At 41.1% G+C, this 72089-nt stretch overlaps 1 protein-coding gene, 3 long non-coding RNA genes and 1 pseudogene across 5 annotated transcripts in view; 3 read left to right on the forward strand and 2 right to left on the reverse strand.

The window, feature by feature from the left end:
- Positions 1-14798: 14798 nt before the first annotated feature.
- LOC122478553 lies at positions 14799-17903 on the reverse strand. The gene is made up of 2 exons (XR_006296091.1): positions 15126-17903; positions 14799-15016 (listed from the first exon to the last, which is right to left on the reverse strand). It is a non-coding gene; the product is annotated as an uncharacterized LOC122478553 (long non-coding RNA).
- Positions 17904-20421: 2518 nt separating this feature from the next.
- On the forward strand, positions 20422-22552 carry LOC122478551. Its single transcript, XR_006296088.1, has 2 exons — positions 20422-21401; positions 22119-22552. It is a non-coding gene; the product is annotated as an uncharacterized LOC122478551 (long non-coding RNA).
- Positions 22553-50488: 27936 nt separating this feature from the next.
- On the reverse strand, positions 50489-52602 carry LOC122478555 (annotated as a pseudogene).
- Positions 52603-65626: 13024 nt separating this feature from the next.
- On the forward strand, positions 65627-68737 carry LOC122478552. Of its 2 annotated transcripts, XR_006296090.1 has the most exons (3): positions 65627-65782; positions 66818-66949; positions 68008-68737. It is a non-coding gene; the product is annotated as an uncharacterized LOC122478552 (long non-coding RNA). The 2 variants fall into 2 exon arrangements; XR_006296089.1 differs by lacking the exon at positions 65627-65782 and having other exon boundaries at positions 65900-66949.
- A 3170-nt stretch (positions 68738-71907) lies between these two features.
- The window catches only part of LOC122478550 (probable palmitoyltransferase ZDHHC11B), a 27759-nt gene continuing 27577 nt past the window's right edge, over positions 71908-72089 (forward strand). Inside the window, exon 1 of the mRNA XM_043572101.1 lies at positions 71908-71995. The gene's annotated coding sequence lies outside the window, so the exon portion shown is untranslated. The remainder of the gene's footprint in view (positions 71996-72089) is intronic.

The raw sequence follows: 72089 nt of genomic DNA on the forward strand, positions 1-72089 counted from the left end.
GATCTCTGACTTTGTGAGTTTGAGCCCTGCACCGGTCTCTGTGTGGACTGCTCAGAGCCTGGAGCCTGCTTCACAATCTGTGTCTCCCTCTCTCTCGCATCCCCCCCGCCCAACTCACACTCTGTCTCTCTCTGTATCTCAAAAATAAAGAAAACATTAAATTAAAAAAATAAACAAAACAGGAAATGAAAGAGAAATACCTGATACCACAGAAATATCTGTGGTACAGATTATAAGAGAATATTACGAAAAACGGTATGCCAACAAGTTGGGGAACCTAGAAGAAATGGAGAAAGTCTTAGAAATGTATATCCTCCCCAGACTGAATCAGGAAGAAATAGAAAATTTGAACAGACTGATTACCAGCTATAAAATGGAATCATTAATCAAAAAACTCCCAACAAACAAAAGTCCAGGACCAGTAGCCTTCACAGGCAATTTTGTCAAACATTCAAAGATGACTTAAGACCTATTCTTCTCAAACTATTCTGAGAAATAGAGGAGGAGGCCTTCTATGAGGCCAGCATTATTCTGATACCAACACCAGCAAAGGACAGTACCAAAAGAGAGAACTAGAAGCCAATATCTCCTGTGAACATAGATGAAAAATCCAGAACAAAAGATTAGCACATTGAATCCAACAATACACTAAAAACTCATTCACCATGATCAAGTGGCATTTATTCCTGGGAGGTAAGGGTGGTCATTATTCGTAAATCAATCAGTGTGATACATCACATCAGTAGGAGAAAGGATAAAAACCATATGATCATTTCAATAGATGTAGAAAAAGCATTTCACAAAGTACAACATTCATTTATGATAAAAACACTCAACGAAGTAGGTTTAAAGGGAACATAACTCAATATAATAAGGCCTTATATGAAAAACTCAGTTAACATCATACTCAGTGGGCGGAAACGGAGAGCTTTCCTCCCAAGGTCAGGAACAAGACAAGGATATCTACTCTCACTATTTTTATTCAACATAGTGCTGGAAGTCCCACACTCAGCAGTCAGAAAAGAGAAAAAAATAAAAATCAGATTGGTAAGAAGGAAGTCAAACTTGCATTGTTTGCAGATGACATGATACTATATATAGAAAACCCTAACGACTCCAGGAAAACAAAACAAAACAAAACAAAACAAAACAAAACAAAACAAAACAAACCAGGGAAATTGAACAATAGATTTGGTAAGTTCACAGGATAAAAAATCAATGCACAGAAATCTGTTGCATTCCTATACACTAATAATGAAGTAGCAGAAAGAGAAATTAAGAAAGAAATGCCTTTCACATTTGCACTAAAAATAATAAAATCCTTAGGAATAAACAAAAGAGGGAAAGACCTGTGCTCTAAAAAGTACAGAACGTTGATGAAAGAATTTACAGATGACACAAATGGAAAGATATTTCCTGCTCATGGATTAGAAGAACAAATATTGTTAAAATGTCTACACGACCCAAGGCAATTTGCAGGTTTAATACGATCTCTATGAAAAGACCTAACAGTATTATTCACAGAACTAGAACCAACAATCCAAAATTTGTTTGGAACCAGATAAGACTCTGAATAGCCAAAGCAGTCTTGAAAAAGGAAAACTGGAGGTGCCACAGTCTCCAATATTAAGGTATAGTAGTACAAAGCTATAGTAATCAAAATAGTTGTGGTACTGGCACAAAAATAGATACAAAGATCAATGGAGTGGATGGAAAGCCTAGATATAAACTCCTGAACGAAAAAGCAGACTTTTAACTGTACATAATAAACTAACGGTTATCAGAGGAAGGTGGATGGGGGGATGGGTGAAATATATGAAAGGGATTAAGTGAATGCTTATCAAGGGGTATCAGTCTTCTCAAGGGTTGCCTTTGTGGCTCAGTCTGACTTTGGCTCAGGTCAGGATCTCATGGCTTATGGGTTTGAGCCCTGCATCAGGCTCTGTGCTGACAGCTCATAGTTTAGAGCCTGCTTCATATTCTGTGTCTCCTCTCTCTGTTCCCCTCCCTCAAAATTAAACAATTAAAAAAAATTAAAGTGTACACTTATCATGATAAGCACTGAGTAATGTATAGAATTGTTGAATGACTATATTGTACACTTGAAACTAATATAACACTGTATGTTAACTATACTAGAATTAAAATTTTAAGAAAGGAATAATGAAGGTTTTGTCATGTTGAGTGTGAGGTGTGGCAAAATGACCAAGTAGAAATGACTAGTGGATAGCTGAAGCTATAATTCTGATTACTAATGAGAAGATAGCATGATTTGGGAGTTACTAGTAAGGAAGTAATGTCAAAGTCATGAAAGGGAGATCTCTGAGGGATGGAGAGGACAAGAGCATAAAATCAAGATCCACTAATGAAAGAGTTTATGGCATTGTTAGCTCAGTCTAGTTCTTGATGTATACAGGGAAAAACTGAGGCCCAGAAAGAAGAAAACAACTTGATTAAAATTATTCACTAATTCAATGGAACCAGAGTCCATGTCTCTTCAGTCCCAGCCCATAGCCCCCTTTCTTCCACTAATACTTATTTCAACCAATTTAGGTGTTCTGCAACAGAGGACTAGAGCTGCTCATGTGAAATTGATACTTGAAATGGAAACCAAAATCATGTACAGAAAGAGAATATTGACTTCCTTACTTTTACTCACTTTTGCCCAGCAATTCTTAGGTTCATCTTAGAAGGCCTGGCCTCTGGGGATCAGGGGACTGCACATTCCCGTGTGATTACATGTGGGTTTATTTCTCTCTTGGTTTTTTTTTTTCCCTGTGAGTTTTGGTGTGTGTGTGTGTGTGTGTGTGTGTGTGTGTGTGTGTGTGTGTTCTGGTTTTTGTTTTGCTAATTTTCTTTCTTGGAGGACAGTTTGCTGAAAGACATTTGAAATATTGCTAGGGAATATGTGGCTTATCTTTCAAAACAGTAATTTCCCCTTTCCTCAGCTGCTGGGGAACCCTGTCCTGAACATACTCACTACTTCCTCTGCCAGGAGATTTGCCTTGACATGCTTCCTAATTCATACTCTGCCTCCTTTAACCTTCTCCCACCAGTGGCAAAGAAATGAAAACTCCCTTTTCACCACTGTTTATTAATGCCTGTCTACTGTGAATCAGGGTTCAGTTTAATGGAAATGAATTATTTCAGTAGCAAAGTGTGATCAGTATAATTTTACCTGTCTTACAAATAAGGAAATTGAGACACAGATAACGGGTCGTGTGACATGATTATGGGAGATAGAATAAGGATCCTCCAAAGAAGTTCATGTCCTACTTCCTAGAACCTGTGAATATGTTACCTTACATGGAAAAAGTGACTTTGCTCCTATGTAGTTAAGGATTTTGAGATGAAAAGATTATGCTGGATTATTTAAGTGGGCCCAACATAATCATAGAGGTCCTTAAAAGAGGAAATATGAAGGGTTAGAGTCAGATGAGACATGGTGATGGAAACAGGTTAAAGAGAGACAGGTTTGAAGATGCCATGCTCCTGGCCTTGAAGATGGAGGAAGGAGCCACAAGCCAAAGAATGCAGATGACTTCTAGAAACTGAAAAGACAAGGGAACAGATTCTCCCCAGAGCCACCAGAAGGAATGTCACACTGCTCACACTTTGAAATTAGAACTCAAAAATTTTAACAGTTTTTTAATGTTTATTTTTGAGAGAGAGAGAGAGTGTGTGAGCGGGAGGGGGGCAGAGAGAGAGGGATACACAGAGTCTGAAGCAGGCTCCAGGCTCTGAGCTGTCCACATAGAGCCCAATGTGGGGGTGGAACTCAGGAACTATGAAATCATGACCTGAGCCAAATTTGGAAGCTTAATCGACTGAGTCACCCAGGTGCCCCTATTTTTTTTGTTGTTTATTTCAAACGAATGAGGGAGAGAGAGAGAGAGAGAGAGAGAGAGAGAGAGAGAGAGAACATGAGCGGGAGGGGCAGAGAGAGAGGGACACACAGAATCTGATGCGTGCTCCAGGCTCTGAACTGTCAGCACAAAGGCCAAGGCAAGGCTTGAACCCGGGAGCCGTGAGATCATGATCTGAGCCAAAGCCGGATGCTTAACCATCTGAGCCACCCAGACACCCCTGAAATTCGAGCTTCTTACCTCTAAAATTGTAACATAACAAATTGGCATTGTTTTAAGCCACTAAGTCTGTGGTAATTTGTTACCAAAGCAAAGGAAGCTGATACATTAAATTTAACAGCAGGTAATTTTGCCAGTGATTTCTGTTTTTCCACATGTAAACAATGCACTCTATAGACATGTAACTGAACCCTATCTTTCATGACATTGTTGACCCCTTCTTTGTGACTCTCTTCCCTTGCATCTCAGATAGTAGACACCCTTAACCTCTTCCTCCTTCTCTGATCATTTTGTCAATTATGGGTTCCATCTTTTATTTATTGTCTTCTAAATATATTTCTCTTTCCTTTCCATCTCCTAGCTTCCCTTTTCTTTACTCCTTTTCATACTGTCCCTAACATTCACCCCTCATTACTCCTACTTTTCCCCTTTATGCTAATGATTCCCAAAGATGTCTCTTCTCTAATCTTTAGGCTCCCTATTCATATCTATCCTTGGAGAACTGAGAATTAAGGCAGAGAAATTTTTAAAAATACAGCTATAGACCAAAGACCAATAATCTTCAAAGGTACAATAGATATGACCTTTCAATAGGGATGATAAAAGTCAGAAGACTATAGATTGACATATTTTTAAAAAAAATAACATTTATTTATTTCTAAGAGACAGAGCATAACCAGGGGGAGGGGCAGAGACAGAGGGAGACACAGAATCTGAAGCAGGCTCTATCCAGGCCCTGAGCCGTCAGCACAGAGTCTGACGCGGGGCTCGAACTCACAAGCTGTGCTGAAGTCGGCCACTTAACCGACCTAGCCCCCCAGGTGCCCCATTAGGAGATAACTTTGAATGTTAACTGAAAATGTAGAACCCGATATGATGTGTGTTAACTATGATATTAGTGTTCGGATACCTAGATACATGACAAGAATGAATGATAATGTGAATAAAAATGAACACATGCTCTGTGATGAAACTCCAATGCTTCATTAATTCTATGATTGTGAAATTTTCATTTAGGACTTTCACCACAACTTCAAAGAGAATTGTAAGTTAACATCATCTTCAATAATTGTGCCAGTCCTGGAGAATTGGGGGTACCTGGACGGGAAATCCCTAACATTTCTGTGACTCAAGCAGTGGTTCATTCCCTATATTGGACTGTGTTAGCAAATCCTACCCCATCCCGCCAAGATAGATATCTCCAGGACTGAGAAAGTGAAAGACCATTGCAGAACTGGAAAGGGTCCCATTTCCAGTTCCATCTTAGAACAGCAATGGGTACATATGGTCATTCCTGCAAAGACAAAGCACTTCCACTCAGAGATCCATTTGGAATTGGACTCTGCAGACATCTACTCTTTGCTCTATATGAATGGTCTTTTAAAAGAAAGTGCTAGGACAATGATTAACATAGAGTTTCTGTTTTGTAAGTTACACCTGCAAGAATGCTAACGTAGGGAGAATGTAGGAACTCTAAGATGAGTTCTGGCCTGTTTTCAGATCAGTTCCTTTTTCCTCGTTGGTCAAAACATTTATTATATCCCTGAGGTCTGTTTAAGTTGAATGGGTGAGACATGGTATTCAAGGGGTCTCTAAAACATAGGATGTTGCCTGCAACATTTTGGGTTGTCTACACACATATACACCTGGAAGAATGAGGGAGAAAGTCTATAACATCTTTCTGATCCTCAAGGGAAAATCGGACTGAGGAATCAATGGTGTGAACGTGCCATGCATGAGTAGGAGCACCTAAATCACGTTATTCACTCATTTATCAAATTTTCACTGAGTAATGTCTGTTTCATGGTACCTTCCACTACTTCAGAAACTGGACTGTTTATGAGGATGACAGTGTCAAATATACAATCTTGTCTTCATAGAACTCCAAATTCTGGTGCAGGCAAGAAAAAAATTCTGACATGAAAACAAACAAGTCATGTGTTTCTGTATTGCATAAGTAATCTGCTGGTAGTCTACAATGAAAAAATGTGCACTGTATAAGATAAAGTTGATTCTAGAAGTTTGAGAGGCTCTATATTTTCACAAAGACTATTAAAAATGTTTTATAAAATTCTGAACCTTTGAAAAGGTCTGCCTGTGTTGTAACATAGGTCAGCACTTCATTCCCTCTTTGCTGAATAGTATTTCATTGTGCAGATACAGGACAGTTTATTCATGCCTCAGTTGATGAACATTTGCTGCTGTTAGCACTTTGGGGTTATTGTGAATAAAGCTTCTGTGAACATTCATAGACAAGTTTTTGTGTGGACATATCTTTCATTTGTTTAGAGAAGTGCAATTGCTGGGTCCAAAGTTAAGTCCCTATGTCCCTATTTGAATACCTGCAAGACTGTTTTCCAGTGTGACTACAATTTTCCATTCCACCCAGCCAGGTGAGAGGGTTTCAATTTCTCCATCGTTTCACTGACAGTCTCAGCATGTCTTTTTGGTTATAGCTATACTGTGGCTATGAAAGGATATATGGTGGTTTTGGTTTCTGGGCTTTTGATGACGAGGGTTGTTGGACACATTTTCCTGTCCTTAATGGTGTTCTGAATACCTTCTGCAGAGAACAGTCTTTGGCACTCATTTGTCCATGTTTAAATTTTTTTTTTCAACGTTTATTTATTTTTGGGACAGAGAGAGACAGAGCATGAACGGGGGAGGGGCAGAGAGAGAGGGAGACACAGAATCGGAAACAGGCTACAGGCTCTGAGCCATCCCACAGCCCGACGCGGGGCTCGAACTCACGGACCGCGAGATCGTGACCTGGCTGAAGTCAGACGCTTAACCAACTGCGCCACCAGGCGCCCCATCATTTGTCCATGTTTAAATGGAGTTCCTTATCTTCTTATAAATGAGCTGTAATGTACACTAACAATGTTTCTCATTAGCTCTATGAACTGTAAAGTTTTCTCTAGAGTGTGGGGTGTCCTTTGAATCACTAAAGTTTTACCTTTTAGTGAGGTCTAATGTATAGATACTGGAGTCCTACTCAAAAGTTATTTAAGCATTATCACATATCCATGTCTGCAGTGTGGTTGTAGAAACTAAAGTTCACGTGGGAAAGGGGGAAATTTCGAGTATGTTCAGCTTTGGCATAGATCCGACAGATTTCATCAGGGAATATGTCATTTCCCCGACCAAGTTTTTATTTATTACTAATTTTTGTTTGTTCTCATTTCATTTCTAAGACCTAGCTTTGTTCTCTTGATTTTTCTATTGTCTTCCCATTTTTAACTTCATTGAACTTCTACAGTAATTGTTACTTCTTTCTTCTGTTTGCTTTGGGTTTATGTTGTTCTTCTTTTCCTAAGATTATTGGTGCAGATCAGTCTTCTTTCTAATACATGCCTTCAGTGCAGTGAATTTCTTCTTAAAAACTGCTTTCACTTCATTTCACACACACTTTCAGGAGTTGTATGTTTTCATTTCCATTTAGAGGAAAACGTGTGAAATTTCTCTTCCTGCTGCTGCTGCTTCTTTTTCTTCTCCTTTTTTTCCTCCTTCTCTCCCTCCTCCTTCTTCATCCAGCGACACTATTTCTTCATGGTTAGGGCAACAAGTACTTTTAAAAGAGAATTCTTTCAATTCCTCTATCCCATCACTGAACAAAATTTGTTATATATTTTCATTATTTATAAACTATCATCAAAATTATTTTTGCAATTATTATATTAAGAAATGAGTCTTTAAATCAGCTTAAAAGAAGAAAAATAAGACCCTAAGGACAATTTTACCTTCATTTCTTCCTTTCTCTAAAACCCTTTCTTTGTGTGGAGTCAAGTTGCTGACATATATGTTATTCTTCCCTCTGAATACCCTCTTTAAGATACCTTGTAAGGAACATTTAATGTTGGCAATTCCAACTTCTATTTATATTAGAAAGACTTTATGTCTGCAGCGGTATTGAAGGAGAAATGTATTTGATTCAGAATTCATCTAATTTTTTCTTTCTACACTTTAATCCCACTCTCTTCCTGCTTGCATGGTTGTTGAAGATAAATCCAGAATAACTCATACTGGTTCTTCTACACATAGGACTTTTTTCCCCTCTGTCTCCTTTCAAGCTTTTTTTTTTTCCTTTTTGTCTTGATTTACTGCCCTTTGCAAATGCTTTACAAAGGTATTGATCACTTGGTATTTCTCTTGCTCTGACATTCCTGGATCTGTGGTTTTCATACATGTTGAATTTGTCAGCCCTAATTGCTTGAAATATTTTCTGTGCCCCTTCCTTCCTTCCTTCCTTCCTGCCACATTCCTCACTCCCTCCCATCCTTCCTTTCCTGTTTTCTTTATACAGATGTTACAATTTTTACAATGTCCTATAGTTCCTGGATGTTCCTTTACATTTCCTTCTGTCATTATTTTCTTCTTTAGTTTGTAAAGATTCCAGTGGCATGGCTTCAACTCACAGATCCTTTCTTCATTCCTGTCCCCAGCCATCCATGAGCATATCTAAAGTATTCTTCATTTCTAATATAGTGTTTATTCCCACCATTTACTTTACATTCAGTAGAATTTCCATCTCTCTGCTCACATGGCTAATTACACCTTTCCCATTGCAGCCCTTAAGGTTTTAATTATATGTTAAATCCATAGCCTAATAACTCCCTACTCTTTGTCATAATCTGAATCTGATTATGGTGCTTGCTCTATCTCTTCAAACTGTTGCCTTTTGACTTTTAATAAGCATTGTAATTTTTTTTATTAAAAGCTGAACATAAGGTGTTGGGCAAAAACAACTCAAATAAGTTGGTCTCTAACTGAATTTTTTATATTCTAGGAGTTAAACTATGTTCTCAGTTCGCTGCTAGGATAGATATCTAAGCTACCATTTCCTTTGTTTTTTGTTTGCTTGTTTGTTTATTTGAAGGATTTTTGCTGTTATTTATTTTGTCTCTCCTGTGTGCTTTGGGTTTCCTTTGATACATCTTCAATAACATCTGAGACTTGGAGTTCTTCAGGTAAAATCCCCTTTTGATACAGGATTTTTTAAATCCCTATTCATGCAGCAGAAATGTATAGGGGAGGGGGCGTATTGTTCTATGATGAGACCTCAGTCTTTCAGTGAGCCTGTGTCCTTGGGATTTGACAGTGACAGTGCTTCTCAGAATCCTCCTTCCCATGGGGTGAGAGAATTCAAGAGGGAGTTGAGTCCCTTCCTCTGCATGGGAACTGGAGTGACTAGATTTGGGCATTCCCTTTCCCCAGGCCACTTATGCTCCTGTCGCACCCAAGGTGATTGCTCTGCTGAGACACTTTCTTTGAATGAAGGCTTCCTTAAAGGGAACAGAGGGCACTGGGTGTGTTTTGGAATGGTTGATTCTCTTCTCCCTGGTCCAAAGTTTGAAGGATTTTTCTTTGACTTTCACCTTGAGAATGTGGAGGGGTACTGGAGGTAAACCATGGAAGTGTGGAGGCCCCACCCTCTGGGCCCCTGGAAATTTGCCCTTTGCAGCTTGTGCACACTGAGCCTTCAGAAATTCATCATTCAGAGTGGAAGTGTTGCAGCCCAGATCTCTGCTCCTGCAGAAGCCTCTGCTCCTGAATCTCTGACTCTTCTGTATTCACCTATTCTCCAATTATTCTCCAATAATTCTCCAATTATTACAATGATAGTTTGCCCTGTGAGATCAGTTCTCTGTAAATTTTAGGAATTGTTTATTTTCAGGTTGTTCTGCATTTCTCTTGTGGTGAGCACGGGAGTGATGATGTCTCAGCTATATACATATCAGACCACAAATTAGAAGTATTTCTTCTTTTTTATTAAAAACCTGACTAATTTTAGTTTGGTTCCTGCTCGAATGGCTCCCTTTCATCCCTAAAGTTGCAGAAAGGAGGAGAGGAACAGAGAGAGTCCTGATATTCAAATCAGGATGTCACAAATCGCATGGGCATATGTGGCAGGCTAGAATCAAAGTTTTCCTTCTTTTCCCTGGCAAGAATGCTTCCCACCAGGCCCACAGTATGTAGATGAAAGGTGTACATAGGTGATATGCCTAGGACTTTCAAGCAACAATGTTTAAAAAATGAAACTGTTACATAGAGGAGGCTTTTAGTCTTGGACTCTTGAGTAATTTAATGTGGACTCCTGGTGACAACTAGTAATGGTAGAAGAGATTCATCAGAGTGGTGTTTTAGTGGTAGCAATTTCAACAAGCATGGATGACTGTCCTTGTTTATTCCTCCCTTGCGCTTTTGGTATATTCCAAGTGTTATCCTTAAACTCCAACCACACTTTTAAAACTCAGGTGTCCATCCTAACCATCAAGGATTGCTACTTTCTCTAATCCATTAGTTGAGTCTCAGGAAATTTGAATCGGGTCTTTCTCTCATGTTGCCCCTCATGATTTTCCACACTTGATCTACAGAGCACACTCACAGGAGAATTCTGCAGATGAACAAGAGGCAGGCTTTATGACAAATATGGAGAAGTTACGAGGGTCCTGGGAAGAACACAGGCAGAGGGCAGGAGTGCAATATAGGCCGCGGGAGAGTTCCAGATCCAGGACTGTGAGAAAAGGGAACCTGGTTCTCTGTCTACTATGCTGAGGGCTCCAACAACAAAAATTGAACAGCAGCCTCAAACCACCCACTTCCAAGCATGCTGTGCTGTGGACCTCTAGTTTGCTCCAGGGCCACAGAGGTCAGTGGTAGAGATGCATTTCAAATGGAAACAAGGCTCACCTGTGGTCCAGCCTGAGAGGAAGGTGGACATTGGAAAATTCTAAGGACAGTGGTTCTCAAGGCCAGCATTCTACTCTTAGACCCAAGGAAGTGGGTGCTTCCCTGGAGAGAAAGGTCATGGTGCATAACTCAGCATTTTGTGTCTAAGCAAGCCCTGGACAGGTAATGATGGGTACTCTTGGTAAGGCGTTCCTCACTGTGGTTACCACTGGGGCAGGGATGCTAAGAGTAGACGCTGGACAAACAGCTCTAAAGAGAGTCTTCCAGACAGTGGTGCTGGGCCCCCAGCTTTATGTCTGGGGACTCTGGTGAACAAGGCACTGGGAATGTGAGCGTCGGGTAATAATGTCTCCAAATTCATGGTATTCCTTAATGTTGGGTCTCGTGGTTGCCACTGGAGTCTCTGGCGAGGGGGTCCTAAGTGTTCAGGTCCCAAATTGCAGTGTGATACTTGGGGCCACGCGTGGTAATGTTCTGGTGATGAGTGCTCCACAGTTAGAGTTCAGATATGAGGCAGCCTCTCCTCCCTAAACCTATTGGTGCTTCCGAAACCCCCAGACTGAAGTGGGCCTGTTTTGTGGTGCTGCTGGCAACGTTCAGCCCAGCACTGGTCACAGTCTTCTGCATGGAGGCAATAGGAGTGATCCAGGGGTTGTGCCACAGGGAAATCTAGCTGGGTGACAGCAAAGCCTGGCTGGGTACTGGTGTCTGTGCCCAAGGGAGAAGTAATAGGTGATGAATCAACAAAAGCTACCTGTGTGGTGCTGCCCAAGACTTGCTGGCTTGGCTTTGTATCTGGAAGTCAGCAGGAGCCATCTGGGTGTAAGGGGCTGAGGACAGTGAGTGTGAAGAGATGTCTGGAAGCAGATATATCAGGGAGGAGAGGGGTCCAGTTGAGTCAGGTGTCCTTTGACACAAAGGATACAGCCAGGTTGCCCCTAAAGCGCATTCCAGGGTGGTCATTGACCATGGCAGACTTGCATTTTCCTGCATCTCTCCTTCTGCACATTCCCGCTGGGGACTGGAGAGACAGCAGGAGCAGGAGCAGCCCTGCAGCAGGCAAGGGGAAACCCTGGAAAGCTGCTCAGCCCCATGCTTCCAGATGGGCACACACTCACCCCACAGGGCACTATTGATGGTCTGGAGTGCTGCTTCCTCCTCATAGTGTCAGTCATCAGCGGTGCCTGGAAAACCAACCAGGGTGTGGTGGCCATCTTGCTGGGTCCCCTTGTCCCCAGGAGTCACAGTCTTCTCTGCTCATTGCAACCCCAAACATCTTCTATTTGTATGGCCCAGAAGATTCAGGTGCAGGAGAGGAGTTCCTCCAGCATTGTTTCTTTTCCAATTTTATTTAGGTATTGTCTTCATCTGGTTCTTCTAGGCCACCTTCAAAGCTGTTGGCTGGGGACCGAGGGCACTCCTGGTTCACTTTTTCTGAAATCTTCTGTGGCATCTGGAGCATCGTGGACATGGTCCAGCTATTTTCTTTTGCAGCTGCAGAAAACATTAGGTGGAGCTCTATGAGCTTGTGTGGCATGCTGTTTCGGGCAGATCTGACAACTGGTCTAGGGTTTATTTTGGAACATGCCTTTTGAGGTCTTGGAGTGGAAGTTTCCCTATAGAATCCATGGCTGGCATGAAGGAAGAGAACCTTCCACGTTTGGGCCCTGGGCTGAATGAAGGCTACATCCCAGGGTCTTCGGGCCCCTTCCCTGATTGCCCTAATTTTTTGACTGCTGAGTCCTTCCACTGCTTGATGTCCTATTCATACTCTATTTGAGGGCTGTCAACATCCCCTGCTCTGTCAAGGACCCTGGCACATGTGAGTGTTGTGGGACACGTGGTGGTGATATTTGCTCCTATCTCACGTGGATATGACTTTACACACTGATGTGACTGTGTGGGGAACAGACACTGTGGACTTCCCTGATCGACTTGACTACAGATGAGGCAGCATCTACAGATCCTGAAACTCATACTTGGAAGTGGTACTCTGAGGTGACCCCGTATCTCCCACAGCATTACTGGAGGTTTAGGGGACCCGAGGACATTGCAGTCTCCCAATCAGGTAGGGATCCTACAAACCCCCTCCCCATTGAGACTGCATCTACTCAGTGCTCCCAGTGATGCACAGCTAGGCGAGTTGAGGGGTCCTCCTCACATGAGCTTCAGGGACTCTGTCATGTTCCCTCAACTCCTGGATGTTTGAAGGGGATGATCAAAAAATGCCCAATGTCTCATCCCCACTAGTGATGTCCAGGGGAAGCTCTTGGATCACTTGAGCAGGATGGCAGGACAGGGCTGGGTCCTGCAGAGTGAGATGATGAACAACTCCTGGGGCTCTCTTCTCCTAGAATACAGTGCGTATGTCTCCTGGATTCCTGCCCCCCCCCCCCAGGTCCCTTACTGGCAACCACAGCACTCCTTCGAAGTTCAGCAGCTGCTGGTGGAATGATAGCCCAGGATTTCATGGCCTTGTATAGATTAGATTGAGGTTCCTTGGGGAATGTGCTCAGGATATCCTTCAGGGTCTACAGGGATTATGGCATTAATCTTGTCTCCTCTTTGTGGTCACAAGCCCTGGCAGCATCCCAGGTTTTGGCTGGGTTTCCTGAATTGCCATGTAAACTATGCAGAGATGGAGAATGTGTGCCCAGGTTTCCTTACCCTTTTCATGACAAACTCACCACATTTGCATTTGCTCCTCTGGTGACAGCAAACCTGCTTACTCTGCTTTTAATCGTAAGTTGAGCGAAGGGGTGCTTCTTGAGAGATGGAGGGAAGAACTGAAGCTAGCATGAAAAGATCCATTCAGGCAGGAAACACACAGTGACAGAACCCAGGTAGATCCCCACTTCCTGAGACAGGTCCAACAAGTTGGGCTCAGCCCTGCTGACTCCTTCACCCCCTCCCTTTTGGGCCATTTGGGACATTTTCTCCAGACTTCGTGCTGCAGTAACATGCTGACACTAAGTGTCCAGAGGGACACTAAGAAAGGGACTGAGGGGTTCTGCAGAGAGGTTGCATACAAGCTACATATGCAAGTCATCACTGCCTGCATGAAGCCAGGTATATCAGCATGGGGATTATAAAAGGATTGAATGGGGAGGGCTCCAAAGCGTTGCTTATGGATGGCAGAAGAGAGTTTGTGCAAGACACGGAGGAGGAGATGAATTACAGGCAGCACATTGCTCCTTTTGTCTGAATCCTTGCCATCCTTGGAGTTGCCTTCCTTTGGACAGGGCATCAACCATGTTTGGGTGGCTGTTGAAAAGGGCAGGGAAGAGTTAGTGGAGGTGAGAACCTGTGGCCCTCTGCTCTTGGAATGATGGATCCTGGCTAAAGGGTGATGGGTCTTCAGTTCTGAGTCCTCCAGACCTCAAGCCCTTGAAACTTCAGGGGAGGAGTGCGTCTCCTATCTAACACTCATTTGTACCATCTCAGGTTATCTCCATGATGAGGAATGAAGCCTGTGTCATCCTGCCCATCCTCCAGGCGCTCACTGTCCCCATGACTGTGCAGGACTTTGCCTAGGTCCCTCCTTGCAACTCACACTTCGTGTTCCCCTTCCTCCTCCCTTCCCAGATATACTCCATTTCCATTCTTCTGACAACCTCCACAATTATACTGTTCTCAAATATGAGGAAAGATAGGTGATTTCCTGGCACCACTCAAACAATCCCTGATCTCTCCTGTTTGTAGAGTACCTGTCATGCATGGTACTGTCATGGATGACTGAGATGACTTTCCTAGGGACACACGTTAACCGAAAACAACCTCAACATTTCCCTTAACCTTATGTTAAGTGAACCTTTGTCAATCATGTCTACTATTGTCAAAAAATCTGGAAACACTCTTTCACAGGGAGATCGATATTGAGCTCTGTTCAAAAGGTAGCTAACGCGATACTAGACACTTGTGTACTATTCAACGTGGATCCTGTGTTGATATAGAAATGCTTCTTAATTTCTATAGTTATTGTACTATGATTGACTTAAGGAATTTAAATTTGTAGCCTCAAAATCACTGAAACACCTGCCTCGACATTTTATACTGTTCTGGTAGTACAGGACAATGAATGAAAAAAAATTATTCTTAACTTAGTGAGTAAATTTCCATGGTACCTTCCTCTGGTACAGGAAGAGGCTGCATCCTGATGTGCAACCAGAAGAGGTCTCCTTTCTTTATGGATGTGGTTGTCCTGGGTGGCACATCTTGTGCTTCATTGCTACAGCAATTTTCTGGGAAATGCAGAGAATTAGAGAGTAAGGTTGGCATCTTGCTAGCAGAAGACCATAGAACAATTCATCATACTTTACCCATAGTCAACTTCCCGCTCTCCCTACTCACCAGCTGCCCAACAAATCTCATGCATTCAAAATGGACTTAGGAAGATGTTGAGCTTTGGTTTGCCCTGAAAAAGGCCCACAGCCAGGTTTGGTGGGCCAGTCCTGATATTTAGCAGGGACACTAATATAAATGCCATAAAGCAGAGTCACCACACGTGATGGCCAGGGTTGACATCACAATAAGAATCTACACATACTTGAGAGAGACCGGAGGGGGCTCCATTCCTCAGTTTCCTGTTCTCAGATGTGAATATGTTACTATGCTGTGTTCGTTTGTTTCTGTGATGGGGCTAAAAGTGATGTACTACAAGTGGAACCTTGAGAAAAGTAGCGGTTGGGTACTTCACAATTCACAAGATTTAGCCTCTAAAAGGAACTCAAATCATAATTTGGCACTGTTTATATTTATACTGTCTTAGGATAGCTACCTTAAATTGTTTACTTGCAAAAGCCTTCTTCACACTACATCAAGCCCCTCTTTCCACTGGCAGATGGACACAAATGTAAGTGGGGATTCTCCCATCACACTGGTGAGATTCTCTTTCTCCACCTTAATGTACCCAATGTGACTTGAGTGACTTGGGAGGACTCATTGTGGAGCCTCAGATGAAGGGTGTTTTGTGTGAGGAAAATGGCAAGAGTGACATATTGTGACCAGTCATGCCGTGAGACCTACCAGGAGGTGAGGTCCTATTGTCTCTGACTCTGTGACAGATATCGTGTGATGAGAGATTTGTTTTCCTGGTACATTGACATGTGTTGGGCGTATAATGAACACATTTCAATTGTACTGTTTGATGCACTTTTACCTGCATAAACACTCATGATGTAACGGTGATGGGATTTTTTATTGAGATAGTCAACACCATTAATTGCAAGGTTTAGGGGATTATATATACATCTAGGGAAACTGCATACAAAACTGACACACACGGGCATATGCACACACATGCAAACACACACACACAAGCACTGAGAATTACAGGCACATGGATGCACATGTAGACACAGCTATTTCCCGGCACACAAACTGCCATCACCTGATGGCACTACCGCTGCTTCCAGGGATGCTACAATGTGACTATAGGTCTTTTCCGGGAAAACCTCTATGGACTGCCATGTGTCTTCTTCTTATTCCGGCAGGAGCTGGAATCAGAGTGGCTCTGCACAAGAAACCTGCAAGAAAGCCCCACCTTTTTCATCTTCCAGATTTCTCCTCACCAAGTGAGGGACTCCAGAATACATACCGCTTTCACATTCTAGAAGGGTGCTCTCCAAGATCAGAAAAGAAAACACTATGAGGTTCAGATCATGCTGTGTTTTGTTTGCACAGCTCTTTTGTTACCTTAGTGACAGGAGCAAACAAGATAGGAAAGAGTGAGAGAGGATCCTTATATTGGATCTTTATATCAATGTTATGGCAGCAATGGAATGAAACATAAAGGAAATCAATCAAGGAGAGAGAGGCGGAGCAGATGGGGAGACATAAACAGAAAACAAGAGGAGGAAAAGCTTAAAGAAAAAAAAGTATTAAAAAGGAGAGAAGAAGAAAAGGTGGGGGTATAAAATAATAGAACAAGAGATGAGAGATAGAATATTCATCCCAAAATGAGAAGGGGAACAATGGAAGTGGCCTAGTTGGTTCTGAATTATTAGAGTAATGGATTTTTTTTGTATTTGTTTGTTTGTTTTCCTCCCCTCAATTTCAATCTGGTTATGCCCTTTAGAGTAGTTTAAAATACTACCTCTGTCTTTGGAAAAGTGATTACTGAACCCACTTCCTTCACTGCTCTTCCCGGAGCATGTGTGAGACCTTACTCCAAGTGGAGTCCCTACGGTGGCCATCAGAAATGGCAGAGTTCTCGGATCTGTATGTCTGGTGCTGGGGCAATTTCACAACAGGGTTTGGCTGACTTCCAAACAAAGTTTGCAACACGGGTCTCACTCTGCAGTAAATAAATGTGTGGCATTTGGAGTCTCCGCATTTATGGCCAGGTGGCTCCTCGAGTACAAGGTGGAGTCAATGGCTGGGCTTTACCTCAGGGGCAACCCTTTTGCTATGAACCTTGAAACCAGCACATATAGAAAGACACGGCCATCAGTTCAATTTCCAGTCTAAGCTTGATGTTCCCGTATCATGCCTTGTCTTCCTTCTCTTAGTGTTTTGAGTCTGCTTGTTGATTAGTGTTCTGGGGAAAAAAAAAAAAAAAGACTCAGAATTGGAATGAAATGGCAAGGGCGTAAGTGTTTTCAAGTCCCCAAGAAGATGGTGGAAAATTGCCTTCCCCGCCATTGGGAGATGTTTCTGTTTTGATTTGTTTTGGTATGATTTAGTCGTAGAATTAGTGGGACAGCTAGGTTCTTTTTATTTTTCTTATTTCAGCAACTGAATTCTGTAACAAACTCCTATGTATTTTGAATTATGTATGAATTCTTATGTTTTAACTTTTAAACTGTCAGGAAAATCCATTTTTATGAATGTGAAGAAGTGATAACTACATAAAAGAGGGAAGTTTGAACACTCATAACTCAGCAACACGTACACTGCTCTGACTTGCTCTTTTTAAGCACTTCACATTTGTGTTTTATTTTTCCCTCCTTCTATCAGCTCTGACATTGATGTCATTCAAACATGAAGGTGAGAAGAGTACCAAGTGTAAATTGATACCTAAATATAAATGTGCCATGGTGCAGGTCCTCTGAGAGGAGAAGCAATATCAATGAGGGAAACAAACAAACAAACAGAAATAAAAGGGCTTACAATAAATAGACACAAAGCAGACAAACTAATGCATGTATATTAATTTCTTAAAAAATAGGGGCGCCTGGGTGGCGCAGTCGGTTAAGCATCCGACTTCAGCCAGGTCACGATCTCACGGTCCCTGAGTTCGAGCCCCGCGTCAGGCTCTGGGCTGATGGCTCAGAGCCTGGAGCCTGTTTCCGATTCTGTGTCTCCCTCTCTCTCTGCCCCTCACCCGTTCATGCTCTGTCTCTCTCTGTCCCAAAAATAAATTAAAAAAAAAAAACGTTGAAAAAAAAAAACTTAAAAAAAAAAAATAAAGCTGGAGGAATTGCCCAGAAAATTGAAAAAAAGACATGAAAAGAATAGAATATATGAGAAAAGAAAAAGGATGATCCCAGGAGTTTCACCATTAGTGCTTAGAGAAAGGCCAACAAAATATATAAAAGGGAAAACAATTCCAAATAAATTCGACAAGAAAATCTCCAGAACTGAAAGGCACACATCATCAGATTAGAAAAGCTCACGGGTATCAAGCAAATGAATAAAATAAAACGAAAAACTACTTAAACCTATCAGAAAATCTAAAAACGGTAAAGAAGAGGAGGAAGTCCTAGAAGCTTTTGGCGTGAGGAAAACATTATCAAACATAACAAAATAGAATTCACCTGCCATCAGATTTCTTAATAAAAATGCGGGATGTTATAAAATAGGGAAGTAATGCCTTTAACCTCTGAAGGAAAGTATTTTCAATCCAGAATTCTATACTCAGGAAAATTATCAATAGAATGGGAAGTGAAAATAAATTAATTTTCAGGTGTACAAGTTCTTTAAATTTATCTCTTTAGATCCTCCTCTTAGGAAGCTACTGTGGGATGTGTATCAGAAAAACAAGAGAGAAAATGAAAAATGAGAAGGACATGAAATCTAAGGAAGAATCTGAACAGCACAGGAGACCTAGGAAAACCAGAGCAGGGGACAGACACCTGCAGAGTGAAGGTGTTCCAGAAAACAGTCAAGGCCAAATAAAAAAAGGAATTCTGCTCAGTCAACTGAAACATTTACCAATAGGCATTTGAAAGATCTGTTGGAATATTTGGGAAATGTAGTAATGATTCCAAATGAAACTGGGAAAATAGGGGGAGGAAAGGCAATGATTAATTAATTCCACAGGAAAAATGTAAGAGAAAAAAATGTTATCATATATATATATATACACACACACACACACACACACACACACACACACACACTAAGTAATGTAATCCCTGACTTTCTGTTAAAAAAGTAATGTTTAATTTTTTTTTTGAGAGAGACAGAGAGAGTAAGTGGGGAGGGGCAGAAAGAGAGGGAGAGAGAGAATCCCAAGCAGGCTTCCCACTATCAGCATGAAGCCTAATCCAGGGCTTGAACTCATGAACCATTAGATCATGACCTGAGCCGAAGTCGGATGCTTAACCAACTGAGCCACCCAGGCGCCCCTAAAAACATAATGTTAAACTATATTGGGAGAATGAGGGAAAGGGAAGGTTGTGTGTGTGTGTGTGCGTGAGTGTGTGTGTGTGTGTGTGTGTGTGTCTACATGCTTATTTATGTGTGTGACTGAGGCAGGGTGGACTTAATTGCCATAACAAAAATAAAGTGATAATATCTGAAATTGAAGATTGAAGAAATAGTAATGCAAGTCAATTATTTTAGAATATTGAGATAAGTAGAAGGAACAGCCAGAAGAATTAAAATATTTTAGGGACAAGGTTGGGACATAGAAAAAGTGGAGGGGACTGCAATTTATATTAAAAAAACTTTTAGAAAATATGTGACGTGAGGGGTGCCTGGATGCCTCCAGTTAAGCATTTGACTTCAGCTCACGATCTTGTTGTTCATGGGTTCGAGCCCTACATCAGGCTCTTTGCTGGCAGCTCAGAGCCTGGAGCCTACTTCAGATTCAGTGTCTCCCTCTCCCCCTTTGCCACTGTGCTATGTCTCTCTCTCAAAAATAAATAAAAGTATTTTTAAAAATTTTTAAAAAGGAAATATATGACTTGAAAGCATTTAATTCATTACTTTAAAATAAAAATAATTTTTAAAAGAAATAAACATAAACTACTACCAGTTGTAATGTTTTAATCTACTAATATGAATGTAGGGTTTTTTTTATGCTATCAATACCACTCAAGATTGTGAGACAAAACATGGTGCATGGGCTTAAGAAAATGATCCTACAGGGCACTTGGGTGGCTCAGTTGGTTAAGCATTCATCTTCAGCTCAGGTCATGATCTCACTGTTCATGAGTTTGAGCCCCGAATTGGGCTTTCTGCTGTCAGCGCAGAGCCCGCTTTGGATCCTCTGTCCCTCTCTCTCTCTGCCCCTCCCCAACTTGCCTTCTCTCTCTCTCTCAAAAATAAACAAAAATAACATTTAAAAAAAGAAAAAAAAAAAGAAAATGATCCTGATTTACACCTTGATTTCCTGTAAATGAATTAAAAAAAAAAAAAAAAAACAAGGTAGAAGTTTGTTCTATCACAAGGAATTGGGTAAAGGATTTACAGGATTTGCATGTATGACATCTGCCCAGAGGTTGCGTATTATTCAGATTTTGATGAATTTTTGAGAGATATTAATTAAATTGGTGAATAATCCTAACTAAGGTGATTAAAATCCAAACATTCATTAATGTAATTCATAATATCAAACCAGCCCTGAGATAAACTCTGTGTGTGTGCGTGTGTGTGTCTGTGTGTGTGTGCGTGGTGGAGGGGCAGACACGATGACAAGAATCACATAACTTTCCTGTACCCCAAGGATTACTATCGATGCTTCTGATCCCGAGGGCTTACGGATGAACTGTGTTCCACTCCAAGGCATTCTTTACTTTTGGGTAATGCGTTATCAGAGGAAACTCTCTCTTTGTGCCATTAAATCGGTCCAGTGGCTCTGTCTTTTGAGGTTTTACCAGTTACACTGACAGCATTTCTGCATTGTTTCTAGTTTCTTTCCCTTTGTTCTCAGCCTTAGTGGTATATGGTTTGTTCAGTTCCCCTCCAGCCTATTTCTCTGCTTATTGCTCAGAGCAGCAGCCACAGGGGTGAGGCCCCCCCACATCAGTAGACAAAGAGCCTAATTTAAATCCTCTCTAATGATTCAGAGTTCAGCTTTGAACCCACTTCTTCATCACAACATGGACCACTTCATCTGTCTCGCAAGATTTCTTCTTAATTCTTTTGTTAAGTGCCTTTATTTAGTTATTTTGATTGTTAGCATTCCCGTTTGTTTGATTATGCTGTAACCTTGCAATTATGATTTTTTTTTTCTTTTAGTGCACCACATGCTATGGCACGAAGAAAATGGTTGCTGAGTGTCAAGTGTTCTGGAACTATTTAGAGGTCAATGGCCCTCTAAAATACAGCACCTGTAATCCTGGTTTGCAAGACAGATGTGTTTAAAACAAAGTACACTCATAAATCGTCTCTGTAGGGATAGCTTATTTTATGCTATGGAAAAGGGAAGGCACTAGAATGTTGAAGATTGCATAACAGGTACCCAGTTTCCTTTGGGATCGAGGGGAAATGCAGTAATGAGTTAACTACTCATTACTATGCTTAGAAAAAAGCAGTATTAGCTTTAATCAAAATCATATAACCAACCTTCTTTTTACAGAATACCTAGTCCCAGGGCCAGCCAGTGTTTTGTTTCCCTAGTACAAGCCTCCGGTGCTTGCTGACTGATGGGATAGTGACAATTACCAGTAATAAGTTAATTCAATTCCATCCAATTCAATCAGTAATCGTGTACCAATTACATTGTGCAAGTACACTACTTGTAATACAGTTTTCCTACGACTCAGTTCCTGTCCTGGGAGAGTCACAGTCTAGTAGGAGAAATAGACATATGATTAATTAAGCATACCAGTAGGAAAGAAAACACCACGACGACCATAGCAGCAACTTTCTATATCTGGAGTTAATGCGCTCACAAATGTATACGCACAAGTTTAAAGCACTTCTTAATTTTTGAAACATTTTTAAATACCTTTTCTACTCCTGCATCTCTCTTTAACCACTATCTAGTGATTTTGAATTCCTCCAGTGATTTTGAATACTCTTCTGGAAACAGGAGTATTGGTGCATTTGTGTGAATATCTTCTGGAGTTAAACTTGATGGGACAAGGTGCTAGATCTCCACTCAGGAGTTTCCTTTAACTAAAGAGCACTGAGCTTCAAAATCTAATCCGGGATATTCCCCCATTCTTCCAGAGTTGTCCTTGTCCAGAAAAGCATCATCACATTTCTATCTTCTTGAACATCAGCATTGACAAGAGTGGCCTATGATGCAATTATGTTGGTCCCTGAGTGCCACAGGGTAAACCTCTCCAAAGCCAGTTAAATTAATCAAGAAGGCGAAATGTTAATATGTCAATATGGTGACTAAGCAGGGGAAATTCGTACCCTGAGCATCATCCCGTCTGCGAAACTGGGTCTGATACATGGAATAGCGATATGAAACGAGACTTGATTTGAGAGTAATGTTGGATGATGTGTTATAGCCTGATCAAGTCAGCAATTAAATATAATCACAAGAGAGAGTTGTTTAAAAATGTTTCTCTACTTCACTTTGGTGGAATACAATTCTCCAGAACACATTCAGAATTAAGAGGCGTGTATTTAGCTTAATTAAATATTTAATCACATGTCATCTACCTATTATTTCCACTCTCCAATTTTCCATAACACCCAGAAGAGTTGGCTAATTTTTAACATTTCTGTTGACTTTCTCCAAATTGAACACTATTGTTTTATGCTTCTATCCACCTTGTGGTTGTCACAAAATCTCTTCCTCTCATTACCTTCAGCTTTGCTGGGAAAACCAAGTGGAATTAGCAATCAATCACAGCATTTAGCAGCTCAGCTGGCCTGAATGAAAAGCTCAGGACACATCCAGGTGAAAAATGAAATTGCTTTGCCTTGTTGCAATCCTCACATATTTCTACTTCACTCCCTATAACCATTTCTTACTCTTAATCAGAAGGAAAAATGCAAGCCGATACATTATGTAAGACAGTGGACTAAAGACCTGGCCCCGGGTAGAGGCCATTTAATTAAAAGGTGTAAGATGAATAGGCTGTAAAATTCAGCTAGTCCCATATAAAAAGTGTTGGCTTAGCAGAACTGAATGATGATCCAAGTTAACACATGTGAATTTGTAGAAAAGAGAAAAACAGCTTTGAAATCTTATTAGCTTTGCTTTTACTTTTGTTGTGCTTCACATTCAAGATTATAGGCTAAGGAAAAAATTTTTTTAAACTGAAGAAAGGAAGGAAGAATGGAAAGGACAGATGGAAGGAAGAAGGACAGCAGTCATATAAGTATGTAGTTGCAGATTACAATCAAAGAATATTATTATGTTTTGTTTGTTTAGTATTAAGTGCCCATCAGCATATATCTTCATAATTTTCAAACTGTTTCAATAGTGATTAGGAACAACAAATGTCTGGACTGTGGCTTCAAAATAGCTTATCCCAGATTTACGATAACAAAGAGGAATTTTGCGATGTTTGCTAGGGGGCACTGTGAGGCCATCTTCACCTTGTTTGTTCCTTTGAGTTGTTAGTGGTTGGTCCATTTTAATTATCTGTGTTTCTGTGAGACATGAAGTATTACACTGTTAATTATGGAGTTTTCAGCCTCATAATGGTTTTTGTCTACTTTGACTCCAGGTATTTCCTGTGCCCTTCAAAATCTATGTTTTCTGGTGGGATTTGGGTAAATTGAAAACACTAGATTATAGTGGGGGCTTCATCTGGGAAATGTAACCGAATCCCGCCTCCACTATGAAGAGTGACATTCGGGGTGCCTGAGTGTCTCAGTAGGTTAAGCGTCCAACTTCAGCTCAGGTTATGTTCTCACGGTTGGTGTGTTCCAGCCCCATGTTGGGTTCTGTGCTGACAGCTCACAGCCTGGAGCCTGCCTCAGATTCTGTGCCTCCCTCTCTCTCTGGCCCTCCCCTGCTCATGCTCTGTTTCTTTCTCTCTTTCTTGGTCTCAAAAATAAGTAAACAAACAGAAAAAAGAAAAGAAAAAAAAGAAAAGAAAAGAAAAGAAAAGAAAAGAAAAGAAAAGAGAAGAGAAAAAAGTGGCATTTGTTTTCCTCTAAAGTCGGCAGGTCTAAGCACATCACAGAGTTTGGTGTTGAACATCTGAATCTTGGGACTTGTTTACTGAAAAGTATTCCTTCTATTCTGACATAAACATAATAGATTTTTGAAAACAAGATGCTATCCTCTCTATCATCAGCAGGGCCTGGGTTCACCGACCACAATGCAGTTAAATAATAAGAATATTCATAAGCACCTGGGGACTCTTGGTTTGGAGATTTTAATTTTCTAAGGGAAACAAAAATAGTTTCCGAGGCACTGCTGCTCCGACCTCAGAGCACCATAACTGAGCCAATTTAGGTTCTTCTGAGTCCATTTGTCCACAGCAGAGTTCTCCTAACTAAAATGTATCTGGCATTTTCATGGTCCAGGTAAGGCCACTCAACAGTTGAATTCTTTCATTCAAATTCTCAAAAATTAAGAGAACAATTTTAGTGTAAATGCTCCAACAAGAAGCAGACACAGAACACTCACAAGGTCAGCAGAAAATGGAGAATTCGTAGCTTGAACATCTCTAGCAATTTCAGACATGAGTAGTCTAAGCTTAATTTATAGGGGGTTAAATCAATCATTTGCTTGTGAGTTCGAGTAGCAGTCAATAGATTTTGCAAGGCAAAGGGCCACCCAGATGGCATATATTTGTAAATCAGTCCTTCCCAAAACTTGAAACTAAAACTCATTTCATTTCTATGAGGCCCAGTTCTTAGGGTGGGCCCTCTGTGGTGACCAACAGACATGTCTCCAAGGTATAATGGAAACTTCTCTATCCATCACATTCAATTATTTGGGTGGGCAACTGTTACCTACTCAATACCTATTTCTCATTTACTTCCTTACTAACACAATACCAATTTTATTGGGTGTGGCGATTGTCCAGCTAAAAACCCTTACTTTTCCCAACCTTCCTTGTAGCTAACATTTCCCATGTGAAACAGTTCTGACCCACGAATTTGAAAGAAAATTTTATTGGGTGCTTCCAATGAGACATTTAAAATGGGACACACTTGGCTGGCTTGTCTGTTATCCTTTCATCTTTTCCATGCTCCTTTATTTCTGGAATATAGATTCAATGATGATACAGAGTAGGAACCATCTTGTGACCCATGTGGGCTGGCGGAGCACCATGGCAGAAGGTGCTTCCCGACAGCCTGTGCCAACACTGGACTCCCTAACTCACTCTTGACTTCTCATTACCTGATAAATAACACCTCTACCTCATAGAAGCCACTGATATTTCAGATATCTCTTTTTTTCTTTAATTTTTTTTTCAACGTTTTTTATTTATTTTTGGGACAGAGAGAGACAGAGCATGAACGGGGGAGGGGCAGAGAGAGGGGGAGACACAGAATCGGAAACAGGCTCCAGGCTCCAAGCCATCAGCCCAGAGCCTGATGCGGGGCTCGAACTCACGGACCGCGAGATCGTGACCTGGCTGAAGTTGGACGCTTAACCGACTGCGCCACCCAGGCGCCCCTCAGATATCTCTTTAATGAGGCTGACCTAAGTTCTTAGCTGGTACGTACACCCTAGAGCAAAAAAAAAAAAAAATATATATATATATGCAATTGACATAATGAACAGCAAACTTTAAATTTCTTCAGTTTCTTATTTTATTTTGAAAAATTCAAACATTTTATTTTTTATACCATAATATAACTAAAGTAAAATCAATGACCTGGGGGAGGGGGAGGAAGGCGCCTGGGTGGCTCAGTCAGTTAACGACTTCAGCTCAGGTCATGGTCTTGTGGTCCTCAAGTTTGAGCCCCATGTCAGGCTCTGTGTTGACATCTCAAAGCCTGGCATCTGCTTCGGATTCTATGCCTCCCTCTCTGTCCCTCCACCACTCACACTGTCTCTTTCAAAAATGAATAAATGTTAATTTTTTTTTAATTGATGACTCAGGTAATGTGGCATTTATCCTCTGCCTTCTGATAGCACACCATGTCACTGTGTATCCAATACGGAAGATACAACATTGGAATAAAGTCCAGGAAGTTTGCAACAACATGTATCCCATGAAAATGCCATCAGTAGGTTAAGCTTTCATGTTCTCATATCTAAAATGGGAATAAAATATTTAAAACATCTCATTGTGAAAAGGAATATATAAGATGAAGCTAAATCCCCTAACACTGTGAATGGAAATCTCTGCCCACATTTCTATTGAATGAAAGACTGAAGAATAAAATAAAAAAAGTTCAGTTATCTGAAAGGTAACTTTATCTGAAAGGTAACTTTAACACTAATGAGAAAATCTAAAGTGGAAATGGAGCAGTTCAAATCGAAGTGTCTCAACCAAGGTAGATAGACTAGATGGAGTAGACCATACCAACTGGACTTGTGTTAAGAGCCAGGAGCATTCTAAATTCAAAAAAAAAAAAACACAACATGAAGAGCAAAGTCATGTACAGAGATATCCTCTAAACTCATAAAAATTAAAAATGACTATAGAAACCTATACTTATCAATACAGATTAAATATCTTTTTGACAAATCAAGCCTGAAATCCTTAGCTATCAAACAGATGGCAAGTTCCATTTGTAGGGCTTCATAAGTCACCTACTGCCAAAATACAGAGATTGCCTGTGTTTCAGACCTAGAAAAGGCATAGCATATGATTGATTTGCAAAGAAAAATACTCTAGTATATTTCATAAATGAAGAAATTAATCATGTTTTGACTTAGGCCTAGATTTGATGTGGTGGAAAACAAAAACAAAAGGCCAATGTAACACAACACAAAGGAATATACAAAAGATATTAAAATCCATTGGACAATGAATTTATACAGTATCCGAGGAGTCATGAAGTTGTATAGAGAAAACATCTTCTATATTCATTAAAGCTGCTGAAATGGAAACTTGACTTTTGATTGAATATCCCTTTCTGATTAAAAGAAAGGTGGTTTAGAGGCCATGAGGTTTAATTAAAAAATGGCACTGGATTGAAAGCGAAGATCACGGCTCTAATCCCAGCTCAATCTTTAACATATGACCTTAAAAAGGTACTGTCTCTAGGTCTTGGTTTATTCAACAGAAAATGAAGGTAATAATAGCTACACTACAGGTCTTCAATGGAGACTGAATCAGATAATATATGTAGAAGTTTGCCAGCAGAGGACTTAACCTTATAGAAAATATTTCAAAAACATTCCTTTCTTGACGTCAGTGAATTAGTGTCGTGCCTGATGGGGTGCAGTAGAGTCAGTATTTTTACTGAGAAAACCCAGTTGCAGAGTATGCTCCAATCTGTCCATCGCACTGCACAAAGGGAACAGAGATGGAGGGAGGGTTATAAATCTGGCTACTGGGGCGCAGTAACCCACAGCCACTGCATATCATGAAAAGGTTATTATGGGTTCACACTTTTTTGGGGGCAAGTGTCTCTAAGGAGTCTTATCAAGTGAATTGGGCAGGGTGGCCAGAGATTCTAGGAAATATTCAAGGTCAAGACTACTAGGAATATGGTTCTAGGTGACAAGTGCATTCAGAAGAGAACCAATCCAGTTACTGAGAAGCTGGTGAAAATACTGAGCAGGCTTGTAAGAAAGAGCAGGACAGAGGATCAGAAGAGGATTCCTTTCCCAGAAGGCCAGGGACATGACAAGCTCAAATTTACAATCCTTGGTTCCAAGGTTTCTGTATTTGTCATTTTAATAGATTCTGCCAACTTTACCTCCTTAGGAATTTCACAAATTCACACTTCTATCAACAATTTGCAAATCACAGGTGTGTTCTCAAACGTTTTGAGTTTTCCTGATGTGGCAGTGAAAACTCTGTATGTTATGGTACCCTGTTTGTCTGTCTAAAGGTATCATAGGTTGGGTCTTACTTTCTCCCACTTTTATATCCTGGTGGATCATATCTAGGAATTTTTGACAAATGTTAAGTTCAGCATTACTCCGTGAGAACAAGTAGCCAAGAAAAGAAAGCATGCGTTCTTGTATCCAAACAAGCCTGACATCAAAACTCATTTACCCAATTACTCAGCCATGGACCTTTAGGAATTTATTTCATTTTCAGCTATAATTTCCTCCTTTGTAAGTGGCATTATTGAATTGTGGGATTTACTGAAAATCTTATAAAGCACCTGTCATTTATCATGCATATAAGGTCCAATTTTTAAAAATTTAAATGTTTTTAAAAGTATTAAATTGTGATTGGGTGAATGTGTGTGTGTATTTGTGTGTCATTTCATGCTAAAATGCTTTTTATCCTATTTGTGCATTCTTTTGGAGGTAAGATATCTAAATTCATTAATACAGAACAAGTTATACCCTGGACATTTTAGATAAGCAATGTGAAATGCATTTAATGATAATGTGTAATTAAATCAGTAAGTTAGATTGTTATGCCAGTAAACTTGGTTTCCTTTAGGGTTTCATAATAGGTCCTAATTCCAACTTCTTTCGCAATAACTTTGCCTAAGTGTTTGAAAATGGTACACAAGAATAGAATTTCTAGTGGTGGCAGTTTTACACACTCTCAGTCCTTTCTCTCCAAACTTAGTGCATCATTGGTTACAAGACTGATAAAAAGAGGTCTCATTCCTGTTATCTGTTACTTCCCATTATGTAAGACAATTGAATTTCCATTCTCAGTTTTTGGGAGATTTGCACATTTCCAACTGCTAGGAAATTTAGCCCTAATCCTTCTAGTCAAAGTAGAAAAAAAAAATCTACATCCGAACTTAATCTTATGCCATGCCTTCCACAAAGTTTACTTAATTTCCCAGTACCCTTTGAGTCTATTTTGAGTCTCTTTTACCTCCTAGTACTAACCAAAAATCGTAATTCTATATATGTGTGTATATTTCCTTTTAAAGATTGCCTTTTCACCACTAAAACACAAGTCCCATGTAGTTAGGGATCATGTTTGTTTTATTCACCGCCTTACACTGCCATACAATTCCAAAAATTGTATTCAGCCTGTAGTGGCTATTAAAACATATTTATTGAACGAATAAATACATTCCCATGCCTTCAGATATCTTTATGCCCCTCTTAGGAACAGATTACTAATCACATCATGGTTTAGTTCAAAGTCCTTCTACATGGTCTCTCTTTTTCTTTTTAAACCGTATCTTCCTAAAACCTAGCAATTTTTATTTCTTCTCTCTGGGCTGATATGATTCTCTGAGTTTCATTTTTCCATGTTAGATAGTTTCCAAATTAATTAAAAAGCAATGAAACAAAATATTTGTAGTCTCAAAAGCATGAGCATATAAGGCTTTTATTTTTGCACTATAGCTATTGGTAAAAATATAAGACTTATTTCAGTTCAATAAGTTTCTCTGACTGTCTGGTAAACGCGGCAATTATCTTTTGGCACTTCCTGACATATACCGAGAGAATAGAGCTTAAGAGCCTATCTTTGTCTCATAGGATATAAAAATCAGTATGACAACTGTCAATTCTCCAAAAGACCAGGAGAAAATTCTGTTAATCCAACAAAGCTAAGTTGGTTACTGTAATAAAGGAAACTACAACTTTGACAGAGTCTTTGTGGCACTTCAGAAGGGGAAAATCTGGGAGGTGGGTAATATTTGTATACTTTTAGGTTATGAAAGGGGGAATTTTAAGTTGGGTCTTACCAGGAGGGGAACTGGTTGGGACTGGGCAGAGTTTATGAAATTACTATTTTCGATTGGCATGCACAGAGAAGTGAGGGTCTTGAAGTGGGTATGATGAGTAAGCTGTTAGTCTCTGTAAGTAAGCTATTCTTGTTTGTTTATAGTCCTATCTCCCAGGAGCAAGTATGTCCTGGAGCAAGTACCTAAGTTTACTTTGCTTATTCTCGATATTATTTAATGGAGTCAGAGGAAGTATGCCTAGCCCCAGTATTGTTTAACACAGGAATAGATGCGATGCCTGGGTGGCTCAGTTGGTTAAGTGACCAACTCTTGATTTTGACTCAGGTCACGATCTCATGTTTTGTGGGATCAAGTGCCACGTGGGGCTCTGTGCTGTCATCATGGAACCTGCTTGGGATTCTCTCTCCCTTTCTCTTTGCCCTCCTCCCAACTCATGGGCACCAACTCTCCCTCTCTCTCTCTCTCTCTCTTTCAAAATAAATAAATAAACGTTTTTTAAAAACCACACAGGAAGAGAAAATCATTTTGTTATCACGTTTCAGCCCTTTCTTGATTCATCAGTGTTACCTGAGAAAGACTCTATTATCATCTGAACACAGGATAAATCTGTATCTGTGTATTTTTTATGGTCATGGTTGTGTATAATGTTTCTGTCAATAATCATTTCAACTTAAGTTGCAGACTTTCTTCTATATTTGTTGGAAGATACTTTATTGTATTGTTTGCTAGAACTATAGCTGTGAAACAACATTTAAGACTGGGGATTATTACACATCTGGGTGCTGTGACACAAATACTAATCTCAATGATTATTATCAGGACTGTAGGCCACTTCTAGGCCAGCCATAAAGAGTCCTCAAATGAAATCTTGAGAATAGATCAAATCCCACATCTAAATGGTGCACAAAACCATACAAGGGGTTGTTAGCTACATTTATGAATCTTTTATTCCTTAAATGTTCTTAGATGCAAGACAGATATTCCTCAAATATTAAAGATACAAGAGAGATCTTTTTCTTGGGGGGCTGGATGGCTCATTTGGTTAAGCGTCAAGTGTCTGACTTCAGCTCAGGTCATGATCTTGCAGTTCATGGGTTCAAGCCCCAGTGTTGGGCTCTGTGCTGACAGCTCAGAGCCTGGAGCCTGTTTGAGATTCTGTGTCTCCTTCTCTCTCTGCCCCTCTCCCACACATGCTCTGTCTCACTCTGTCTCTCTCTCTCTCAAAAATAAATAAACATTAAAAAAATTAAAAGAAGATCTTTTTCTTGATCATCAATTCTTGAATCCTCAAATTTAGCTGCTTTTCTACCTTTTCTGTAGCTTCATTATGTACTATACATACTACTTTAGCACTCTCTGGAGCAGTCCCATGTACAAAATAGCAGATTTCCTCTTCTTTTTCCTGAATGTAATGCACTGTGGAATCATTAACATTGAACACATGGTAAACACCACTGTAACTAAGCCTGAGTGAAGCCTATCTAACACATATTTTCTAATAAGGCACATCACAGCCTTCTTGTGCTAAGGGATACTAAACAGAACTCTAGAACTGCACTTGAAGAGAGTTTAAAATGGCAAAATCACAACAAAAACACAAAACTGCACAAGGCTTGGCATTAAATATACATCAAAAAAGACACTGTTTACGGTATGAACACTTAAACAATAAGGCAGCATGTTGCCTTCAGTGACCTCGGAATGTGTTTAAGAATGTGTGTGAGGGGCACTTGGGTGGCTAAGTCGGTTAAGCATCCAACTTGAGCTCAGGTCATATCTCGCGGTTTGTGGTTCGAGCCCTGCTTCGGGGTCTGTGCTGATGGCTCAGAGCCTGGTGCCTGCTTCAAGTTCTGAGTCTCCCTCTCTCTCTGCCCCTCCCCCGCTCATGCTCTGTCTCTGTCTCTCAATATTAAATAAACATTAAAAACAAAAAAGACTGTGTGTGAGAACGTGTACGTCGGGTGCCTCAAATCTTTCATTGCTCGGCACATGTTGGCGAATGACTGAATATTGCCATGGATATTAATTTGGGGGATTACAAATAAATTTTAGCGAGTAGCCAATTTCACAAATACAGAATCCATGAATAATGAGGATGAACTGTATGTTAGTGTGTTTAGTTGGATGCTCCATTTCTCCAGGGCTCTTGTTATTTTTTCCTCATTCTTTTTTTCTTTCTGCTCTCAGATTGGATGATCCTTACTAATCTAGCTTCATGGTTACTGATTTGTTCTTCTCTCCACTCCTGTATACTCTTGAGCCCCTCAAGCACATTTTGTAATTTGGTATTAGACTTCCGAACTCCAGAATTTCCTTTTGGTTCATTTTATAACTTTTATTTTTCATTAATATTCTCTAATAGATGAGACGTTAGCATCATACCTTCCTCTAATTCTTTAAGCCTGGATTCCTTTAGTTCTTGAACATATTTATAATAGCTACTGTCTGCTAAGCACAACTTTAAGGCTCCACTAAAGGCGGTTTCTGTTGTTTACCCTTTTAAATCCTGAGTGTAGGTTACACCTTCTTGTTTATTTGCTTGTCTCATAATTCACCTTTTTTTTGTTCAAAACTGGATATTTTGGTAATATATTGTAGAAACTCTGATACTGTCACCCTACCTCCAGGGCTGTCGTTGTTTGCTTACTTGTTTATTTTGGGGGGTACATGACTGAACTAGTTGAGTGAAAACTATTTTTCCCAAAATGTGCCACCTCTGACGTTGCTTCTCAGAGAGTGCAACTGTGGCCATGTACACAGGTACCCTAACTTCTACTCCACTGGCTTGACAATAGTTTTACTTTGACTGTCTCTTTCCATGAATGCCCTCTTAAGCTACTGGCTCTGCCTATATTGGTATCAGACCCAGCAGTTAGTCTACGCTCATTTCTAGCTGATTGCTCTATTGTTTTTGGCAACCCGCTGATAAATAAATGACTCTGAAGTCTGACCCAATCCTATCTGAACAAAAATGGTCTGACTCCGGTTTGTAGGAAGAGACTTTGAGGCTAAACCTTAAGGCTTCCTTCAATCCCAGGAGAGCCCTTCTTTGCTGCTTCTTTCTTCAGTTATTTCTGTTAACCTTCTAGCTGTTTTGTCTTTTCTCTTACTGCTGTTACAGAGTCACAAGCCCCCTACTAATTGCTCACTGTCAAAATCTCCATTGTTTTCTATCATGCCCTTACACTTGAACTTCTCCACACTCTGTCCCATATGAAGTGCGTCTTTTAGGGAGAACTATGGAGAGTTTGTCCGTATGACCTTCCTCTTCCCCCTGGGAAGAACTGGGAAGAACATGGATGCCAGTGCTCCAGAGGTGGGGTGAGGACAGTAACCCATTTCACTTACAGGGACATCCATGTTCTATGAACAGAGTTCTAGGCAAAGAAAGCCTCTGGTCTTCTTGGCTTTCTTCTCTTATGTAATTTTTGCTATGCACATGAAATGGGTCAAGAATGATTAGGACCCAGTATTCACAGCCTCTCATGCCTAGTAAAGAACTTCCTATGACAAGGGACTGGGGGAGAAAGAGGACCCATAACTTCTGTGTCAGTTTTGGCTGGAATAGAGCTTCTGCAATATGGAGCTGGGAGAGGCAGGGATGAGAAATACTGGTAGCCTGCCCCTCTTGGGGAGATGCCCTAACACTACACTTGGAGCTGTAGTGAAAGAGCTCCCCATCCTCTTAGCTTCACATGCTTAGAGTAGAGATTCCATCATTCTGACCTGGGGAGATAAAGGGAGAAAGTCATGGCTCAAATTTACTGACTATTTCTGTTCTTGCTGCCAAGATTTAGCTTTTGTTGAATAAATATTTCTCCACTTACTGAATGACTTTCGGGGGATTTAAAAGGGTGTTTTTTTTTTTTTTTTTTTTTAGCTTTTCATGTTACTTTAGTTTACTGGGAAGAGGATCTACAGAGCTCCTGACATCACTATTCTACAAGTGCTTCTGACCTGGTATTATTTTGTATAGATGTTATCACTATTTACACATTGTTACATTGAAATACTTTTTCTATCTCTGATTGTTCTAAAAGCTTTTGTCATGACAGAGTGTATGTCATCATTTGTAATCTATTATGATCATCATTCATGTTGGGAGACCGTCTCTTCCAAAACTTCCAGTTGGGCATCGAGACATAAGTCTTTTCTGCTTTCTTATTTCCATCCTTAAAGTTTCAACCACAGTGTTGGCAGGTACTAAACATGAGCATAAACAGAGAATAGATACCCAAGCCAGACGCTTAATTTTTCTAGCCCTAGTTTCTCTCCTCTTCAAGATCATTGCTCTAGTCCAGGAACTGTTTCTATCTCTCTCTTTGCTGTATGGTGTGAAAACAGCTCTCATTTCATCAACCTGTATCTTCCATACTCTGTTTTGGTTTTGTTCTGTTTTTAAATAAAAGCTGTATTAAATCCACAAACACTTGCTTAAACCTCTTAAACCCAAAATGACTTGCTCTCTCAAAATTCACAAGTGTTAGAAATCACAAAGGTTTTTATTTTCAATAAATTGCCTTTTCAGTAAGTTTTCAGTAACCCAACAAAGAATGTGGCTGCTTATTCCTGCCTACCCTGAAGGGCAAGGCATAACGAAAGCTGCCAGAATGGCCGAACCATTGACAGTAGGGCAGTCAATGAACACAACAAAACTTGGACAAAGACATGTCAAGTAACATGTCAAAATATTACCCTGCTATGACTTTAGAATTGCTCAGCAAATCACATGATTTTTTATTGGCGAGGGCGACTGTGGGATGGTAGGATGGGGAGAGGGTGGCTGCTAGCGAAAGCTTGCTTGGTTCCTTTTTTCTGTAAAAACCAAATGTAATTGAGAAGAGAGAGGAGAATAAAGGAATGGGTTACTTTGCTTTCATATGTTTTCTTTTAAAGTAGTGATTTGTGCAACCTGTTTTTCCTTAGCTCTTTTCAGAGTTTCCATTCCTGGATGACGGGTCCAGAGTTCCCTCAATGTCTCGGCCATGCCATGTTCATCTTCTGTGGATTTGTAGAGGCTGTGGTTTCTTCATCCTGTCTGCATGGGCTTTCGTTGAGCATTCATTCCCTGCTTTTTTCAGTGAGTTCCACTTGGTTATTTCATGCCTCATTTTTTAGTATGTCTGAAAGTCTGCACCACCAAAGCAGAAAGGGCAACTTTTCACTATAAGGAAGCTAAGCACTCATTATAAACTATTTTTACTTATTAGAAAACCAAAGGGAACATTTTCTAAGAAGATAAAATAAAATGAGAAAGCTGCCAAAATTGTTAATCATCCCTTCTCTAGATCAGAGCACCCATGTGTTCAAAAACCAGGGGGAAAGCTTGAGGGTCATGAAATCTAGTGTGGGAGGATAATCTTTTCATATCTTCCCTGATTCATTTCTCCTGAAATTTCCAACTTTCTTTTTTTATCTTAGCCATTTTTTTCTCTGTTCAGCGAATCAAGGAAAGGATTTAACAATGGAAATCAGGGTCATATGGATTGTCTCCTCTTGACTTCTGATTTTCAAAAACCTGGATCCTTGTTGAAACAGAAATGGCTCCAGGCATAGAAAAAGTATTTTTGGATAATACTTTAGTAAGAGCAAAACATTCTTGCTGTCCACTAAGAAAAACGAGAAACAGAAAAGAAATCAACAGTAGTGGGTCCCCTAGGTAAGATCGCTGTGCCACCCTGCATGGGTTGTTTACCAGAAAGGTTGAGGGAAGGGTAGAAAATCCCCAAGTAGGTTTAAGTCTCAATTCCCAGGTAGATCTTGCAGAGACAGCATGTTACAAGAATAAAAATTCTCTGTTGTGTAAAGTCTTCTACCTTTCCACTGAGTTTCCCATACCTTAACGTTATGTTGTAGAAGCAACAGAATACTCTCTCTCCAGTGTGCCCAATGTGCAGGTAAGGAAGGTGAGTAGCAAGAAAGAGAGCTCTCAGATGTGAACAGATGATGTGTGTGAAATTGACTTACGTGACCTTGGGAACCTATGTGGACGAAGAGCCGAGCCCCAAATAGGATGGTGGATGTCTCTGCAGATTATCACTATGGGTTAAAGACACAAAGGTTTAGATGTTTGTGGTTTTGCAGATTGGCTTCACTGCCGAAGAAGATTGCTCTAACGAACTATCACACTAAATTTCTAGCCAGTAGGAAAATGTCTTCTTTATCTGTTAAGTTCTACATATAGCATTTCCTTATATCTCATTGGCCAAAGCAGGTGAAAAAAAAAGAGACTAGGGAATACAGTGTCTGGCCGGTTCTTATTAAAGAGTTCTCTTTCTGTGCACCTTTCTTTTCTTTGATACTCTTTGCTGGGACCTCTAGCGATCTTCCTCCAGACTCTCAACACCAACTTTTCAACTCAAGGAATTTCCTGGGTGCAACCTGGGTTTGACCTCACGCATAACAACCTGGACTCTTTCTCAAGTCAGTGGGCTGGGGAAATTTTAGGGCTCACCCTTTTTGTTTCTCATTTTGAAGGATCACTTTCCTTCATTGCCTGATATCCAGGATCTCAAAACCGTTTGTTTCACATGTTTTATTTCCTTTTATTGTTTGTGTGTTTCTGGTGGGAAAGGTTAATCAGGTCTCTGGTATTTTGTCTTGGCTAGAAGTGAAAGTTCCCTTCCCTATTCACTCCCCCCACCCACACTATTTATTATTATATCCCATCTCTTTCATCTACATGGTACTTTGCAAATTATTTTAGTATTCTTTGCAGTTTGCTAGACTATAAAGTGAAGTTGGCATATACACATTACTTCTTGCCAGAGATAAAAGTGCTTTTGAATAGTCTCATTTCTAATTATGTCTCTCTGCCTGCACAATTTGAGCCTGGAAAGATGGGGATTGGTTCAAGAAGAGGATGTATCTGGGGGCACCTGGGTGGCTCAGTCAATTAAGTGGCTGACTTCAGCTCAGATCATGAGCTCATGGTTCGAGGGTTCCAGCCCCATGTCAGGGCTCTGTGCTGACAGCTCAGAGTCTGAAGCCTGCTTTCAATTCTGTGTCTCCCTCTCCCTCCCCTTCCTCCACTTACGCTCTGACCCTCTGTCAAAATACATAAAACATTTAAAAATTTTTAATATAAAACAAGAAAATGTATCTGAAGTGAAAGATTATGAACGTAGGAAAGCGGTAAGCAATATCTCAAGCAAGACTGTGTTATAGAGACAGCAAAGGTGATGGGTATTGAGGAGGGCACCTGTTGGGATGAGCACTTGGTGTTACATGGAAACCAATTTGACAATAAGTTTCGTATTAAAAAAAGAAAAGAAAAGAAACAGCAAAGGTCGTTTTAGAAAGGCCAAAGTGCATGATGAACAGGTTAGATCAGAGTACTCGTACTCTTGTGGACTTTTTGCCTAATCGAAATTTGCAAAATGTCTTATAAAATGTTTAGCAATTAATGCATTATTATTTTTTTAAACTACTAAATTTAAGCGATTTGCAGGCAGATTACTCAAGTCTGGTCCTAGTTCTGGCATAAAATATTTTCAGGGTAGGTAATCTACCATTTCTAAACCTGTTTCCTTGTAAAGATTGTATATGGGAAGGAATAAACTACTTGATTTTTTCCATACTAAATTTCTATGTTTTTGTGGGAGGTTTTCTGAAAGTAGGCAACCCTATTGAAGTTTCTACAGATGTCAGAGAGCCAGTTTATCCTGGAGATTTCCCCTTTCCTAATGCTTACAATTCTTGCTAACAGTTCTGCATATAAAACTTTCATTGTAACCTCCAGGGTGTGCACAATCTGAAAAATTAGAAGAATTACATCTTGGTGAGTATTTGCTTTTTTGCACTTTCTCCCCTTCCACAATTCAATTTTTTTTTGCTAATGACAACAATAACAAAAGTGTCATGTAAAAGAATTAGTGCCCACACTTGAGATGAAAAGATTTCAGAATATAAATCAAGTTGAACATAGTGACGGGATATTTTCCATTGGCAAACTATTCTTTATAAATCTGGGGCGGGGGGGGGGGACTGATGTGCCTGAATTTCAATCTTAAGGGAGCACAAGTTTTGTAGATATGAATTCTGTTATTACTATATTGTTTCTAGCACATTTTACAAAAGCAAAATGTCTTCGTACCACTAAACAACATCTACTTGCAAGTGAAGAGGGAACAAAAGCTCATAAAACTGCAATAAAATATTTATTTGTCTTCAGTGATAGGATTAATTTTATCACTGTAGATTTATGACCCCAGAAATTTGTTGCTGGATATTTAATATATCAAAATAGCAGAACAAGTAGCTTGTATTAAGAAATGTGTTGTGAAACTTGTGATTTACCAGAGAGAACAGGTTTCTTTTTTTTTTTTTTTTCTGTAAGACTTAATAAAACAGGAGCAAAATTGAATTAGTTTGGCATAAAGTTTAATTGCCTGACCAAAAAATTTGACACTATTACTGCATTACTGTTTATGTGCAACATTTATTGGACTTGTGGGTTATCATCCCCTCCCCCCCACCACTAGACCCTCAGATGGGGAGGGTTAATGATGGCAATAGGATCGCAGTGTTAGCGTCTAGGAATCTGCCTTTGGTTGCATCTTCCTATCATAAAGGAGGAAAAGTTTGCCACAATGACCTTCCCAAAAGAGAAAACGGGGTTTTATAGCTTGCTGCCTCCCCTAATGCAATTCCTTTGTTGCATGCCTACCTCTTCAGGAATTCCAGAGCTCTTCAGCACTATAGTACCTTGAGATAGTGTGCCTTAGTGACATTCATTTTATGCATATGGGAGCTTTCTTTTCTTTTCTTTTTATGATGGAAATAGCCTGATAGCAGAAAGTCATAAAAGACCACAGCAAATCTACAAATTTTCTCTATTTTGAATTGTGGGTATAGCTCTGAATTACTCTCTTTTTGCTCACATTTTTTTTTAAATCTTTTGAGCTCCTATAAGAATTAGGTACACACTTAGGAAAAAACAGTCTCCTCAGATTGTAATGTGGGAACTAGACACCATCATGTTCAGAAAGGTTAGAGGAATATGGTCTGGCAGAGGCAGAACAAGTTCAGTCTCCATAATTCAACTAGCATGGAATTCAAGAATAGAGCCACTAAATCGATGATGCAGCCATAGAATTTACAACCAGAAACCATCTCAGTTCTTATCCATAAAGCTTTTAACAGCTAACCTTCATGGGGCTTGCTTTGGGAATTTTCAAGCAGATGGACAGTTCCCAGAGCGTGGTTGAGTCTGGATCACTATTATAGAAAATAATTAAGTGAAAATATATACCATGGAAGAGGGAGACCAACAATTTCCTTTACGTTTGATTTGAATGAGAACAAAAAAAAAAAAGCTGGATTTATTTTCTCTTGTCTATCCTAGTGTTTCCTGGGGGTCTTGATATTTCATGTTTTTAAAGAAAACCACTTGCTTTCCTTCACACCTCTGATTTCCTCTCTTGTCCCATTGTATGCTCTTGGTAGCAGAAACATATGTAACTTGATGGAGTATATTTGATGGAGGCCAGCATTTTCAAGATTTGGGGAAAAAATTGTAAGATATCCAGTGCTTTTATTTCCCCCCCATAACTGTTTATTATTAACCTACTCAGAGATGTTAAAGACCACACAATGCATAAACCTGATTCACTGACAACCAGCCATTATTAGGCTTCTGTATGTAAATCTTGCTGTGAGTGATTCATCAAAAACCAATGATGAGATTTTTGTCTGAGAATTTCCAATCAGAAGTTAAAATAAAAGATTGAACCCATAAAACCTGCATGTGTTTATGGTAGAAAAAGAGATTATCAGTTAAATTCAAGGTAACATGTTCACATGAGTGCTCGTGTCTATTTCTCTCCTCAATTCTTGATTAAAATGACCAAATAAGTTTAACAGTAGGAAATTAGTTTAATTAAAGGGAAAAACTCACATCAACATTTTTTTTTACTGAAAGAAAAGATTATAAAACTGCACCATCTAAAAGAAAAGTAACTTCGGGCTCTGTGCTGAGGCTCAGAACCTGTGCTCAGAGCCTGGAGCCTGCTTCGGATTCTGTGTCTCCCTCTCGCTCTGACCCTCCCCCCATTCGTGCTCTGTCTCTCTCTGTCTCAAAAAATAAAAAACATTAAACTAAACCAGCCCTACAAGAGATCCTAAGGGGGATCCTGTGAGACAAAGTACCAGAGACATCACTACAAGCATAAAACCTACAGACATCACAATGACTCTAAACACGTATCTTTGTATAATAACACTGAATGTAAATGGATTTCATGCGCCAACCAAAAGACATAGGGTATCAGAATGGATAAAAAAACAAGACCCATCTATTTGCTGTCTACAAGAGACTCATTTTAGATCTGAGGACACCTTTAGATTGAGAGTGAGGGGATGGAGAAATATTTATCATGCTACTGGAAGCCAAAAGAAAGCTGGAGTAGCCATACTTATATCAGACAAACTAGACTTTAAATTAAAGGCTGTAACAAGAGATGAAGAAGGGCATTATATAATAATTACAGGGTCTATCCATCAGGAAGAGGTAACAATTATATAAATGTCGATGCGCCAAATACCGGAGCCCCCAAATATATAAAACAGTTACAAACATAAGCAACCTTATTGATAATAATGTGGTAATTGCAGGGGACTTTAACACTCCACTTACAGAAATGGATAGATCATCTAGACACACGGTCAATAAAGAAACAAGGGCCCTGAATGACACATTGGATCAGATGGACTTGACAGATATATTTAGAACTCTGCATCCCAAAGCAACAGAATATACTTTCTTCTCGAGTGCACATGGAACATTCTCCAAGATAGATCATATACTGGGTCACCAAACAGCCCTTCATAAGTATACAAGAATTGAAATGATACCATGCATACTTTCAGACCACAATGCCATGAAGCTTGAAATCAACCACAGGAAAAAGTCTGGAAAACCTCCAAAAGCATGGAGGTTAAAGAACACCCTACTAAAGAATGAGTGGGTCAACCAGGCAATTAGAGAAGAAATTAAAAAATATATGGAAACAAACGAAAATGAAAATACAACAATCCAAACGCTTTGGGACGCAACGAAGGCAGTCCTGAGAGGAAAATACATTGCAATCCAGGCCTATTTCAAGAAACAAGAAAAATCCCAAATACAAAATCTAACAGCACACCTAAAGGGAATAGAAGCAGAACAGCAAAGGCAGCCTAAACCCAGCAGAAGAAGAGAAATAATAAAGATCAGAGCAGAAATAAACAATATAGAATCTAAAAAAACTGTAGAGCAGATCAACGAAACCGAGAGTTGGTTTTTTTAAAAAATAAACAAAATTGATAAACCTCTAGCCAGGCTTCTCAAAAAGAAAAGGGAGATGACCCAAATAGATAAAATCATGAATGAAAATGGAATTATTACAACCAATCCCTCAGAGATACAAACAGTTATCAGGGAATACTATGAAAAATTATATGCCAACAAATTGGGCAACCTGGAAGAAATGGACAAATTCCTAAACACCCACACTCTTCCAAAACTCAATCAGGAGGAACTAGAAAGCTTGAACAGACCCATAACCAGTGAAGAAATTGAATCGGTTATCAAAAATCTCCCAACAAATAAGAGTCCAGGACCAGATGGCTTCCCAGGGGAGTTCTACCAGATGTTTAAAGCAGAGATAATACCTATCCTTCTCAAGCTATTCCAAGAAATAGAAAGGGAAGGAAAACTTCCAGACTCATTCTATGAAGCCAGTATTACTTTGATTCCTAAACCAGACAGAGACCCAGTAAAAAAAGAGAACGACAGGCCAATATCCCTGATGAATATGGATGAAAAACTTCTCAATAAGATACTAGCAAATCGAATTCAACAGCATATAAAAAGAATTATTCACCATGATCAAGTGGGATTCATTCCTGGGATGCAGGGCTGGTTCAACATTCGCAAATCAATCAACGTGATACATCACATTAATAAAAGAAAAGATAAGAACCATATGATCCTGTCAATCGATGCAGACAAGGCCTTTGACAAAATTCAGCACCCTTTCTTAATAAAAACCCTTGAGAAAGTCGGGATAGAAGGAACATACTTAAACATCATCAAAGCCATTTTAGAAAAGCCCACAGCTAACATCATCCTCAATGGGGGAAAACTGAGAGCTTTTTCCCTGAGATCAGGAACACGACAGGGATGCCCACTCTCACCGCTGTTGTTTAACATAGTGTTGGAAGTTCTAGCATCAGCAATCAGACCACAAAAGGAAATCAAAGGCATCCAAATTGGCAAAGATGAAGTCAAGCTTTCGCTTTTTGCAGATGACATGATACTATACATGGAAAATCCGATAGACTCCACCAAACGTCTGCTAGAACTGATACATGAATTCAGCAAAGTTGCCAGGATACAAAATCAATGTACAGAAATCAGTTACATTCTTATACACTAACAATGAAGCAACAGAAAGACAAATAAAGAAACTGATCCCATTCACAATTGCACCAAGAAGCATAAAATACCTAGGAATACATCTAACCAAAGATGTAAAAGATCTGTATGCTGAAAAGTATAGAAAGCTTATGAAGGTAATTGAAGAAGATTTAAAGAAATGGAAAGACATTCCCTGCTCATGGATTGGAAGAATAAATATTGTCAAAATGTCAATACTACCCAAAGCTATCTACACATTCAATGGAATCCCAATCAAAATTGCACCAGCATTCTTCTCGAAGCTAGAAGAAGCAATTCTAAAATTCATGTGGAACTACAAAAGGCCCCGAATAGCCAAAGTCATTTTGAAGAAGAAGACCAAAGCAGGAGACATCACAATCCCAGACTTTAGCCTCTACTACAAAGCTGTCGTCAAGACAGCATGGTATTGGCACAAAAACAGACACATAGACCAATGGAATAGAATAGAAACCCCAGAACTAGACCGACAAACGTATGGCCAACTCATCTTTGACAAAGCAGGAAAGAACATCCAATGGAAAAAAGACAGTCTCTTTAACAAATGGTGCTGGGAGAACTGGACAGCAACGTGCAGAAGGGTGAAACTAGACCACTTCCTGACACCATTCACAAAATAAACTCAAAATGGATAAAGGACCTGAATGTGAGACAGGAAACCATCAAAACCTTAGAGGAGAAAGCAGGAAAAGACCTCTCTGACCTCAGCCGTAGCAATCTCTTTCTCGACACATCCCCAAAGGCAAGGGAATTAAAAGCAAAAATGAATTACTGGGACCTTATGCAGATAAAAAGCTTCTGCACAGCAAAAGAAACAACCAACAAAATTAAAAGGCAACCAATGGAATGGGAAAAGATATTTGCAAATGACATATCGGACAAAGGGCTAGTATCCAAAATCTATAAAGAGCTCACCAAACTCCACACCTGAAAAACAAATAACCCAGTGAAGAAATGGGCAGAAAACATGAATAGACACTTCTCTAAAGAAGACATCCGGATGGCCAACAGGCACATGAAAAGATGCTCAACGTCGCTCCTCATCAGGGAAATACAAACCAAAACCACACTCAGATATCACCTCACGCCAGTCAGAGTGGCCAAAATAAACAAATCAGGAGACTATAGATGCTGGCGATGATGTGGAGAAACGGGAACCCTCTTCCACTGGTGGTGGGAATGCAAACTGGTGCAGCCACTCTGGAAAACAGTGTGCAGGTTCCTCAGAAAATTAAAAATAGACCTACCCTATGACCCAGCAATAGCACTGCTAGGAATTTACCCAAGGGATACAGGAGTACTGATGCATAGGGGCACTTGTACCCCAATGTTTATAGCAGCACTCTCAACAATAGCCAAATTATGGAAAGAGCCTAAACGTCCATCAGCTGATGAATGGATAAGGAAATTGTGGCTTATATACACAATGGAGTACTACATGGCAATGAGAAAGAACGAAATATGGCCCTTTGTAGCAACGTGGATGGAACTGGAGAGTGTGATGCTAAGTGAAATAAGCCATACAGAGAAAGACAGATACCATATGTTTCCACTCTTATGTGGATCCTGAGAAACTTAACAGGAACCCATGGGGGAGGGGAAGGACAAAAAAAAAAGAGGTTAGAGTGGGTGAGAGCCAAAGCATAAGAGAATCTTACAAACTGAGAACAAACTGAGGGTTGATGGGGGGGGGGGGATGGGAGGGAGGGGAGGGTGGGTGATGGGTATTGAGGAGGGCACCTTTTGGGATGAGCACTGGATGTTGTATGGAAACCAATTTGACAATAAATTTCATATATTGAAGAAAAAAAAAAAAGCACAGCTCCTATCCATGGGTCAAGATGTGCTCTGAGAAGGACAGTGGGCACAGGACATTCACATCGGCAGTGTCACACTCAGGGGCATGGCATCATGAGTGGAGCCAGCCAGACATTTGAATTACAATTTTTCTCTCTACTTCTGCATTGTGTTTAAACAGAGCCCATAAAATTGATTTCCTATAAAACAGACATCAACTGGGAGCATGGGACAAACACTGTTACCATAAATTAGAATTCTAGGATGCCACCATTTCCTAAAGCCATCTTATTTTATACATCAAAGTACTTTTTATTTCTTATCTACCTTAATTACCTTGACTTATTTGAGTAAAAAACCTGCATGCCCTTTCAAAAGATTTTATATCACCGTACTAAGGGGAAAAACTGGGTATACCCTAGAAATCCATCAGGATGACATTACTTGTATTATGACAATATCCACATATAGTGTAAGAAGAAAATATCCAGAACATTTAGGACAGGAAAGCAGATTTCTTTGTTCTGAAGCAACATATTCAAGAATTACCATGTCAGGGGCACCTGGGTGGCTCAGTCGGTTAGTGTCTGATTCTTGGTTTTGGCTTAGGTCATGATTTCAGAGTCGTTGAGATCAAGTCCAGGTTGGGCTCTGTGATGACAGCATGGAAGCTGCTTAGAATTCTCTGTCTCCCTCCTCCCCCACTCACACAGTCTCTCAAAATAAATACAGGTTTTTTAAAACCAATAATCCAGTGAAGAAAGGGGCAGAAGACACGAATAGACACTTTTCCAAAGACATCCAGATGGCCAACATACACATGAAAAGATGCTCAATGTCGCTCTTCATCAGGGAAATACAAATCAAAACCACACTCAGATACCACCTCACGCCGGTTAGAGTGGCTAAAATGAACAAATCAGGAGACTATAGATGCTGGAGAGGATGTGGAGAAACGGGAACCCTCTTGCACTGGTGGTGGGAATGCAAAGTGGTGCAGCTGCTCTGGAAAACAGTATGGAAGTTCCTCAAAAAATTAAAAATAGAACTATCCTATGACCCAGCAATAGCACTGTTGGGAATTTACCCAATGGATACAGGAGTGCTGATGCATAAGGGCACTTGTCCCCCAATGTTTATAGCAGCACTTTCAAACAAAGGCCAAATTATGGGGAGAGCCCAAATGTCCATCAACTGATGAATGGATAAAGGAGATGTGGTTTATGTTTACAACGGAGTATTACTTGGCAATGACAAAGAATTAAACCTGGCCATTTGCGGCAATGTGGATGGAACTGGAGGGTATTATGCTAAATGGAATAAGTCAGACAAAGAAGGACGGATAGCACATGTTTTCACTCGTATGTGGATCCTGAGAAACTTAACAGAAGACCATGGGGGAGGGGAAGGGGAAAAAAAAAGTTACAGAGAGGGAGGGAGGCAAACCATAGGAGACTCTTAAATACAGAGAACAAGCAAATGGGTGGGGAGCAGGGAGGGGAAGTGAGTGATGGGCAATGAGGAGGGCACGTGTTGGGGGTGAGCACTGGATGTTTTATGGAAGCCAGTTTGACAAATTATATTTAAATAAATAAATAGGTTTAAAAAAAAAAAAAAGAACTGGTAAGCAAATGAATAGGTCTTTTACCTGGGACCTTAGAAGCTCGAATCAAATTTGCCCAATTTTGGTGCATATTGAAAAATATTTTGTATGTTCTGTGCTTCTGGTATTTATATATTAATGTATTTGAAACAAACAAAATTTATATGTTTAAGTATTGTGAAACAAAAAAGTGCGTTAGGCATAGAAGTTTCAGAGAATGTAAGGATCTGCAGTGATGAAACCTTTAATATAATTAGAATTGTCAATTTTCCTTCTTCTCCCTGATAAGAGACTTGATAAAATTGGGAGAATACTTAAAGTTTACATGTCAGTCATATCATCAGCATTGTTCAGAGACTTCAGTATATAAACTGTCTCATCATTTGATCTGATTAAAAGGGTGATTTTTTTTTGTATTTTTATAATTTAAAAAAATTGGAAAACTTGAAAATTAAATTGTTAAAATAATATTGAAAGCATCCATAATCCTGCTATTCAGAGAAAACATTTTGTATATTTTAATTTACTCTAGCCTTTCTATAAATATCATTTTTTAAATTGAGTATATCAGGGTTTTTGACTTTTATTTTAAAATTTTATTATAGATAATTTCCTATCTTAGAATATTCTCAATAAGTTTGATGCATACGTGATATTTCAGTCTTTGAATATGCTGTAATTTATTTAAAATTTCCACATAATTCAAGTATGTTGTTCTTTTTTCCATTTCAGACAAAATTGTAAGTATCTGTATACATTAGTCTTCGCAAATTAGATCATTTATAATATATATACATATATTTAAAAGATGCTACCTGGTAATGACTTTTTAGATACAACACTAAAGACACCATCCATGAAAGAAATAAATGACAAACTGGATAAATATTGAAATTGAAGCCTCTTGCTCTGTGAAAGATAATGTCAAGAAAATGAGAAGATAAGTAAAACATTGGGAGAAAATAATTAAAAAATACATTCTCATAAATGACTGTTTTCTAAAATATGCAAAGAACACTTAAATCTCAACAATAAGAAAACAAAAAACTTAATTAAAATATGGACCAAAGACCTCAACAGACACTTCACCAAAGAAGATAGAAAGATGGCAAATAAGTATCTAAGCGGATGCTTCACATTATATGTCATCAGGGAATTACAAATGAAAACAATGTACCACTACACACCTATTAGAATGGCCAAAATCCAAAACACCAAATGCTAGCAAGGATGTGGAACAATGGGAACTCTGATTTATTGCTAGTAAGAATGTAAAATGATGCAGCCACTGTGGAACCCAGTTTGGTGTTTTCTTACAAAACTAATCGTAGTGGGGCACCTGGGTGGCTCAATCAGTTAGGTATCCGAGTCCATCTTAGGTCATAATCTTATAGATCATGGGTTCAAGCCTTAAGTTGGGCTCTGTGCTGACACCTCAGAGCCTGGAGCCTGCTTCAGGTTCTGCTGCCCTTTCCCTGATCACACTCTGTCTCTCTCATAAAATAAATAAACATTTAAAATAATTAAAAAAAAGAATCACAGTCTCCAGCAATATGCTATTTGGTATTTATCCAAAGGAGTTCAAAGTTTATGTTAAAGATTTACACCCACACAAAAACCTGTACTTGGATGTTTGTAGCACATTTACTCTAATTCAGCAAAACGTGCAAGCCACCTTATAATATTATCCAGTGCTGAAAAAACAAAAACAAAAACAAAAACAAAAACAAAAACAAAAACAAAAACAAAAACAAAAACCTATCATGCCATGAAAAGACATGGAGGAAACATACATGCATATTACTAAGTGGAAGAGGCCAATCTGAAAAGGCTATGTACCGGGTGATTCCAACTCTATGACATTGTGGAAAAATCAAAATTATGTAGGCAATAAAATGATCTGTGGTGGCCAAGGGTTCTGGGCAGGGAAGGATGAATAAGATCATAGAGGATTTTTAGGGCAATGAAAATACTCTTTATGATACTGTACTGATGGATGTATGTCATTATATATTTGTTCAAACCCCTACAATATATAACTACGATAAGCCCTGCAGTTTGTATGAATATAAAACTGCTGTATAAAAATAAAGGTCAAATTTTAAAAAATGCTGACTAGATTGACAAAAATCATGTCATATTTTAATTTGCATTTCATTTCTAGTAAATGAGAAAAGAACTTTATTTATTTAATTTATTTTTTAAGGTTTATTTTTATTTATTTTGAGAAAGAAAGAGCAAGTGGGGGAGGGGCACAGAGAGAGAGAATCCCAAGCAGGCTCCAAGCTGTCAGAGCAGAGGTGGATACAGGGCTTGAACCCATTAACCATGAGAACATGACCTGAGCTTGAAGTCGAGTCAGATGCTTAACCGACTGAGCTACCCAGGCACCATGAAAAAGAACTTTTAAAACAAATGTATTATTCCTTCTGAATCTTGTTTCTTAATTGCATATTTATATAATTTGCCTTATTTTTTATTGCTTTTTAGTATTTTTTTTTTCAGTATCCATATTCAATTCTGTGATCTACTAGGACTTTGAGGCTTGATGAAGACTATAAGCATTCTTTAAATAAAAAATGATTAACTGGCATTCATACCCAATTTGTGAGCTAGTAGCCACTTTACTCTTTTTCTTAAAGACAGCATTTATAAAACATGACCCTGTCCAAGCTGTATCCCATGATTGTAGTGTTATTGGTAGGGACAAGTCATTATTAGTTATTGAGGAGGTAATGTAAGGTAAGCTTCTGTTTCTATACATGTGGACAGTACTGCCTGGGAAATCATTGCACATTTGTGACCAGAGGAGTAAATATGTGAGAGCCTTGGTTTTTTAAATGTGGTCCGCCTATGCATAACTGTTTTACTGTCTAAAGAATGCTAGAGATAGAAGATGCAGAGGTTCTATTCAACTTCGTACCTCCTCGGATATTTTGAATGTTATGACTACAGAATAACACATGACATTGTGAGTAGTAGAAAGACTACAATTATTGGCTTACACTCTAAAACACTTTAAAACTTGGTTCTTGTCAATCCATACTTTTAAACAGCTGTTTTAAAATCTTGCTAATTGTTGGTATACCTTTTAAACAGCTGTTTGAAAATCTTGGTTATTTGGGGGGCACCTGGGTGGCTCAGTAGGTTAAGCATCTAACTCTTGATTTGGGCTCAGCTCATGATCTCACAGTCGTGCTACTGAGCCCCATGCTGTGCTCAGCTCTGACAGCCTGGAGCCTGCTTAGGATTCTCTCTATCCCTCCCTCTTCCCCTCTCTCAAAAGAAATACACATTAAAAAAGAAAAAAAAATCTTGGTTATTTTCAAAGAGAAAGAATGAGCCCAACTCATGAGAAATGGTGGGGCAGATAGTAGGGTGTCCTGTAACATTTTCCAAATCTGCTTTCTTTTGTAGGATACAACATTTACTGAGAATGCTAATTTCAAACGTTGTGCTAGGGCAGTATTGTTCAATAAAATTGTAATGGGAAATGGAATGTGAATCACATATGTAATTTAAAAATTTTTATAGCCAGACTACTATACTATATACACTATAAAATATTTCAATGTTGTATTTTAGCAAATATATAAAACTATTACTATGTCAACATCAAACCATTATAAAAATTAATGAGATATTTTACCTTTTTTTGTACGAGGACCTAAATACCTGCTTTATATTTTAAACTTACAGCACATCTCAGTTCAGAGTAGTGACACATTTCAAGGGCCCAATAACTATACATGACTGGTGGCTGTTAAATGACATGCAGAGAGTTCTAGGTTCTCAAACATGACCTATTCATAATTTCTGATTATGCCAATAGATATGTGGAAGGTGAGAGACAAGAGTAAGGGATTGGGTTTGAATTCTAAATTCTAACAATATGCCAAAATCAAAAGGAGTGGTTGGTTAGTAGCTAAGAATGTAAAACCCATCATTGGTTACATATGAAATCAATAAACGATTTTTTTTGTGTGTGAATATGACAGAGTGTAATGGTAGATAATAACTGACAAGTTTTTCAGTTTTGCAGGTAAATTCTAAGTTTGAAATATGAGTTATTCCTATTGATAGTGAAAGAAGCAAGCAGAACTCTTAATCACCCATGGTAGATGTGGGGTCAGAATGGTATGTAGATCTAAGGGAAATTAGTTAGAAGTAAGAAGTCTCGGGCGCCTGGGTGGCGCAGTCGGTTAAGCGTCCGACTTCAGCCAGGTCACGATCTCGCGGTCCGTGAGTTCGAGCCCCGCGTCGGGCTCTGGGCTGATGGCTCAGAGCCCGGAGCCTGTTTCCGATTCTGTGTCTCCCTCTCTCTCTGCCCCTCCCCCGTTCATGCTCTGTCTCTCTCTGTCCCAAAAATAAAATAAAAAAACGTTGAAAAAAAAAAAAGAAAAAAAAAAGAAGTCTCAAAAATTAGCCAAAAAATACCCTTAGGAGTTTGGATCTCACCTTCATTTAATTATCTCCAGTTCCCAGGAGAAACTAGAGACAATTGGTCCACCTTTGAGAGCTTATTAAAAACTAATTCAGATGAGTTAAATGAGTCAGTTATAATATTGCCTGAGGATTCCAGAAGAAAAGTAAAATTTTTAAAAATGTTGATTTTTTTCCCATCTTTTAGTTGTAAACACCACTCAAAATCACCTAATCTTTGTAAAAATTCTACATATCACAATAAGACTGCCCAGAAAAAACAAGTATTTTGTTTGTTTGTTTGTTTGTTTGTTTTCCTGGTATATCTTATGTAAGTATTTTTTATGGCATTTCTTTGTCATCTTATGTTAGTGGTTCTGATTATTGTCCTCAGGTCTATGATCAGCAGCAGGAAAAAGTCAAACCTTAAAATAAGGTCTTCCCAAATGTAGAGTTAAGATGTTAAGAATTAACACACATGTATTTTCTCAAGGAGATAATCCGGTAACTTCTCTCTTTGGAAATATGATTTAATGTTTCACGATACAGACAGAGAGTACAATCTTATTTGTAGCAAGTAATCTGCGAGTATATTTTATTTTCTGTCCTACTAAATTACCTCTAACAGCCAGACGTTCTGGAAGAACAATTAGGTCTAATGAGTGATTCTTCAAAATTTTACCAAGAGAGAACACTGAATTTCTTTTCAGGGCTAAATAAAGCTTCAGTGTAACCAAGTATTTCCTAGGGTCACGAGATTTATGCAGTTACTTTTTAAATTAAGAATCTTATACCTAGAGGGGCACCTGGGTGGCTCAGTTGGTTAAGCATTGGACTTCAGCTCAGGTCATGATCTCGCGGTCAATGAGTTCAAGCCCCGTGTAGGGCTGTGTGCTGACAGCTCAGAGCTCGGAGCCTACTTCGGATTCTGTGTCTCCCCCTGTTTGCGCTGTCTCTCTCTCTCTCTCTCTCTCTCTCACAAATAACTAAACATCAAAAAAATTTTTAGAAAAGATCTCATACGTAAAGAAGCACAAGAATTATATACCATTCCTTTAACAATGTAGCTTCTTATATCTTTTGAATCTGTTTTAAATTCCATCAGTAGTAACCACCAATTGTTCAGCTCTTTTCCAGAAACTGTAGTAGATGGGTGAGGCTTTTTCTACATACGTGGCTTCTCTGGGCATAAACAAGTCTATTTGACATCTTCTTCAGAAGGTAATGTCTATCTGTAGCATATGAGCATTCTGTAAAAATAAATCTCACTGCAGTTTAATGAAATTGGTATACAATAATGTAAGTTTTCTGAACTATAATATGAAACATTAAAGGGGTTTTCTTCTTCTTCCTTCTTTTTATAGTGTACTAGAAATCTTATTTGGCCTGAGAAAATAGGACAACTAATATTTAGTAATCTTTTTAAAGTTAATCTCCTGTTAACATGTAACACCTTTCCTGGCCACTAGGGTCTTGGACTCTTCTCTAGTTACTTCCCTCCATAACACTGCCCAACTTCAAGGACAAATTTCTACATCATTGGCTGCATCTCACTATCTTTTATAATTGTTTGGTTTCCAAAATCTTAAAACACTTTATCTGAAACCCTCTACCTTTCCAACCTTCAAATTCCTTCGGTGGCACTGCTACTGAGCGTAGCTGCCATCCCCCACCCCACCCCACCCTTACATCTCCACCTGTCTTCTCCATTCCCTATCTCCAGTGACCTAGAAATCGAGCTCCTTTAATGGGTCATTCTGTAGCAGGCTTTGTTTTCCTGTTTATGTGGCCTGGACACAGTCATCGCTCATTTCAATTGTGCTCGCTTAAGACTTTTTATTCGTTTGTTCCTCTTCACCTTTCACCACAGAAAACTTGCCATTGATAACAGGGATTGGTCCAAGAGTTTTATGTGTCTCCTTGTCATCTCAGACGCTTAGGACTTCTACAGAAACATGACATAGCTATACTGATCAGATCCTTTAGGGTTATGAGTGTAGAATCTTCTGCCTTAACTGCATTCTCTCTCTCTCTCTCTCTCTCTCTCTCTGTTTTGTTTTGTTTAGGTTTTTTTGTTTGTTGGTTTGTTTGGCTTTTTGGGTTTTTGGTTTTCCCAAGGCATTTCTTGGGCAGACCTAGGGACAGGGCAGCTCTGTATCTGAAAGAAGATCTTGGGCCTCTTCATGGTAAAACATGGCTTCTATTGGCCATGCAAGACCTGGTGGGTCAGTGGGAACTTGATCGTAGAGTCATGGAGTTGGTTGGCTGCTGGTAGGCACTTGCTGGCTGCAGTCTCCTCCACCTTTATAATCTGGATCGAGTGGGCCCAGGTGCAATGCCAGGTGTCCATGTCTCAGTAGCACTGGGTAACAGCACCTGCAGTGGTCAGGTCCAGTACTCTTGGTACATATTGTGAGTGCCACTGGGGAGTCATGGCACAGACAGGTGCCAAAGTTCTTGACCCACATGGGGGTATTTCTGAAACACCTGTCCATAGTAGACAATTTCCCTTGAAGATATATTCATCTTCTTCAGCTCAGAGACAAAGTACCAGAAGTGGAACTTGTTGACAGCATGATTATGTACAAAGATGTGCACGTGATAGAGGCGCAGAGTATGGCATTTGGGGTAGGCAGGCAGTGCTCTATCACCTTGTACTCTCCCAGTGTGCCTGAGGCCTTTGGGGCGCACTTTCCACTCTCACTGTGGCCCACAAAAGGAAGTGCTGGCTGCATACTTATTAATGTCTGATACCTTTTTCTTTCCTGTTGGCTCCAGGTCCCTTTTTTGTTGTGGCTGCCCCAGTGTTACCAAGCTACTATCCTTTAACTTCAACAGATGTCTTGGATTATTTCCTCAGTGAGAAAACAAGTCAGCAGTCATGAAACTTCTTTGCTGCCCCTCTTTACCCTCTATCACAGATTCTTCATATTCAGTGATACTAGGATTTATCTCACTTTCTACTCCAATTTCAGAGAATGAAATACCTTTTCCTTCTTAGGGTTAGTTTTCCAACAATTTTCTTGCTATCTCTCCTTTCTATGTACTTTAAGAACTTACTTCATCAGATTTCCCCTCTCTTTCTTGGATCTGCAAACACTTCTTTCCCACAGAGCCTTTCTTAAAGCAAACTAACTGTTTACTTCTCCCTGTCATACGTAATTTCTCCTGCAACCCTACATTTTCCTCAAGTTAAATTCCCATCTCTGTCTTATTCACATTCATACTTTAAAAATGATTGGTTTCCCCATCTCCTGCTCATCAATTTGCCCAGTGTGATCTGTCTTCTTTTTTATCCATTTTTCTCAAATACTCTTTGGAGTATTGACTATTGTACTCTCTATTTGATCAATTAAGTTTTTGTTTTTAGTCTCACTTCATCATGGTCACAAAGTGACATTGTTGGATCTTCGTGTTTTGTCCGAGATAATTTATATTCAACAAGAGGACATTATACCCTTAACTGTGGGTGCCAGGCCAGCTCTAACAACACCCAGGCCTTGCTGTTAGACTCAGCCCATTTGTGGCTATTAAGGGGCTGATATTCTCCTTCTCAACAACGATGATGGTGATGTCAATAATAAATGATAAATGCATTTGGTGCTTATGTTCATTCTGTTTCAAATTATTAATATATATTAAATCCTTCAGTCCTCTCAATACTACTGGATAGGTACTATGATTTTCTCTGTTTTGAAGATGAGAAAATTAAGACCCCAGAAGGGGAAATAACTTGAGCGCAACAAAGCTGGTAATATTTAGAGCAGATAGGTCAGCTATTTCGTACACACCATTGCATAGCTTCCCAGTTGTATTTGTTTCAGGGCTTGGCCTCTTATTTTGCATTAGCTTTCCTTGTGATTGATTCTCACTGGCACAACTCATCGTGTTTTATCTTCCATTCATGCTGAATCTTTCTTGCCTCCTGCCTCAAGACATCTCTGTTGCCACTGACACCCACTTGGTATCTCTAGATGAGCAATGTAGGAAAGGCAGAAGAGTCCAAAGTTTTTAGAGCAAATTTTTAACTAATGTTGTTGAGAGGTGGTGAATATTCTCCCTTTTGTCTTATCCATGGGCTGTCCTGAAATGCAACAGTTAGGATGGTCTCTTAGAAGACATTCCAGCAATCAAACCATCAAGTGTGCTTGACTTAAAATTGAATGTTTGCTCTCCGTATATCTATGTCTCACTCAAATTTCTCCTCACTTCTGCTTCCCTGGAATTGTATTCCCTAAGACACTGGCAGTATATAAACTTTTATGCCAGGTTTCACTTTTTGGAGAACCCAAGCAATCTAAATCCAAACTGTGAAAACTCCACCTAGATGGTCTACAGTCTCGCTTTCCTTATCCAGTAGAGCATAGAGGTTGACAACACTGGCTTCAGAAGATAAATATCAATTGGAGTTTGGATGTTGCCACAAATAAGCAATGGGACCTTGAGTGATGTATTTAATCTCTCTTTCCCTTTCTTAAAAATTCGAGATAACTACTTACTTTAAATAGCTCTACCTCCCTAACAAGGGTTATGACACATTTAATAGTTTGCTGTGACTAACATACTCTTTGACATGTAACATGTAAGTATTATTTTTATTATCATTAATATCTTTCAAAACTGTCTTTCACCTTTGTCTTGATATATATTCATGTTAACACCATCTAACCTACCACCCAAACAAAACAAACTGTAAGGAAAGCATTGACTCTTCCATCCGCTTCTTCCATCTGTTTCAACCTCACAAACTTTCATCATATAATTGCTTCATAAATTAACGTTTGTTTTACCTCTCAAAAACCCTCTCACATCCATTCTATATTAACCTTGCTATCTTCATTTTGACAGGCATTTCCAGAATCTCACCAAAATTTGCAATAATAGTGTACTATGTTAAATGATTTTCCTTGCCTACTCTCCTTAATGCATCACATTTATTCCTTTACTTTCCTTAGTCTTTTAAAACACAGCCCAATTTCATCACTAATAATACTGCATTGTAATTGGTTACTTATTTCTCTGTGGCTCTCAAGGGTTTATCAACCTTGGTACTGTTGACATTTGGGGATATATAATTATTCATCACTGGGGGTGTTGTTCTTTGTATTGTAGGCTGTTTCACAGTATCTCTGGTCTCTATCCACTAGATGACAGTAGTGCCCCCTCCCCAGTTATGACAAAAAAAAAAAAAAAATGTCTCCAGACTTTGTCATATGTCCCCTGAGGAGAAAACCATCCTGGTTTCGACCACTGCTGTAGAAAGTGAGTCATTTACAGACAGGGGTTATATTTTATTGACATAAGTCCCTAACACCAAGCACCAAGTTGGAAAAATGATAAATGTTTAATAAATATTTTATTAAATGAATGAACCAGTTCTCTCTTTCAAGTATTTTTCTTCTTCTTTTTTAAATCTCAGGGACCACCCTTTATCTGTGCTTCTGTAGCTTTTAGCATTTTTCTGTACATATGTCTCTTTCCCCAATTACATTGTATGATTTTCTTACATCCTTAACCCCCACAGAATGAATGGAATATAGTGGGTTCTCAACAAATCCATATTCAATTATATTTAGTTAGTAAATTAATATCTATATTCTGTGGATATGTTCATACCACATGATTCTCTCATTGCAGGTCCTATATGATAATAATTGTATGTTCTCACATCATGCACTTTCCCTTTGTGACACTTATACCAGCTATAATTAACTGATCATGTATTTAATTGCTTAGTATCTATCTCTGTAGGGTATTTGAGACAGAAATGGTGGTTACCTCATTTTTCCCCCTCTCCTCTGGCTAACCCAGAACTTTATTCACAGTACATACTCAGGAAATTATAAGTCTTTGTCAAATGAATGAAGGAAATAAATTAATGCTTCTGCCAGATGACATGGACAATATGTACTTGGAGAATTTGATGCAATATATGTATCATGGTTTATGGATGTATGTGATGAAGCATCCTTGAACCTATATTAGGAAGCTTTAAAAAGTGTCATCTTTGTCAAATTAGTGAAAAAGTAATTTGCCCCTCTAAGTCACTTCACAAAAGGGAGAACTTGACGCTGTCATAAGTCAATACAGATGTTTGATATCCCAGACTTGTAATCTCCTCTTGCTCAGCATGTTCATTTTTTTCCGGTCCTAATGAGTAGCTCATGGATCTTAATTGACATATTGACCTTGAAAACTCTAGACAATGATCTCTTGTGCCAGCTTCATTATCTGTGGCTTTATTAGCCAAGGAAACTTGACAATAAAACATGAAACAATCACAATCTACCCAAAGACACTATAAATCATACTTCTATCAAGTAAAAATAACCAATCTAGTCCCTAACATTGTATCACACAAATACAATTTTGTCTTATATTCCAAATATAAAATAAGTAGTTTTGTTCTGCTCTTGTCTGAAACTACTTATTAACCCATATTTAAAAAATCTCAACAATGAATGTTTGATAAGAATTTCATAGAGCAGAATATTGTTTAAAGACTCTAAATTTAGTGTCTTTTGAGGAATCTTCTTGCATCAGAGGAAACCAGCATGCTATCTTAAAGAACATTAAAACCAAGAGACAAAAAAAAAACTCTTTTCATACATATTGCTGTGTGTTTTCTTTCCTCGCCATGGTCTCCTGTTGTTCCCAGTAGGGATACCAATTCTAGGATATGCAGTAGACACCTGTACTATAGAAGCTAAAGCTTGAAATTGTTCGGGAGAAGCTAAGTTAGGGCTTTTCATTTGACAAGAAATCGTAAGCAAAAAATCATAGTAAACAGCCTGCAATAAATGGCCTGTAATAGAAGTACAAATTTTTTTTAAAAAATTATTGACTTAGAATTTTCTGATGGAAATACTATGCCAAAATAAATTTGAAAGTGATCCTAACCACAAGCAGTCATGTTAGGCACCTGTTGACTCTTCTATATCATGCATAGCTTAATGAAAAAGACCATTGTTTCTCACAAAAGTGTGTAACTGTGTTCCCGATGGGGAGTAAAAATTACAAAAGTATGAAATTGTCATTTCAACTTGAAAACTACTGATATTTAGGTGATGTTTTATTTTAGCTGAGCACATCTCTATTATACATGTTTTCATTCCTTTTTAATGTCTGGAAAATACACAGGTCTTTCTCCAGGACATAAAATGAGTTATTATGTTGTTATATTAATTGCCTGTACAATCATATCCAAATTCCCAAGATAATAATGGTCAGTCCTCTATCTCCCTTTCAAACCTCACTCCCATTTGCCCCTTTGTTCCTGTTCTTGTGACTGTACACAATGTGGAAAGCATCCACAGTGTCTAAACAGGTAGTATTCTGGTTGTATTACTCCCTGTGCTTGGAATGAAGACCCCACTATTTATCCCCGGAATACTCAACCTTGCTTTTCAAGTCTCAGTTCAAGCCAACACTGCCTGCTCTCTGAAGCCATCGTTGAGTCTTCCAGGCAGGCTTTGCCGTTTCTTTCTCCATATACCCAACTGCTTCTATCAACTCTATTTTTCCTTCCACTCTCTTCACTCTGGAACAAATTATCAGGGATATGAGTGCTAAAATCAGTGGACTCAGTAGTGTCACTTGCCTGTGCACTGATCAGACCATATTTAGAAAGTATATTTAATTCTTGGCTATTGTAGAGCAACATTGATGAATCAGAACATGGTCAGAGAAGAAAAGATCTTAAAGCCATTATATCGTGAGCTGCTACTTATGCAGTTATAAATTGGGAATAATGATATCTGGTACTGTTGTAAAATTGAACTAAAATAACACATCAAAATTCTGTTAACTTGAAAAGTAAATTTTGAGAAACACGTTCCATGCCCATTTGCCAATTTTACACTCCCTGTATTGGTTGCTCACCATCTTGAGAGAGTAGACTCCCCTGTGGGCATTTGTTTCCTCTGTTTACAAATGAACTTGCAATGAAATTACTACTTTTTATTTATGTTTTTATTTTTATCTCCTTGATCGAATGTAAGCTTCTTCATGGCACAAATTGGTGACATTATTTTCATATCCTTTAATACCAGCACATTAATACTAAACACACAGTACAGTCTTCAAAAGGATATGAAGAATCTGAAATGAGTTTCCACCAAAGGAAAACATTGTTGTTTTCTTTAAAATAGCCAATGGGCCATCATGTAGAAGACTGGTAACTTCATCACCTCCAAACGGTAGCACAAGGAAGAGTGTGGGTAGCTAATTGCACATCAGTATTGGGAGAATACTGAAAACTTCTAAAAAAGAAACAAATGATTTGTTATCCCATTATCCAAATAGTCTCTCCTAGTTGAAATATATGAAACCAGTTCATACAAATGATTAGAATATAGAAAGAATTAAAAAGGTATATACTAGAAATAAAAGCCTAACCTTCTATTTCTAGAAACCACCCTTTACAGTGTTCTTCAAAAAGGTATTATGCATGCACATATATGCCTATAAGTACATCCGTAAAGTATTTTACACTGAAGGCATTCTCCCTATTCCCATTTATGTGAGTTAGTTGGTGTCTTCCTTTCTCCTTCTCTCTCCTCCCTCTCTTTCTCTTTCTCTGTGTTTGTGTGTGTAACTCCACTTCTTTATTGTCGGTATTATTGAACTTATCAAGAAAAACAGTGTTGTCATGAGCAGTCGTGTACATGGATACTTTGAAATATATCGGGAACGTTCTCTAAAGATTTAATGTTAAAAAGGAAACCAAAGAAATAGACTTTCCTGTGAGGTAACGATGTCTTCGCGAGTGTAAACTTTTAGAGGCTTTCCTTTTTTAAAATTGTTTAATGTTTATTTATTTTTGAGAGAGAGAGATTGACAGAGTGTCAGCAGGGGAGGGGCAGAGAGAGACACACACACAGAATATGAAGCAGACTCTAGGTTCCGAGCTCTCAACAAAGAGCCCAGCTTGGGGCTCAAATTCATGAACCAGGAGGACAGGACTTGAGAGGAATTCGGATGCTCAACCAATGGGCCACCCAGGTGCCCCCAGAGGCTTTTCTTTAAAATATTACCGCTTTGGAAATGAAGCTAAACTAAAATGGTTCCTAACAGCTGTTCATAATTCTAATATAATAACGAAATTTTGGTTGCTATTCACATCAAATAATGCTTCTCAACATTAGCTGTAAATTATAATCATCTGGAGAAATTTAAAAACAATAACAATGCGCAGGTTCCAGTCCTGATGAATTAAATCAAAATCTGTAGGGATGGGACTCAGGCTGTAGGTTTCTAGGTTCTTCTAATGTGCATTTACTATTGAGAATTTGTGATGTAAAAGTCAAGTCATTAACATCGTTTATCAGTAAGTTTGAAAACAAGAATGGCAGCAATAAAGGTACAAGAACTTTACGGAATTTACTTTCTTCTCTACTAGCAAAATGGGGGGAGCATGATAGTAATGTAAAGAACAGAAACACCCTGGAGAGAACCTCAGACACTGCCAGGACAGGACTTTGGTAAATGTTAGTCATTTTCTCTGAGCAGATACTCCTTTTTTTCAACTCTTTGAATGCTGGTTCCTTGTACAGAGGAGGAAAGGGTCCATATCTGTCTGCACTCTTTCCCATTGTTATTCATGGGTCCAAGGAAGCTGAGATGGGCATCTGAGCTTCTTGAATCAGTGGTTCTCTACAAGAAGGTTAGGAATCATCTCTCTGTATCAGAACTGATATGTAGCAACGTCCATGAGAAGAGATGAGTAGGCTTCCGTCAAGGTAGATGCGGCAGGGTAGATAGAATGAAACCTGAAGCTAGGTTAAGTAATTGGGTTCTTGTTCAATAAATTGCTTGTTTGTGCTGTGTAATGAAAGATCTTTGGTGCAGTGGATGTCTGAATCCAAATACTCTTCAGATTTTCTGATGGAAAAAGAGATAAGGGGGAAAGGGATTTAATTTAGAACTATTGAAAACCTTTAAAGAGATTAGAAAAAAATGGCAAATGCAGTTTCTTTTTTAAAATCAGGATTCTTTGTTACTTGTCAGCGCTGGTTATTTATTTTTTCAATTGACAATAAAACTTATTTGTTGGTTTTGTTTTTGTTGCTTTTAGTTTTTCTCCCATCAATTTGCCATCATTAAGTGACCTTTAAGATTCAGATTATGAAGAAGATAATGGGGAAATTGTTTTCTCCCAGCCCATGTACCCTAAACCTGAATTTAGGAAGTATTAACTTTCAGGATTTCATTGGAATGTCACATCAGAATTGTGGGCACTGCATCGGTGCATAGACTAGACCTCATGTCTTGATTCAAGTGATATTTTTTCCCCCATAAAGTCAGACCTCACTCATGTGCCTAAGCTTCTATTTAAAAAAAAAAAAAATTCTTCAAAGAATACACTTTAAAAATATATCTCATTAAAAAATTCATGTGAACAATCAGAGCAGTCTGGATATGTAATAGTGGGTAGAATTTGGTGAAATATATTAATCTCAACAATAAAACCATTCATGCATTGGGCTTTTTAAAGCATTGTCCCAGATAATTTTAATAAGTAATTATTTGAATGGATTTACTTTCTAAGGGATAAAAAAAATGTGTCCAAGTAATGAGAAATAAAATGGTCTCTTTCTTTTCATTCCACTCGTTTAACACTTGAAAAAAATAAAAGGCTTTATTTGAGGAAAAATTTAGGGATACACAACTAGAAGAGGAAAGGGATTCACAACTCAGAAGGAAAAAAAATGTTGACTGGATAAGATCTGTATTGAAATTCCCTCAAAATATGGTACATTCATAGTGTTTTGATACTTGGGACAAATCGCAGGCATCGCATCCCCTCAGACGCTTTGTTTCACATCTCTGTGTCATACTCTCTAACCCTCCCTTCACTAGGTGATCTACGTATTCATACTTCATCTATTCTTGTTCTTTCCTCAGTTTTCCCTCTCCTCCTTTCTCTTCTCTGGAGGAACATGTATCTAATCTCCAGGATCATATTGGGAGTCAGAATTCTAACAAATAAGTGCTTATTGAAAGTAGCTTCTCTTTAGGGTTGCCTAGCATGCCACATGAAACAGCAGAACTAGGAAGTAAGAACACTGAGTTGAAGCAAAAGTTCAGCTGAAAAATTTGTTAAGTCTTGGCAGCTTCTAAGCCCTGTAGAGATCCGTTTTCTTTTAGCAGAGGGTCAAAGGCAGAACAGGTGATCCAGAGCTGCACTGAAGACGGGAGTGTCTCCTGATGAAACATATCACTCTCAGACTCTGGGAGGCTGTCATGTGAGAGGCTGAATTAGAAATACTTTCAAAGAGACAACTGTCTTCTAGAGAGTAACCGTCCTTTTAAAAAAATTCAGGAGTTGGACTTCCCATTTATCTTTAAATGAGGAAGGAGACCTTCTCCATTTTCCCTAACTCTTGACTTCATTTTAGAACTGACAAGTTTAAACAAGATGAGAATCAGATTGCTTCTGCTTATCTCATGCTTTCAGCTCTAGCCGACAATGTAATTAATGTTGCTGTAGGAAAAACAAAAAGCGTTCTTGAGGAGAACTTTTTCCTCTCTGCTTTTTGCAGGCATCATTCTTGAGAGAGTAGGTTGTCTTTTTGACATACTACTGAGGGAGGTATAACACACAGATGTCTGTCCTTGATGATTTTTTGCATGTCTGTTGATTTGTAAGTTAAGCCCAGACTACTTTGTCTTCTTATCTTTTTATGGTGCACGGCAGTTATTAATTACCATACTGTTAAAAAAAGTAGCATCCAAAACAAAAAATTATCCATACATATGCACATAGTTTCTTTTGCTGGCCTTCCCTACAACATATGATTTTCCTTAGCATGTTGGTGTTTTAATCCGTTTCTGGGGAAATTTGCTATAGAAAAGTACTAGAGTTATACTGATAGCTATCGGGTGTCTTTTATAACTAGTTCCCTCAGTTCAAGGTTACATTTTCTTACCTACACTGTCAAAATTGTTTTCCAACATCATTCCTACAAATTCCAGTAGACTTCCCATCCTCGCTTGCAAGTCAGGTTTTCTCCTCAGAATCCTTCAATTTCTCTCTCTTGGTTACCAAATCAATTGTGAACGCTTTATTCTGGCACTCAGTTGTCTATAGCTAGACCCATATTTGAGTACCTATCCTGACAGTTTTATGTGCTTCAATTTCTGGTCTCTAATTAAATTATATACATGAGAATACTCAGAACTTACCCATAATATTTAGTCCGCATGGACTGCTTTTATAATCCATCTTTCTACTGTGATTCTACGCACTTATCAAGACCAAGTTTAAATGCCATTTCATCCATAACTTTTTTCTCTTCATTTATACTTTTTTTCTCAGCACCCTTGCCCACCATCTACTACCACCATGGGGACATACCATAATTAATGGCTATTTTTTTTATGTTTGTTCCTATGCTATTGTAAATGCACAATACCTTGTGATATATGTATTCATATGTGTATCTGTCTGCCTTATAAGAACCTCAATATAGGAATATACCTATATCTATACAGTAGCATATAGAAATATACACTACTTAACTCTTTGTTGGTATGTGAAATGGTTTACCTACTTGTTATAGAGAATATATACAGTTTTTTTCTTACGTTTATTTTTTAAAGGACAGACTATATTATTATGAAAAAAATGTGTTAAGAATTCGTGGATCTTTTCTGTAGATAAACTTACATTCTGTCAAGAGAAGTCAACGCCTATTTTCAAAGGCAGAAAATTTTCTTTTTTTCTTGGTAGCAATAATGGGAAACACTTTAACCTCCTGTTTTTTAGTCCAAAGTGGAATGGTGTTATTTATCATGCATTGATTTGTTGTCTCTGAACTGACAAAGTAGGTGGTTTGGCTATTTACAGTCAGTGTAAGATGGTATATATGTTCAAGGATGCAGGTGAGTACCATTAGAATAAGTCCTTTGGGACGGCTAGTTATGTAGCAAAAGGAATATATCATACAAGTAATTAAGGATGCAAAAGAAGAATAGTATAGAAAGATACGATGGCTTTAAACATAAGTTGTCTTCTAATGAAGCTGATGTCAATCCAACCATTCTTTGGAGAAATCTATGTAGGATAAAGTTCTAAAATTTTCATTTTGTGATCATAATTGTATTTTGAAATGATTTCTATTTATAATGGGAATCAATATTTGATCTAGTGGGTCCTCAGTATCATCCTCAGTATGATAGGATTGTTTAAGCATTTGTAAATTGGGAAAACTGAGGAATATAACAGACATGAATCCCTCACTTTCATTTTCGGTTTTTATGAAATAAAACATATATTTATGCATTATGTTTATACTTAATATTATATTCAATGTTTACTGTAAAGTTATTGTAAGTAAATTTTTTTCCTGTTATAATTAAGGGGATATGTAGTTGATGACTTATGTAGACTATTCAGTGAAAATACTTAACAAAATGGTCTTAGTGCATATATTCTGCATACAATTAAAAACTTCTGTTTGTATGAAATGAGAATATCCCAGGATTCATATCAGATGGCTGTAAACTACCTACTTAACGTTATGTGATTTTTCCATAAGAAGCTTATTTGGCGTTTCTTTCTTTACAGAAATATCTTTATTTTAAAATATTTTATTATAATAAAATTTATATGCTAACCCTTAATAATAATATTCCTAATAGATTACTCACGCCGCCAATGCCACCTCGCCACCACCGCCGCTATGACTCTCTAGCGTGTAGTTCTGAACTCTGTTTCTTGGTAAAACTGCGAGGTAGGAATTGTTTGTTGGCTTTGAAACCAGGGGCGGATCAAGATGAGTGCTGGACACTTTGGTAATGATGTCATTTAGGAAAAGGCATCGGGTTTCTTTCTTAGTTTCTATTCAATTTGGAAGGCTTAGCTCTATCACTGTCATTTTCTGGTGACATGACTGAGCGTGTTTGCTGAGCCTCAGAGGCTGTGCCACATGCAAGGGTACTGGGGCGAGCGGCCCTCAATCCTCCACCTTCCTTGTCGGGCGCTGGTTTGCTCTGCTGCCCAGTGACAGTCCTGGATGTGAGCAGTGTCCCCCCTCTGCCTTGTCCTCAAGACTGCTACATCAAGGCCTGCAGAGGGTGGGGACTTGAGGGCCACAGGCCCAGCCCTGGGGACCTTGGCCGTGGGGCCAGTGCTGGGGTTCAGTCAGGGTCTGGCTGGCTTCAGCTGCCCTTATGCGTCCTCATGGCCAGCGCACCTGTGACAGGTGTGTGCTGTCAGTAATTTGGTTGGGGTGATGATATATGGAAATGTCCAATAGCTTGCTTTTAATGTAAGCTGTTCAGCAAGATTTTCCTATCTTACGGAAAGCCTTTTTGCTGATGCTATTAGAGTAATCGCCGATAGACCAAGTTTTGAATTCTGTAGCAAAATCCCAGAGAGAGGACGTGAACGTGCTCAGGTCTCTGCTCATCCCTCAGCTTTTACTTAAAAGGACCTGGCTGTCACTTCTTGTTCCTATTTACATCTGATTTCTCCCAAAGCGGGGGAGTTGGAGGTGGAGAGAGGGAGCTGCGGTGTTCTTAGAACGCGCACCTGTTGGGGCAGCTGGGAGGCTCCGTCGGTTAAGCGTCCAATTCTTGGTTTCGGCTTAGGTCATGATCTCATGGTTCGCGAGTTCAGGCCCCACGTCAGGCTCTGTGATGACAGCGTGGAACCTGCTTGGGATTCTGTCTCTCTCCTGCTCACACACACATTCTCTTTCTCAGAATAAAACAACAGAAACAGAAAGCAAGCATGTGTCGTGCTCAAGAGGAAGCTCTAGGTTTGGCAGGCTTCTCACTGAAAGGTCTGAAACTTTCCTCAAAGAGTCGTTAAAAACCATTTGTGAAGCTGAAGAGCCTGGTTTAGTTGCCACTCAGTTTTAGCCTCTTGACAGGAATCCGGTTTTCGCTGGCATCTTAGTGATTCAAATTTGACAGATTCTATTTTTTTCCCTTTCAGGCAGATTTCAAACTGATGTGTGATAACGCGATGACCTACAACAGACCAGACACCGTGTACTACAAGTAGACCAAGAAGATCCTTCACGCAGGCTTTAAGATGAGCAAAGTAAGAAACCCACGGCAGCAGGGAGCCACAGAGACGTGAGTTCCCCTCTGTCTCGATGCCTACACAGAGCCCCACCCCCACTGACTGACATGCTTCCACCAGTCCATCACTGGCAGTGGCGCGGAGCTTCTGCTCTAGGGTACACATCCCAGGCCACCCTCCCCTCCAGGTGCTCTCTCTCTCTCTCTCTCTGCTCCTGCGCCAGCTGGAATGTCTTCTTTAGGGTTGGTGGAAAGTGCTGGATCTGTTGATCTAAGTGTGGGTGTCTGATGGATTGCAGCCAGACTGTGATTTGTTTTACGTGGCTGCCTCACTGAGTCCGGACAGGACGTCTTGGCCATCCAGAGTGGCTTCCCAGATCTGTCCCACGAGCCAGGTTGCATGTGTCACGCATCTAGGACCAGTGCCTTGTACCTGATCAGCCTGTAGGTGAGGTGAGGGCCACTGTGCCCTCTGGCCCGTCCCCCTCTGCCAGCCCCGAGTGCTCCCAGCCAGTCGGCCGCGCCTGTGGTGCTGAGTCCCACCTACACCTGCCGCGGTAGCACCATGGGAGCCCGCTGTTAGGCCAGGCGAGGCTGCTGCTGTCCACATCCAACCCATCGCCATGGCGCCTCGGCTGTGAGGCAGAGGTAAAGGCCTGCTGCCCTGTCCTTTTTGATTCTAGGAGCGGCTGTTAGCTCTGAAGCACAGCATGTCGTTTATGCAGGACATGGATTTTTCTCAGCAGGCAGATCTTCGGGGCAACGAAGACACAGCTTTTGAGGAGCTCGTTCCTGAAGCAGCACCTGTACAAGTTGAAACTGCCAAGGAATCCAAAAGGAAGTAGAGAAGTTATCAGGTATCGGGAAACGCACCTCAGGAATGTGAGTGAGGGTGAGCCTGTGCTGGCGCCCGTGTCTGCGGAGTAGCTCGTGGACCCCCCCCCCCACCCACCCCACCTGCTGGAAGGAGCCTGGTCCCCAGAGGCTGCATGTGAGCTCTGGTCTCAGGTATTTCCAGGCAGCTGGCCGGCAACCTGGACCAGCCGGGCCTTGTCACGCTAACGGACCTGGGGGCACAAGGGCTGGACCGCCCCTGCCAGCCATACGCAGGCTCTGTTCCAGGTGTGACACTGCTGTTCCCATACGTGTGTTGCAGTGATTGTTGGCCCTTCACTCTGAAGAAGTTCCCTCCTATGCAGGACACTTGTTGGTGGCCTGGCTTGGCTGTCCCTGAGCGGGGGACATAGCTGTGCTGTGTTAGGCAAGTGACACGCTTTGGGCGGGGTTTCATTCTCATCATACCCGACCCCCCCAACTCCTGCAGCCATCCACCCTGGGCCAGGGAGGGGGTGCTTCTTGCAGGCTTGGGATCCGCAGGCAGAATTTGCTCCCACAGCTCCTTGGATGGAATCTGTCCATGTGCTTCTGGAACCTTCCACAGGAGAGACCACATCCGTTGGGTGCTGCACCCAGCGACCCTTGGCTGTTCAAATAAAGCTCTTCTCTGTGTGGGGTCTGAGGCCACCTGCCGAAGGCTCGGGATGCCCCTTTTGCCTCATGACCTGTGCTCCCAGCTCACCCTTGTTTCTGGTGTCTCCACGCTCCATGGAGCTTTGCCTCTTTTTCCAACGGTGCCTCGAATGACATTGTGAGTAGTGAGGTTGCCGTCAGGTTGCTCTTAGATCGACTCAGGTGTGCAGCTGAGACACGAGACACCTCCAGCGGCCGTTTGGGTCTCCCTTGCTGTTCGTGGAGGCCTCGCGTATTGCTGCAGTTACAGCCATGAGGACAGGGTCAAGGAGTACTTCATGCCTCTGCTCCCAGCCCATGGTGACCTTGGGGAGTGGTAGGGACTGACTGTGGTGAGGTGGGAGCAGCACGTGCCCCGGTGACATGTGTGGTGTTCTTGCCTCGCAGCTGCACGTTTGAGCTGGAAGGAAGTGCCTGCAGCCTGACTGACAGCACGGCAGAGGAGCACGTGCTGGCCTTGGTGGAGCACGCAGCTGACGAGGCTCGGGACAGGATCAGCCGGCTCTCACAGGGGGCAAGGTAGCGTCAGGGGTGTCAGGGCAGAGCTCGTGTCCCGCAGGCTCTCTTTGGGTCCTGTCACCAGCTCCATCTCTGGGGTGCCTCGCGAGCAGGACCCTCCCAGAAGTGGTGTGTGTTACGGGGTCGCTGCAGGCAGGCTCGCCCCGTAGTGGGGATGTTGCCCACCGGCGGATGGACGTCAGGCCTGCCAGTCATCTGCGCTGCAGCCTCCCTCTTCTCCTGGTTGCTTGTGTCTCTGTACGCCTCTGCAGGACCTACACGAGGCACAGGCAGAGCACAGGGGCTCCTGGCTGTCCTCCAACCTCAGCTCCCTGTCCAACACCTCCCCCTCCAGTAGGGACCAGCACCACCTGGGTAAGGTGGCCCCGGGACTTTGTGGGCTGCTCCCTCTGCAGGGTGCCCCTGCCCCTGGGGCGCTGAGACCGCCCTCTAGTCGGGCAGCTGCACGGGGCTGAAGCGTGTGAGTGGAAGTCACTTGGGGTTAGGAATCGTGGGGAGTGGCCGTGAGACATGGCCGGCCCTGTGTCATGAGGAGCCCCAGCTGGCTACACCCCAGGGACCTTGGAAGGGGCAGAACGAGCCTCAGACGCTGAGTTCAACTCGGGGAACGTTTGTTTCTTTCTGCCATTCCCGATTTTAGTCCTAACACAGAGTGTCAACGAGTGTGTCGATCCTCCGGGGCCCTGAGGGGAGAGCAGGCGGCCTGGGGCCTTCTGTGTTTACTGAGACAGAGCGGGCAGGTGTGTGGGCCCCACCGGGATTTCAGTCCCACCAGGAAGGGAACCAAACGCTTCCTGGCTCCTTGAATTTACTCCCTTACTTCCCCATGCTGCTGTTGTAGTTCCCAGATAGAAGGTCGGGCTCGCGAAATAACGTCTTGACGTTGTGGGCTCGGGGGTGCTCGTCCATGGTGGAGGTTTGGCTGAGTAACAAGCGGGCTCTATGGCTGAGTTGTGGTTTCACTAACCGCCGTCACTAGGACACGTTTTCGGCCCGGTGTGAACCGCGACGTGTGTGTGGATCCACTGTGTGAACACCTGTCTTTCCCACAATTGCAGGAAGTCCTTCTGGCCTCAGCATCGGGGAGCAGCCAGAGGTGACCCACGACCCATACGAATTTCTTCACTTTCCAGAACCTGCAGCCTCTGCAAAGAGCTAGCCTTGTAGATAGACTTCCGTTAGTTTTTTATTTTTTTATTTGTGTGTACAGAGTTTTTGTCGTGAGACAGAGACTTTCGTTTTGTCCCCTCTGGCGTGCGGGAAGCAGCCCCGGGGAGGTGGGGAGGTGTCTCTGGCATCATGTCAGCCACACGCGGATCCCGTGTTTCTGTGGGTAGCCCCGTGAATCCTGGACAGTGGACAGCACACATAGAGGTGTGTGACTGGGTGGGGTTGAGCCGTTGTGCTTTGTCTCTTGAGCTTTGAGGGGTCTGTAAAGCTCCTCTCTGTGGCTGGCCGGGACATACCATCCTGCCCCAGCTTCCTTCCCGAGCACCCCCTGGGAGGCAAGAGATGCCCACGTTGAGGGTCCTGTGTGCTGTTTGCCCTGCCCGCCCTCCCCGCAGTCCCCACATTTCCGAAGCAGGTCAGGGCGGGGCCGCACCCTCCTGGCCTGGGATAGGCTCTGTGCTGGGCGAGGCCTGCCTTCTGCTGGAAGCTGACACTGCCCCCTGACGACAGTGATGTGCTGTGTCCATAGACTTTTTTAATCTGGATGTGTTTACTGGATGCTTGTTTACATTTGCAAAATGTAGAGATCTCAATAAAATACAGAGCGATTGCATGTAATTGTTTGCAGCCCCATAGGTGTCCACTTCTTTGTTTGTTTTTTTTAATTTTCTTCAACGTTTATATTTGAGAGAGAGCACAAGAGAGGGAGGGGCCGAGAGAGAGGGAGACACAGAAACGGAAGCAGCTCCAGGCTCCGAGCTGCCAGCTAAGAGCCCGACATGGGGCTGGAACTTACAAACCGTGGGATCATGACCTGAGCCGCAGTCGGACGCTCAACCACCCTGAGCCCCCCAGGCGCCCCTGTAAGTGTCCACTTCCAAGTGACTTTTCAGCAAGAACCTTTGTCACAGGAGGTCAGCAGCGTCCGTTCCGGCTGCTCACCCTCTCGCGTTTACTCTGTGTCTGGCCCCGTTCTCCGCCCGCAGTGTGTCTCTCTTACCCACCCTGCACAACTTCCAGGTGGCTTCCTTTTTGAAAACAGAATTGGAAGGGCGCCTGGGCGGCTCTGTCGTTTAAGCGTCCCACTCGTGATCTTGGCTCTGGTCATGATCTCCCGGTTCGTGGGTTCAAGCCCCATGTCGAGCTCTGTGCTGACAGTGCGGAGCCTGCTTGGGAGTCTCTCTTTCCCCCTCTGCTCCTCCCCTACTTGTACGCACATGCGCGCACTTCTTTCTCTCTCAAAATAAATAAACTTCAAAATATTAAAACAAAACAAGATTGGCGCTTCTGTCACCTCACAGGGCAGAGTGAATCCTGGGGGAAGGGGGTATGTGTGACAGAGGCGGTGGACAGCACGACGTCCCCCGGCCCACAAGTGCCACGGGGTGGGCCAGCCCTGCTGGCCACTGCCTGCTGCACTGGTAGGGCGCCTTGGGAACCTCAGGAGAAGGGGAGCAAAACATTGCATAGCTGAGGCGTCAGGAAGCCGTGGCAGGTGCCAGCAAAGGAGCAAGTCCCCAGGAGGACAGACCCCACGGTCAGGCTGCTCCTTCCTGGGTGTGTCACACACAGCCGTGAAGGGGGGACCTGGAGCTTGGGGCGCCTCCCTGGGCTTGCTGCCCCAGGAAAGCTGGCAGGATCCAGGTCAGAACCCACAGGTGCTCTTGGTGGTCAGAATAACTGGGGGCAGGTGGCCTGAGAGGGGGAGTGTCCCTCAGAGCCACAGTGGCCACGTGTCAGCCACGGATGCATGGGAGCACCGCAGCACCTCAACCATGCTGTTGACTCTCCAGGAAGGGGCTGTGTGGGCAGACAGTGCCAGGTGATGGGGGTCCATCTTGCTGCCTTTTCTGTGGGAAGCCACACTCCAAACAAGACCAGTGAGGTGGAGAGTGTGCACATGTGTGAGTGTTGCACGCTTGTGCAGTCTCGTATGTGCATCTGTGTGCACATGAGTACGTGTGACATGTGAGCATATGTGTGAGCACGCATGTGCACATGTTTATTCTGGTGCACGGGTGTGCACATGCACATTGTGCTAGTGCATGTGTGAGCACGTGTGTGAGCATGTGTGTGAGTCAATGTCCGTACATGTGTGAGCACATGTGTTGGCGTGTGTGTGTTGGTGCCTGTGTGTGTGCACGTGAGTGCCAGCGCCTACCTGTCCCGCACTCCACCTCACTCCTCCGCCATCCCTGCCCCCAGCCCCAGTGCTGACCCTTTGGGGGTTGGGTGCTTAGGTGTGCGCGCAGCGGGATTGCAGCAGGCCCGTAACAGAGCTTGTGAATGACCTTCCTGTCAGGCAGGTTGAGGATCACACTCGGTGGAGTGCTCTGTGCACCCTAAAACTAGGGGGGAGTCTGTGTTGAGGGAAGGGGACACTGGGCTGCAGTAGAGGGGACAAGAGTGGGTTGCAGAGTGGGGCCCACAGAGTGGGGCCCACAGCACAGAGTGGGGCCCATTAGAATTTTAGGGCATGCGGTTGTGCGTGGGAAAAGTCCTGGTCGTCCCGGGCGGGGGTTACGGCTCTGGTTTTTAGTCTGTTTCTTAGTGTTGTAGCTTCTGAAGTTTTTCTCATGGAGCGAAGATGTCTCTTTTGGAGGCACATTTCTCATAGGTGTGAGTGGCTGAGGTCACCGTGGCTCCAGGTCAGCCAGGAGGCCCGACCAACCTGCGGACTCGGGGGACCCCTGGGGTAGTGCCTCCCCTGCCCCACTCCCTGGTGCCTCTTTCAGGGTCTGCCGAGTGGAGGGGTTGAGGCCACAGGCCCCAGAAAAAAACCCCAGCGAGGGGCCAGCAGCCTGCACACAGGCGTATCTGGGGAAGCCCGTTCTATGCAGAAGGCCGACACCTTGCTCGTCTTCATTTACCGAAAAGCACTTTCGAGCGCTGTAAAGACTAAACTTTGCCGCAGCTTGAGCTCTGCCAGTGGGAGTGGTGGCCTCACAGCCAACACTCACATGCCGTGTCAGACGTGGCGGCTCAAAAGTGAGTGCACTGTGGGAGGCCCGCACTCTGGTGGGTGCCCTGCCCTGAACTTGAACTGTGTTCAGTTACTGGCATCTCCCACCATCCACGGCCTCTGCTGTGCCGATGGCTGTGCTCTTGGGGGTCTGAGACCCTGGTCAAGCAGCCTGTCGTCTGCCCTGGGTCTCTGGTGGCATGTTGGCCTGGCCCGGGGTAGCGCTGTGGACAGTGGTGGCCGGCAGGCCTGGGCACGGGATTCCCTGGGATGTGGTTCCAGGTGGAGGTTAGCACGCAGAGCTGTGCGGGCCCCAGCCCGGGGCTGCCCACAGGCGGGTGCTGGTGTGCAGGGCCCTTAAGGGGCAGCCGCTCTCCCCTCCCTCGCCCGGCCATCGGCCTCCAGCACCCTCATTCCCTGCGGCCCCTCATCCTGGGCCCCATCTCCTCTCGCCCGCCTGTGGTCAGACAAAGCTGCCAGGATCAGCGTCCCTGTCATCCCCAGGGGCTCTTTGCTTCTGAAGATCGCTCTGCATGGTGTGTTGGGCCAAAGGGGGTATGTGTTGAGGACATGGAAGCCCAGGTAGTCAGGCTGGATGTAGGAATGACCCGGACCAGCAGTTGGCCCCACCCCAGCCACGGGGGCCTTCTCTGCAGGGTGTCCCCAGCTGGCTGTGGGGGCCCCGGGCCTTCTCTACAGGGTGTCTGTAGCTGGACCTGCCCTGCCCCCCGTTGGCTGTGGGGGCCCCAGGGTGGGGCCGGCCCTGGCTTTATGTGGCGCCTTGGGCTCCATCATTGCCACAGCAACTGGGCCTTTGTTGTTTCTCAGGCCTGGGCCGAGTGAGACTGTGATCCTCAGTCCTGCCTGGACTGTTAACCAGGAAGGAAGTGGAGCGGGTTCTGTCTCCCAGAGAGGTAGGTGTCTCCTGCTTCTACTGTGACCAGAGAACTGAGAAGCACAACCTGTGCGCATCCCCAAGCAAGACACAGAATGAAATAATGATTCAGG

This window comes from Prionailurus bengalensis, unplaced genomic scaffold (genome assembly GCF_016509475.1).
Source record: "Prionailurus bengalensis isolate Pbe53 unplaced genomic scaffold, Fcat_Pben_1.1_paternal_pri Un_scaffold_89, whole genome shotgun sequence".
Taxonomy (NCBI): domain Eukaryota; kingdom Metazoa; phylum Chordata; class Mammalia; order Carnivora; family Felidae; genus Prionailurus; species Prionailurus bengalensis.